This window comes from Benincasa hispida, chromosome 9 (genome assembly GCF_009727055.1).
Source record: "Benincasa hispida cultivar B227 chromosome 9, ASM972705v1, whole genome shotgun sequence".
Classification (NCBI taxonomy): Eukaryota; Viridiplantae; Streptophyta; class Magnoliopsida; order Cucurbitales; family Cucurbitaceae; genus Benincasa; species Benincasa hispida.
In genome coordinates this window covers 69,338,244-69,409,080 of record NC_052357.1, presented here as the reverse complement: position 1 = coordinate 69,409,080, position 70,837 = coordinate 69,338,244, and the positions used below count along the sequence as shown (strand labels likewise).

Sequence of the window (70,837 nt, the reverse complement as noted above, 5' to 3'; positions counted from 1 at the left end):
TTACGAACATATACTAGAGAAAATGTTTTCTCTGTTCATGGAACAGGGTAACTTATGGCCAGAATTGTGCAGTTTACCTGAAATACAAGGCCCGGATATGTCAGAAAGCAATTTGTTTGGGTAATCATATTAGAGAGCTATCCGATTTATCAAAGTTTTTTTTTCTTTTTTGCATGTGCATTCTAGTGACTTTTCCAGTACTGATGCTACTATACTTTAATATGAACTTATGGAATCTGATTGCCGCAGGTATCTCCATGATTATATCATTACTTTGGAGAGAAATGTCAAGGTTGAGAATCTTGAAGCAATAAATGAAAGGATTCGAAAACGATTTAAGAATCCAAAGCTGTCCAACATTAACATCGCAAAAGTTTGCAGGCATGCTTCTACTGCATGGTGTAGATCCCTTATAATCAGCTTGGCTTTGATCACTTCCGTACCTTCTGAATCCTCCACCGAAAGTCAAACGTCAAGTTCATTAACTGGTGGTTTAGAAAGTAACCAGCTTCTTTGTGTGGATTTGCAAATTAATGAATTATGGAGTTCAACATTTGAGGACTCAACACATCTGAAAAGTCTTGAACCAAAATGGTGCCCGATCTTGTCCAAAATCAATAACATATTTGTTAAAAGAGCTGCAGAAGTGAATTGGGAAACTGCTCACTCTTTGCTCCGATCTTCTTACAATTTTTTTCGTGAGAGCTCTTGTATGCTCCCATCTGGCTTGAACCTATATCTAGTTCCATATCGACTAGCAACAGGAGTAAACGTTCATCAGCGCATGGATGGGGTTGAAATTTTAGATTTCAGCATGCCAAGGAAGCTTCTCTTGTGGGCGTACACCCTGGTGCATGGTCATTTTGCTAATATTTCATCAGTGGTGAAGCATTGTGAAGAACATCTGAAGGTATGAACTGGTGAATATGTGTTATTGTTATGTGATAGTTGTCAAGTAACTAATGACTGGCTAACCTTTTCAGTCAAAGTTAAAAAAGGGAGCTGGAATTCTCCCCACACAATCTCATGCAAACTTGCCTGCAGTGATATCTTCACCAACAGGTCGCTTGTTTTCCTTTTCTTTTTCTTTTCTTTACTCAGTTAATCTGATATCCATTGAAATCTCTCTCGAGATTTTACTGCATATGAAAAGTAGACATGATATTGCATGCCTCTTTTAACCCATGTTTGCTCATAATTTGTTTGTTTGATCGCCATGATTGATGATTTGAAACTCATATCTCCCTCGACTTGCCTCCACCATGTATGCAGGCATTGGAAGAGATGGTTCAAACCACAGTGGGGAAACAGATGCAGAAGCATCTCCAGCCACCCCTATTACATCTACTTCATTGTCGGAAAATCAAACCATGAGCAGTTCAATTCCGCTTCTTTCGAGTGGCGACACTCGCAAAAGTTCATTTCATGGCCCGCAATTTCAACAATGTAGCAATATCATTGCTGAGAGAATGCCGAATGGAGGAGAGTCAGACAAAGGATGACAATCCAGATGTGCTTGCTCTTAGTAGTAGTCCATTGACAAAGCTTTCTTTTATATCCTATAATGTATGGGAAAGCTTGCGAAGCATAGGTTGTACCTGTATACATCCATTTCAATTAGCAAGTATACGCATTATGTTATGTGGCATATAGTTTTTGTTCTCTCCTTGTCCCGAACTAATACGAGGTCGTCGCTTGTAGTGTTATCAAAGTTCACGTTTGAATTGTTATCGTCAAGTGAGATTCACTTTCCTATGAGAGAATTAGAAGCTATGAATCACGCATTTGCATCCATTAACACTTTAGTAATTTCTTCATTAAATAGTGTTTACAAGTTTAATTTCCAAAAATAAAAATTTAAACGGTCATCAAACAAATCTAAAATTTTCAATTTATGTTTATGATTTTTAAATTATTTCTCAATCTTAAATTCTAATGTAGTAAAAAGAACACACTTAACCATATAATTTTGACCTATATTATGCAGTAACATCTGGTAAAGAATGAGATGTAGAAACAAGAGGAAAAAAGATAAAGAATTAAAATTTAAAATGATAGACTGTAAATTAAAATTTAAAACGATGGATTTCTGTCCGATGAAGAATGAGAAGAATAAGTTTCAGAAATAAAATTAGTATTTTTAAAAAGTGGACCAAATCTCGAGTGGATGTCAAATTTTGATCCATCCGTACAAATTTACCGTAAGATGTAGCTTGGCTCGCGAGTCGCGAGGGGTAGTGATAAGATAACTGATAGAGCAGGCTGAATATCAACTTTGGCGATAGCTTCCAATTTCCATTTTGGTTCCGCCATTAACAGTTGGATTGAAATGGGAAGTAAAGCTCTTCCTCTGCTCAAAGGAGCTTCATCGTGCCCGTCGTTAAAGCTCCGAATCTTCATCTCTACCGGATTGCATTCCCTACCTGCTTCTCTCATCAGAATTCGAAAATGTTCGACTGCTTCTCGAATTTTGGCCTCTCTTCAACCTCCCGATGTTCCTCGTTTAGCTGAAACAGCTCGAATTTCTCTCACTCCCACTCAGGTATGCGTCGCCCTCACCTCCTCAATGTTTACTTCTGTTTCTTCAATCTTTTATCCAGTAATATCTACTTCTTACTTTTCGAATTTCTTGTCTAATACAGGTTGAAGAATTTGCGCCTAAAATTAGACAAGTTGTTGACTGGTAGGTTCCTCTTTCTCTCTCTCTCGCTCTCACACACACATACACAGACCTTAGAAAGTAGTAAACCTTGAAACGCATTGGTATCTTGATGAATGTTAGTGTATGATGATCACTGAAACCAAGAATACACTAGCACCTTACGAGGTAAAAGCGTGTTACTCAAAGCATGTGACCTAGGTGATGTGTTCAAGATTAAGATTGTAAGTCTGTGGCTTCTGTAGGCAAGGCTTAGAGTTCATTATCGGAAATGTTATCTTGTTTTCTTAGGTGAGACTGTGAAGATGATTTTTGTTGGACGTAGGAGGTGGATTTTGTCCTCCATTATTGTCTTTGTTGGTTTTGGCCAGGCGTTTAGGTAAATTACCATGAGACAATTTCTGTCATGCCCTAAATGCTGAAGGAATCTTCACCAAAAGGTTGTAAAATGAGATTCTATGAGTTGCATAATTTGTTTGGGTTACTAGTTCGACCGTGACTTTTAGGGAGTTGTAAAGAGAACAAGAAAAGGCCAGGTAGTGAACAACTTCTCAAAAGACAAGAAGTTTAATTAATTTGCTGTCTTTACCCCCTTTTTTACATTAACTTGGGGGTATAAGATAATCTCATTGGCGAATTGGACCATTGATTGAAATGCAGTTCTGGTAGTTCCTTTTTTTTCTCTTTGAAGTTAAGAATACTCAAAAGTCAAAACTTCCTCATAATGTTTTCTGTTGATTTTTTTTTAACAATTTGTAAGCATCAAGCTCATAAATCTAGAGGACCTATGAATTGGATTACCAGTCTTATTACATTAGAAAATCCAAGATACCCTTGTGGTATAAACATTCTATTAGCCTCTTACTCTATTTCAGGTTACAGTTCTTTAATCAATGAAATTGTTTCCTATAATCATCCATATTCATCGTTTCTTTTTCTTTAGACATTCAAATGGTGAAAAGTTACAGAAGTTATGTTCGAGGGGATTGTTGAACACAGACCAATTAGTATTAATAAGCGAGCATATAACCATTGTTAACACAAATATGGGTGCACCGAGGTAAACCAAATTGAATGAATTAGATCCCAAACTTCCTACATGACTCCCATGACAGCATAAGATCAAACGACCAAAGCTTCAGGAGTGAGTTTTGGTCGCACAAATGTTGTTCAGTGCAGTGGGAAGGCTTCATTAGAAAGCACCCAGACAAATCAAAAGAGTCAACGAGAATCCAGATTTTTTGGAGAAAGGACAATGTAGGGAGAGATGACAACAATTTTATTATTTTCCTTGCAAAGAATACACCAGCTTGAGAGAAGAAAGACTGTTGGTTCCTTTTTTAACCTTTGCAGAATTTGAGACCCCATGACCCGTGGTCAATCCAAAAAATCTCACTTTTCCGGATACTTTGTTCATCTAAATAATCTCAATGGATGGCTTTAAAGAGACACCACCACGTCTCCTTTATTATTAAGGGAACTAGGAAGGTTGGAAAGAGAGGCAATTAGAATCCAAACTCCAACAGTGAATAGCCCTGTTAGGAATTCAAATATTTTTCAGAAGAAATGAAAGATCTGTTCCCTCAAGAAGTTATATATCATTAAGTAGCCTTCTGAACTTGAGGTTCCAACATTAGCCACATTGCAGTGATCCGTGGCCAGGTGGAATAAAAAATACTGAGATGGAAATTTTTGAAAACTTCTTCTTTAGGGGTTGTGAGGTGTCCATTGATCTGACCAAAAAGAAATTGAGACACAATTATCCACCTAATATTCATAATCACCTTCATCCTTTGTCTACCTTTAGCACTCGGCTGTTTTATTTTACCCTTCGGTTTCTGATAACTTTAATATGATAATATTGTGTTTCAGGTTTGGGCAGCTCCAGACAGTTGATCTTCAAAGTATTGAACCAGCCATTAGAGCAGGTGCATGCAATTACTCGTAGGAGTTCCTTGTTGTCAATATTTTGCAACTTGTTTGCTGTTTTTCTTCTAGCATGCATTTGCTTGTTTCTTACAGTCATTGTTAAGTGTTGACTTCAAATCACACAAGTCTTTTCAAAATGGAAATTTTATATCACAGATTCATCTTTTTTTCATTGGGAAGTAATAATCATAAGACATGGATTCATCTTTTTTTCATTGGGAAGTAATAATCATAAGACATGGAGGTATTGTGCGCATCGAGGAGGAGATAGCAGCAATGGGAACCAAAACTTTGTTCTGTTTACTTGTGCTATCAATTGCTAGATAATTGACTACGATTTCAGAATTCCCAACGCCACCCACAGACGTTTATAAATATTTCTGGAAGGGCATTTCGAGCATGAATTTTTTTGAAGTGATCGACATGCTAAAATCTCAATTTTTTTTTTTTTTTTTTGGTCAAGAGGATAGGCAAACAACTATAGTGCAGCAAAAATTAGTACTAACTTTCCTACTATTTACAGATACCGAAGGTGGCAATCAGCGGAATGACATTCCTGAAACATTTGAAAATAGGTAACTTGGTTATTTTGCAACTTGGGCAATCCCAACATTTTGCTGAAAATTTGTCATAACTTTATTTTTTTTTACCCCAGAGAGGCCATGATTGGTGCAGTTCCAGTCTTTGATGAGCCGTATATCAAAGTTCCTAAAGTTCTGAATAAGGAGTAGTTGCTAAGGTTTGGTAGGTTGTTTCATCTGTCTCGTCATTCATTATTGGCATAATCTTCAACATCTTATGTGGTTGAAATGATTCATTTTGCTACATGTTACTAAATGATATTTGAATTACAATTCGAACTAATCATCCATTAATCTTAACCTTAGTTCAAATGTTTAATTCACACATTATTTTAATTTCACTCTAGTTAAGGGGGCTGATTGCCGCACATTCCGGTTGTCACATAGGATGTTTATCCAAAAAAAGGTCTCTATTGCGAAAGGGACCTAGCCTCGTTATTGATCTTATCAACTCTCCCTGTAGATGATGGAGACAGATTCAGGTTAATCTAGCCTCATCATCTTAATCTAGACTAGATGAATCTTCGTCATAAGTAAAAATATGAATGAATTCCAGAAAATTCTGACATTCTACAAACTCAACCCCTCCCTCCCTAATTTCTTTTGTTTTCCTTGTAATAATTATAGTTTTGTATTTTTGTATTTTTAGTTTAACATATATCATGCATGGCACTAAACATTTAACCTTAAAGATATATGTCTTAACTATTAAATTATTGGTTAAAATAACTATTAAATTATTGGTTAAAATATTATTTTGGTCTTAATACTTAGGAGTTTGTTCAATTTTAGTCTCTATTCAATTGTCCAATTTTAGTCCTCATGCTTTCAATAAATCTTAAATTTAGTCTCTCAAAGTTAATTTTTACCGAAATGGATTAAATAACAATTATAATTTTCATGCAAGAAAATATAATATGTAGATATGTTTTCAAAATTTATAATAGAAAGATTAATAGATAACCAAAAATAATTTTAAAAAATCAACAATAAACTAAGATAGGGGACTAAATTTAAGATTTATTGGAAGTACATGGACTAAAATTGGACAATTGAAAGTATAAATACTAAAATTGAACGAACGTATAAGGACCAAAATGATATTTTAATCATAATTATTCTATTAATCTAAGTTAAAGTGTTCGTCCATTTGTTTTTACACGAGGAAGAAAAAGAAACTGTCCAGATTTGTATCATTGCAGGTATTTTCTTTTCAGACTTGGTCTCTTAGTCTTAGGCTATTTCAAGGCATGGCTTGGCTGGGTCCATTGGTTACCCTACGTATGAGGTGCAAATGCCCAATAAGAATATTCAGAATAATAATTATAAATATTTAGCTACATGATGCATCCTATTAAATTAAGAAATTTCATCTAGATGGCCTCAATAAAATAATCTAGAATTTTCTCTTGGTCTTCGGTCAACTCAACATTAGAGTTTAATTTGAATGTTGTGCACGCCAAGTTCCCTATACAAATATCAGAAGAGAAGTTCTATTAAGCAAGGCCATCTTAAACATATAAATTTGAATTCAGACCTGTAATTTATTTATTTTTAATGTGAGTTGTACATACATGAAATTATCATTTAAAAGGAACGTTGATTGTGTTCGTAGCGGTGAATTTTGCTGCTCATGATTAGTGAGAAAAAAATATAATGTAATTAGTTGTTAGGATTATTATTTTTTTATTGTAATTGGTTGTTAGGATTATTATTTATTTTATTTATTTTTTGAGGGTGATTAGTTGGTAGGTTTGTTACCTTAGATTAATCTAGGCATTGGTCTAAATCCCTTGCCGAATTAATATTAAGATTTGGTAATCATAGATGCGCCCATTTTCTATTTCAAATTAGTAAATGTAGGCTATACTGATTGGAAATGACTTTGGATCAACAAAATGTAAATTTAAAAATATATATGTGTGTGGTAGCTTGTTCTGTATTGGAAGATTTTGATTTGATAAAGAGGTTTATATACCAAGCTTGCAATGAAGCTTCCAAATTATGGTTGTGAGAAAAGTAGAATCTTTCTTAAATTAATAATTAGTCTATCTAAATTAAATATTGAATTAATATTAGATCTAAAATTGTTTCCTTCTCTTCTTTTTTTTTATAAGACACTCAGCATGAGTAAGGAGATTGTGTTAACCTTGGGAGTAATGCATACGCAATTTAGCACAAGATCGTGACAGTGGATTTTTCACGACACAATGTCGATTGACCCTGGTTCTAACAATTTTTTCCTTGAGGATCTACCACTTTATTTCGGTTTATTTCCTCCTTTCTCTAAATTATAATCGATGAGTATGTAAATTATGTTTTAAATTTATGTAATTATTTATCATCTTACCTACTATATTTCGGGGGCAGATGCAGGTAAGGGCATTTCTGGGTCCCACTGGAGTAGTTCTAGAAGTTAGTATGGTCAAATCTTACCAAATCTTCCCTGATATATCATTTTTTTTTCTCCTTAAAAAATATTAGTACATTTATGATTGTTATTTTCATATAAAGTCAATGACCAAAGAAAATTGGATCTCTTAGAATAATAATAATAAATTCATGTTCATCGAATGGTTTCAAGATCTTAATTATTTAATTGAAATGACTTTTTTTAGAAGGGATGAAAAAAAGTATTCAAACATATGGTTTGAAATCAAATTATACTTTTTACTCCCAATTCATGGTCTATTGAAGTGAAGATCCTATTCTTCAAATATATCATATTTTAAAAAAACAAAAACTAAATTATTGAGGAGAATATTCCAAATTCACCATTAGTTTTGAAATTTTCTCTTAATTGACTTATGGTCCATTAAATTATTTCATTTAGAAATTCTAATTTATCTTCTTTTTTTCGTTCAACAACTATGGAGTTGAAATCAAATTACTTATCTAAGATGATAATTAGTATTTTATCTATTGCCATATCATATTAATAACTTATCATCTTTAGTATCAGATTCAACGTAACTCGTAATTTTCTTGGATGAGATTGGAAGGCATCTTGCATGTGCAAGAATTACCAATGGAATAAGCAATTAACTTGACCTAAGGTGGGTTTGGCATATTAATTAGCAAACAAGCAAAGGTAAGAGGAGCTTCTCTTTTTTATGTCAAACTGTAATGAAAATTGATATAATCGTAATGAAATTTCATTGATGAATCAATTTGTAATGAGCTTGAATCGCAAATATAATTGGATTGATTTTGATCGTATTTACTTAAAATTATGAATTTCGTCAAATTTACTATTACTGTTAGCTCCACATCTACTTTTCAGGGTCAAGTAGTTACGTCAAAATTGATCGTTTTTTAGTTGTAATAATAATAACAATGGTAGTCGTTAGGGATGGCAATAGGGTCGGTGTGAGGCGGGAATGCACTCCCCATCCCCGTAGGGATTTTTAATCCCTGCCCCATTCCCCGTTTTGGGGAGTCGGGGTCGGGGAATCCCATTCGGGGTTCGGATCCCTGCTTTTTATTCAATTATTTTTATTATTTAAAATTAACTAAATTTAATATTTATATTGAAATTTTATATAAGAAATTAGTATTATTGTTACGTATAGTTGTTTAAATTAAACATTACATATTTTTTTATTATAAATTAAATAAAATTAAAATTATTATATTATATTTTAAAAATTAAAATCTAATTTTTTTTATATTATTATTAGACTGTTTTTTAAATAAAGAAAATGAACCAAAATATTTACAAAATATACAAAATTTTAGAACTATCAATTAAAGATGCTGATATTACTAATAAAAATCTATCGGTATCTATCAATATCTATCCATGATAGCTCTACAATTTTGCTACATCTTGTAAATATTTTCAACAGTTTTACCATTTAAAATAATTTTTCTATATTATTATTATTATTATTATTAATATTATTATTATTAAATTATTATTATTATTATTATAATATATATTAACAATTAAAAAAAATCGGGACAGGACGGGGATCGGGTTTGGGGTCAGGACATGGCGGGGATCCCCTTCTCGTCCCCAACCAGGGACCAGATTTAAATCCCCAGTTTGACCCCGTCCCCAGTCAAACCAGGGATTCCCTCCGATCCAATTGAAAATTTTGTCATCCCTAGTAGTCGTAATCGGTAACGATAGGACATGATTCTCAGGTGCAATCAGATTGAATACTCTTTATTCATCAATCAGATTGCGTTATTTCATTATCGATTTAAACGTAAGTCCTATGTATTATTATAAATGTAAAATACAAGTAAACAATACAAAAAATAATAGGTCCACTTTTTTTATTCTATTGATGAATTATGTTTTAGTGGGATAAACCCGGCCTAAGCGTCCACCACGATGTTGAGAAGGCCAAAAAAAAAAATAGTGGCAATTTGCATAGATATGGCAACAACAATAATGATGACAATAATAATATTGGGTGGCCATCATCACGTGTTTCAAGTTCACCCTGAGATTCAGTGCTACTGACACGTGGCGCCAAATAATTGAAGAAAAAATGATTTTTTTGAAGGTCTGATTTCACTCAACAAAGTTGGGAAAATGAAAGCCCGCAATCCTCCCAAGAAGTTGAAGTCCAAATTTCAAATAGTAGAATATGGAGATGGGCGGTGCTCTATTTTTTCTTTTTCTGCGACCCCATTTGATTTGAATCCAAAACAAACCAGAAGCCGACAGATCCACCACTGCCAAAAGTTTACCAAATTTACCCTTCCTTGACTTCCAACTTCAAAATCCTTTGAAGTTGCTGTATGGAAAACTGTAGAAATGAAATGACGAATCTGTGTGAGAGTGATTGCGGTTGTGGAGATCGGAAAAACTCAGAATCAGAGGCAATAGGGGGAATGGGTCTCTCTGCATCTTCTTCGTCTTCCTGCAGATTCAATGTGCTATGGCAATGGGTCTTCACTATAAGCCGGTGAGGTTGCGAGTAGGCGGTCCGGCCCCATTTGTACCATTTTCCCATATAACTACTTCAACCGCTTCAACGAAAGCCTTATTGGGGCTGAAGAATTCCAAGCCTTCATCCCGCTCTGCTCCATCCTCTCTGTTTTCAAACATCGACGACACCACTTTAGCCGAGTTCTTTCCTCTTTTACTGATTCTCCTCATTTTCTTTGGATTTCGGCGTTTGCTTATGGCTTCCATGGAATTGGAAAAGCCGACTTCTGAGACTGTAAGCGAAGGGGGGAACAGAGGAAAACTGGATAATGAGAAGAGGGGAGGACTAGATTTGAATGAAGCGAGAAATGGGAAGAGGAAGAAGAAGAAAGGAAATCGTACGGTATCGTTTTACCTACCCAAGATCGGATTCGGATGTTTCAGAGTACAACGAGATGAGGAAGGGAATCTTGATATGGAGGTCGTCAATGGCTCTGGGGAGCGTCGGAAGCCCACCCACCTTCTTATAATGGTTAACGGTCTCGTTGGCAGGTTACTCCATTTTCTTATAAGAATTTTTTGGTTGTAGTTACGATTCAGGCAGTTAAGTCCAAGTTCATCAGTATTTTCACTTGCATTTATGTGGGTATCTGTTTCTGTATCGGTTTCTGTTTTAATATTAGTTGCTGGTATTTTGGAAATTGCCATAATGGATCGGTTAACCAACGAATTATCTTATAATCAATCGTGGGTCGTATCGTTCTACTTCCAGTAGTTATTATCTTTCACTGTAGAATGTTGACTTGCTGTAGAGTGTAGATAAATCCATGCCATTTGGTACTTAATATGGACGATTTCTTTTTTTTTTTTTCCCTTTTTGGGTAATGAATTTCCAGTGCTAAAGATTGGAAATATGCAGCGGAGGAGTTTTTGAAGGCGTACCTAGAAGATATTATTGTTCATTGTGAGTCTTTCAATTGTGAGTCTTTCAATGTGATGTTCTTTTACTTTTAACAATTAAATTAAACACGAGGAAAAGAAAGCTTACCCTTTGCATATTTTCATCTGGTTGTCACTGTTTTTGTCTGAATACCTACTTTTAGGAATACAATGTCTTCAACCTTGCTGATGTTATTTGCAGGCAGTAAACGTAATTACTCAACATTGACCCTTGATGGTGTTGATGTGATGGGAGGAAGACTGGCAGAAGAGGTTTGTGCCATCATCTTCAAAACTAAGTTTGTATCTCCCATTGCCGATTTTATCTAGGGTAATTGCAATGTGTAATAGTTATAGAAAAAATAATTAAGTGTATAGCAATATTTTTAAAGAATTACAAATATAACAAAATCTATTAGTGATAAAGTCTTATTAGAAAAATGGTCTATCACTATCAGCTTGATCTAAATTTTACTATATTTGTAAAAAAAAATTTGCATTATGTTATATTTAGTAATACTTTAGGTCTCATTATTATATTTGTAAATGTCCATTTTATTTATGGTTCATATGTCAACTTTGAATATGCTTTCTATTCAGATTTTGTTAGTTATCAAGAGACATCCAAATGTCCAAAAGATCTCCTTCGTATGTCATTCATTAGGTGGACTGATAGCAAGGTATGCCATAGCAAAGCTTTATGAGCTAAAAGATGTCCAAGTAAATGGAGAGTATAACAAACATGGGTTTAGAGATGAAAGCTGTGAAGATGAATTTAGAGGGAAAATTGCTGGGCTGGAACCAATTAATTTTATAACATGTGCGACCCCACATCTTGGTTCAAGAGGGCATAAACAGGTGAATAATCAATGTTTTATAGTTGATTCTTGTTTTATATGCTTAAATGGCACTTCTGATACTTTTATCATAATCTAACATTGTGATGAAAAAAAATCAGCATCTGCATTGTGTCTTGAAATACTGTGGCCAAATATAGGTTAGGAAACTATTTATTCTCCTCCTTTGATTTGTTTGTACTCGACTTCGTTTTACGATTCTCTCGTGACAGCTACCAAACTCTTCTTTTCAATAAAGATTCAATAAAGAAATGGATTATTTTGCTTGAGTATATCTAATCTTAGAATTTGAAGTTAAGTTTCCATGTTCTATTAAATAGCATTCTAATTAACATGGATCATTTTCTCTATTGTCTTAGTTCATAGTCATGTATGTGGTTCTTGAATTTATGAGAAAATTTTCACGTTTCAGGTCCCTATGTGTTGTGGCTTTTATGCCCTGGAAAAAGTAGCTGTTTGCACGTCTTATTTCTTTGGTAGAACTGGGAGACATTTATTTTTAATTGACAAGGACAGTGGAAACTGCCCCCTTCTTTTTCATATGGCTGGTGATCGTGAAGACCTCAAATTTTTGTGAGTCCACTATTTTCTAGTACAAGTTTGCAAGACTTTCTTGCCTGCTTTTAGAGAAACTCATCTTGACCCATAATCGTATGGCTCATTCTTGCAGATCTGCTTTGCAGTCATTTAGGCGGCGTGTTACCTATGCGAATGTGCGTTATGATAGTATCCTGTTATTGTTTTTCTGCCTATTTTTCTATAAGAATTCTTCAATGCTTCCCCATTATTCAAGTAGATATCTGAACTTTAGACGATTGAAATACTCGAGTCGCTGATTCTACTCTTAAATCATCACTCATTAGATTGAAAATTCTATTGCCCTCTGTTTATATATAAATCTTAACACAAAATACAGACGTTGTTGGATGGAGTACATCTTCTATAAGGCGTCGTACCGAGTTGCCTAAGGTAAATTTGAACATTATTGAAGTTTGCTTTGTAGACCTTGAATTATTTTCTCACTGATTTATATCTATTAGCTTAAAGGTTTATCAGGAGATGGAAAATATCCATATATTGTAAACGTAGAGATGGAAAAAAATTCTAATCATCAATTATACGTGCCGTCAGAGGCCAAAGCCAATAGATTCAAGAAAACTGATCTGGAAGGTAAACGTTCTATTAATAGTTGCTTCTTTGAAGTTTAAACTAGTACTAGTTATTACGGTGATAGTTGCAATTACACTCTTAAACTTTTAGCGGTAAAAATTGAGCCATCGTTCTTATACAAGTGTTAAAATTAGATCCGTAAACTTACAATAATTATAAAAATTTGATCCCCAAAGGATAAAAATTGAACTCTCAAACTTATACAATTGTTACAATTTCTATAAGTATACAAGTATGAAAGTCTAATTTTAACATTTGTATAAGTTTGAAAATTCAATTTTTACGATTGAAAGTTTGAGGCTATAATTACAATTACCATCCTATAAGATGGTCTTTGCAATTTCTCCTTATTGGTTTTAATTTCAATAATCTGTTCTGCTGCCCTTATGATTTTGTGATCAGCCATTTTTGACATGGTAGTATCTTATTGTGTTAAAATCATTGTAGAAGAAATGATCAAAGGTATATCGAGTGTGGGTTGGGAGCGGGTCGATGTCGACTTCCACAAAAGTAAACAAAGAAATGATGCCCACCTTACCATTCAGGCAAGTTTTTATCATGCAACCTAAAACTTTACCTGGGATTCAATGAACTAGACTTGATTTGCAAGTCATCATCCTTGGATTGGACCTTCCTGTTCTCATATAACAAGTTCATATTATATGTTTCTTTCAGGTTAATAGGTACAGAGTCAATTCTGATGGGGCCTGCGTGATCCAACATATGATTGACAATTTTCTCTTGTAGCATGTGACAAATTGAATTATTGAAAATTAATTTCGAGTTCTCAAACAACAGCCGGGAAGGGAAGAATGCCTGGTCTCTCTCTGGTTTGATGCTTTCAAATAACATCTGTACTTGAGACTGTATTGGCTTGAACATCAGCTACAGAATTGTGTTGTTTAGATCAAAAAAATTATTTGGGATAATGAAGCGAATCTACTCATAATCAAGGTCTCTCGCTGTCTGCTGTAAGTTCTGTGGATCAAGAAGAAAGCAAGTCAGCAATATCTGGCTGAATTCCTACTATTGGAAGTGGAGATCTGTTTTATATTAGAAGGCTTAGATGAATTTTTCTATTGAAGATGTAGCCTCTCTTTTGATAAGTACTATATCTCTTAGACTCTTGGCACTTTCCGCCAATGAAGATTCATAATCTCCATAGAATTGAATGAAAAGTGCTACTTATTCTTGTAGATGAGAAGCACATGGGAATATATGGTGACAACAGTATGCCGTAGCAAGTGTTAGTAAATGGAGAGAATTGAATTTTGCTCTTATGGAGATGGTATTTTTTACTCAATACCCCATCTTCTTGGTCCTTGTCAGAAATCAGTTGTAATTTCCATCCAGCCTCTAAGTACTAGAACACATGATTGCTTCTTTTGGAACAGAAACATGTTTATTTCCATTGGATCGGTCAGCTAGAGATGCGTGGCTGACATTCAAGAGGAACCAAATAGAGAAGAGACTAGCAAATTCCAAACAATTATACCTTTTTATACAGGAAGCAACCAAGGTGGGTGATTTGAAATCAAGTGCATGTTTATTTTCTTTGAATGCGTGGATAGCTTTACTTGGATATCACATCCATCATTCTGAGCACTAAAACATTGAAATGACTTACAGATTAATTTTGGAAAAGAACTTTCATATGATCGATCCACCTGCTGCTGTGGGAGGAGGTCAGGACCTGTCAATTCCGCCAAGCCAATGCCTTTCCTGTTGTCCCACAATCGACGCATGTACCCATGCTGAATGAAAGAGACAGAATCAGTTAAAGAAACCAACAAAAGCAAAATCCTTGCTTTCAAGCCCATATTCAGAGAAATCATTCATCATGGATACTCTCTGATAGTCTTTATTAACACATTCAAAAACTGTCGACTCTTAATAACATTATGCAATACAAATTTGAAATATAATTTTCAAATTCTCTTAGATATCAAAATAAAGGGATGGTTAGGGGATGGACATCAAGCAGCAGCAGGGATAGAATATGTCAGAAATTTCATAGGAATTAAATTGTGAGAGCATGAATCTCGGAAAGCATTAAAATACTAGAATACAGCTTTCCGGTCTCCGGATAAAGATCAATCCCTTAAAACCAAAACTACATTGAATAAACCTCAATGGCTTGCTTCCTTGTGATGGCAGCTCAATTAGTTCCTTTTCAGTACAAGCTGGAACTGGTAGACCATCACCATCAGCAGTTCACCATAGCATTATACCAAACCAACAAAAGCAGGCTAAATCGTACCGAGTACACAATGATTTAGAAGGTGTGTTTCCGAAGCTAATCTAATTTTCTTTGTTTATTCAATGCCCTGAATCAAAGAAAATAAGTTTGTTCACAGATTAAATTTGAGCATCTACTCATTTTAAGAATGTTTGGGGTGAATTCTCTGGTGTGCATTCCACTGGAGCAGCATCCATATTATTGATGTACCTGTTAACAAAAAGTTCAACATCAATAAGTTATCTTTATGTTTAATGAATCAAAGTTTGACGACAAAAACAAAAGGCTAAACAACAAGCATTATTTCTTGTTGAGTAACAAATATCAGTTTCAGAAAAGACCCAATACTATGAATGGATTGGGAACATAATCAGTCTTCTATTGACTAAAATATCCAATTAATTTATATTATCGTGTCATGAGAAAGAGTTCCTGGCTTTACACTAGTTACACATTATATCTGATTGCAGTATATAGGATCAGCCAGATAAATTCTTGTGATCGACTCTTTTTAGTTCAAGATTTTTAAGTACCAGAGGAAAATAGACCATAGAGCAAAATACAACTTCAATATGTGATGTGATGGATATAATTCTAGTGATCATACCCGCAAAGATGCCAACAGTCGTCAGATTTGCAATGGACATGGTATGATATATCAAGTATTCGGTTAAGAAATGCCCCAAAGCATAGATGAACGACAAAAATGTCGCCAAATAAATGGGCCTATTCTCAAGGTTGAATGCACAGAGAATGCAAAGGGTGCATGTTAGGAGAGTCCACACTCCGAATGTCCTTCCATGAACTTCAGTCACTATCACAACAGACAGCAAGAGAGAAGAATATTCAGGATTAAGCATGCCATAAGATAATGACAAGAATTGGCACCAGGAATTACTTAAATAGTTATATTAACCTTTGCTCGAAAAATAAACTAGAATTTAAAAAATTATTTAAAAACTGACCCCACATTGAAATCCATGCATAGTAATTTTCTATTTACTATAATATCAGCCCACATGTTAAATTTATAAATCAAAGTAAAATTTGAGCCCACACATACAAGAAGAAGATAGAAGAAGTTTTCTCCAACATAAAGTCTATGCTTCTAGAACTAACAATAATCGACACAAATGTTTTGAGTCCATACACTTCTGAGAAGATTAAGAAACACTATAAAAAAACAAATTTTCTCTAACATAATAGTCAAAGCTTCAAGCGTTAATAATAATTTAACATGACACTAAATTCTGAGATCCTATATTTACAACCACAAAATATCACTTCCAATTTTAAAACTAGTAATCTACATTTTGAACTTCATTGGTCAAAGTAAAGTTTGAGTTCACAGTGAAAAATATTAAGAAATAATCTAAATGAAGAAACTGATCATAATGTCTTAGGTGAAGTTTCTTAAACAGTAATAATGTCATAGGTAAAGTTTCTTAATTAGTACATCTCCATAACTATGAAACAGAATATTTGTACAAAAATTAACACATACATTGATTAAAACAGGATAAAATAGCCAAAAAAATTGGAAAAATGATCAACTTACAGAGAGGAGAAAACATTCCACTAATATCTAATTCGATAAATTTCTGGTATTGAGGATATTGTATGTTGTGTCAGACTAGGAGCCATGGTGTTATTTGAATATTTGATTATGGCGTGGTTATCAAAACAAATTAACACATCAATCCATTTACCTTCAAGTTCACATGACAGACGAATACAACTTTAGCGCCAGGATGTATCCTAATTCCTAACCATGCTGGCTTTTCCTTTTAACACAATTTTCCCAAGCAAAAAACAAAAAAAAAAAAAACAAAACAAAAACTGCCATTTTGATAGTCTATATACTTTTTCCTAAAAAGAATATCGATTATGAAATAGAAGTTTATAAATGAGAAGATATTCAAATTCCCAATTAGGAGAAACTGTATCTAGTCCTCTAAGACATCACATTTAATGTGAATCCTGTCCTTCATCGATAAACATCTGATTAGTCAAAACCGATGTACGCATGGCATGAAATTAAAGAGGAAATTGATAATTCCATAATCCCAAAATTGGACAAAACTCAATATTGGGTGTGCTAAATAAACAACAGAATGTCGGATTAAATTAACCAAGTGATTTCGAGTTCACAAACAACAACCTAAGAATCTGATTGAGCTCAGTTTTCAGGCGTAAGAATTGAATGGGTGGATAATGGTAGGCAAAGCCAGTATGCTCAAGAAAGGAAACTTCAAAAAAGGTAATTAGCTTCCAATTTACGAATTTCACTATCGATGTAGAAACACGATAATAAGTAACCTAAAATATGAAATACGCAAACAGAGCTAAGCATTGCCTAAAATGAGAAGGAAAAAAAAAAAAAAGAATTCTAACAACAAAAATTCAACCATTAGGTCTTCGGCCCAAGGTCACGGATCGAAACACATGACAACAACTCCAGTCCGTGATAACATATCGTCATCGCAATAAAAGACGTACTACGAATTTTGATTTCGGTGGAATGGATTCAATTAGTCACGGGAGTAGCAGAGATTCATTCGTCTGGAAGCAAGAGAACGAGAATGCACATTGTGAACATGAATCGCTGGACCTAAATTAATGGATGAGTGAGATTTTCGAGAGAGAGAGATTACTGGTAGTGTTTGAGAAGACGGCGAGCCTCAAGGCCCATATGTCGAAGAATCCAAACCAAACGGAGGCTAATCGGAGCGAACCCACCAGCATCAGCCACCATCCTAGCAGCTTCATTTCACCGAGATCTACAGGAATTCCGGTCTCTCGATCTCACGGAATAGAAGAAAAGCAAAGATGAGATAAAAGTAGAGAAGAATAATTAATGTAAACGGCGGTTTCTTGGTTTGGCCACTGTATTAGTGCATGTGTGGGGTTTATTTTGAAATTATTAAAATTAATTTTTTCACATACAAAATTATCTCGTATTTAATTACTTTAAATTACTTATATATTTAATATTTAAATATTACTTTACTTTTAATTTTAGTCACTACATTTTTTAAATATTCATTTTTTATCTCTATACTTTCAAGGTTGACTCATTTTAATCCCTCTACTTTCAAAACGTTCATCTTGGTTCTTATATTTTCAATTTTGATTATTTTGGTCCTCCAACTTTCAAAAAGCAACCTTTTAATCCCTTAAAAATGAAGTAAAAGTGAAAATGAAATGATCAAAATGGTCAATTTTTAAAAGTACAATTATTAGAATGAACATTTTGAAAGGACGGAGACTAAAATGAACAAAAGTTAAAAGTATAAAGACTAAAAAACTAAAATGAAAAATAAGAGGCCAAAATGGTATTTAAACTATATTTTAATAAATTTTTCATATCATTAAAATTAATTTTAAAGAATTAAAAATATATTTGATAGTAATTTTGAATATGTCAAAAGTGATTTTAATCATTTTAAAATCACCACGAACATATGCTCTCTATAATTTTAAAATGTCGAAGTTGTTGCCATGCAAGTTCAAATCAATCATCTAAACCAAAAGTTCTCAATAATAATAATAATAGAATCATAAAAAGGTGTTAAATTATGAATTTGATCGAGTTATAATTTTTTAAGTTGGATTTTGTCTCTGTAATTTAATAAAATTTTATAAATTTTCTTTTTTGAAAAGAATAACATCTTATAAATAGTTGTTACCAATAAAGTAGCATTTTGTATTTGGATGATTGTGACGCAAGTTGTTGATATAGGAACCAACATTTATGGTGTCTCAGTTGGAGATAGTACACACTCCATGGGTGAATGTTGCGATTTCTATGTACATGTTGTCCCTTTAATTTTGCTTTTTCTAAAAAATATATATAAATAAGTCAAAACGCTCAATAAGTTTCTTCCACTATAACAATTTGTTCAATTTGATTTTTTTTACTAAAAAGGATATAAACGAAATTTGATGAGAACATAGATGACAAAGTCGAAAAGATAACATGATTCGAACAGGATGTGACAATCTAGGACAAAATTAATGGACCTCAAAGAGAAGATGCTAGCTTGGGCTTGTGCCAATGTGCTCATCCTTGACTTTGGTCAAGGTCGAGCCTCATCAAATACGTATTGGGACATGCTTCATGCATGCCCTGGCCTAAATGACTATTGTAGGCCCAAAGTATAGTTAAAGTGAGGCGTTCGGCCTCAACCTTGGTCGAGGCTGACCCTAGCAAAATGTCAAACAAGGCACGCCTCTCACACACTCAAGCCTAATAAGTCAGGGGAGGTAAACCTAAAGCAACTTGAAAATTCTAAGGGGAGGATTTTTAGGTCAACTACAACTATGAATACATTATGATTCAATATGAGGTAACTTGAATTTCTAACTTGATTTTTAGGTCAAAATGTCAAACAAGGCACGCCTCTCACACACTCAAGCCTAATAAGTCAGGGGAGGTAAACCTAAAGCAACTTGAAAATTCTAAGGGGAGGATTTTTAGGTCAACTACAACTATGAATACATTATGATTCAATATGAGGTAACTTGAATTTCTAACTGATCTCTTATAGACTTAGGTATAATATTTCTTGGCCAAAATTGGACACTAACAATACTTTTTTTTTTTAAGTTATTATAATCGGCGTATAGGTTGAAGCTTACAAACATTATATAGTCATTTCGTAAACTGAGGAAGAATTAGGCCACCCAAGAGATTACAAAATTTTAGAAAAGGAAAATGAAAATTCTATGATCTTGTTATAAATTTGAAGGAAGAAGAAAATTGTATCCCTAATTTATTTTCTAACTTTATGCCAATTTCCTAAAATATCATGCTGCATAAGTTTATCATCCAACAATTTAAGATAGATTTGATTTAACTTTTAAAGTGTCAACCACTCAAAATAGCTTTTAAAACATTTTTAAATTATATTTTTAATAATTTTTTATCAAAAGAATTTAAATAATAATAACTTTTTTGAAAAAAAAAATATTTTTCTTCTAATCAATTTAGACGGATCCATAAACACCAAATTAACACTAAAAGGTAGATCTATTTAATTCAAAAAGAAGAAGAAGAAGAAAAAAAAAAAAAAAAAAAAAAAAAGAGGAAGGAACAAAGCATTAACAAAAATTCCGAGTTAAGTTGCACTATTTGTATATTCTAGAAAATCAGCTGCTATGAAACAAAAAATATATATAATCATGTTAAAAAGCTTGGAAAATTATTTTAAATGATAAAATTACTAAAAATATTGTCACGTAATAACAAAATATCACAATCTTGACAGATAGACTGTTATAGACGGCTTTGTGCATTTATCTGTATCATAATACAGATCATAGATAGAGTGATATTTTACTATCTTTATAAATATTTTGATTCACCTTCCTTTATTTTGAAAATAGCCCCTAAAACAATCACTAAAAAAAAGGTCAATTTGAGATATTTTGCTGAATTTTCCTTGGGTCATATTTTAGTCAAGAGAATGATCTCTTGGTACTTTTTTTTTTCTTTGACAATATTTCAATTGGAAAATAATATAAATTTAACAATTAAGTTAAGTTGGTTTTAGGTTTAGTATCCTCTATTTAACACTCTGGAAATGTGATGGAAAAAAAAATCAAAATTTTAAAAGAAAAAAAATTATTGGACAAGTGTGATACATTGTGGTTGCATACTAGTAATGATTAAAAATGTCATTAAAAGCATTTGATTATAGTTGTGGCTAATTCAAAAAAAGAAAAGAAAAGAAAAGAAAAAAGAAAAAAGAAAAAAGAAAAAAATGGTAGTGTATTGTATGTTTTTGCATTTGGTTCTGATTCAAAATTGAGAAAGCACGTGTGTGGCGTGGCGTCCGTACAGGCCCACGTTAGGCAGAATCGGAGCCCTCAGTGTTTCCAGCTCAGGCCCACGTTTCAAACACACATTGCTTTAAATGAAAGCGGTAATTACAAAAATGTAACTCCAAACCTTTACATAAAAGCTTACATCATACACCCCACTTTATTACATATTCAATTCACCATTATTACCACTTACCCCCTCTTCTCTTCACTTTTTAGCTTCATTTTCACAAAACCCTAAAAACAAACCAGAGTTTATTCTGATTAAAAATCTTTATGTCGATTATCATATTTGATTCTTTATTTTTTTTCGTATGTTTTTCATAATAATTGTCATAATATATATATATATATATATATTAAATTTTCATCCTTAAATTATTAGAAGAGAAGCCAATTTTGAAATTACATCTAATAGTTGTCACGAGCCGATTACGTTATGGCGCCCATTGGACCACGGTTGCTGGGCTATTTTTTGACCATATATGCAGTGGGCGCCTCTTTGCTTGTCCTGTCCCCCACACACACACAAACTATACTATACATTATTCTTTTCAGACAATTTTTCAAATTTCCTATTCTTTACCTTCCAAGCATCTGTAGACTGTTCAACAAATTCAAAACATGCAATATATGACTAATTGTATTCTTCAATCTCTTAATTAATAAACGGGATATTAAAGCACAGCTAATACAAAGCAGAAGAAGAAAATTTTCAACGGAAATTTTGGGGAGTTTAAAGAAAAGGAAAAGTAAAAAGAAGAATATTGAAATTTGAGGAAAGGCCAGGACGTAATTAAGAACCCTATAAGTCATAGGCTAGCCAAAGAAAAGTAATAATAATGGGAATATCAAGCAAACACCACGCTTGTTTTTCCATTAATCATAATCTAAAAACAACCATGATGTAATTAGAAAGGAAGATTAAAAAGGAGACATCACTATGAAATATATAACAATTAGGATTGTTCGTTGGTGGGATTGGGTTAGATTGAACGACTTTTTAGACTCTACTCAATTGTTCGGCTTGTAAATTTATTCGACCCAAATAATTTTTATTAAAAAATTAATCTAACCCAAACCAACCATAAAATATTTGGATTTGGTTGGTTCGAGTTACTCGAGTCATTTATTTAAAATTTTGTTCTACAAAGGAGTAAAATGTAAATATGTAAAAATCTGATTTAATTATTTTCATATATTGAATTAAGATTAACAACTCAATTTCAATTTATATAATGAAAAATTTCTTTTTAAAGTACTAAGAAACTATTTTTAAAAGTTGTTGATAAATTATTTAAAAAATAGTGAAATTAAATAAAACTAAAATCAATATATGTATAAATAATTATATTATAAGTAACAAAAAATATATCTTTTAGAGTTAATAATAAGTTCGAGTTAGTTCGTGTTCGTTTGTATTTCCATTCACCCCATGGTTGGAAACTAATGATTAGTTCTATCTACAAAGATTTTGGATTTTCTTATAACAATCAAATTATATCCTCCAGTCTTCTTTCCACTTTTCCAGTCATTCTTGACGCAATTTTCAAATATTGGATCTTCCTTTATTTAAATCATGTATCTTCATCACTTGTAGTGATTTATCATTCAATGAATGACTTAAAAATCGATTTTTTGTTACTTTGTACATAAGTCGAACATTCAAAATTATACTTATTCCTTCTACCCATCCCGAAGGATGCCTCCTAGATTCAAGTAACGTTATTTCAGTAAATAGTTGAATCATGGATAGGAAATTATATTAGGGACCTACCTAATTTTATTGTAAATTTTTTTTTGACTCAATGGATGGACCATGCAAACTAGAAATCATTTTCTTCGATAAAAGAAGAGAATACTCGATCTATTTCCATATCACTCATATTAGGTATAAATTCCATAACCTATTTTTACTAGTTAATCATGTTTAAGTCCCCTTAATTATGTGTTTAATTTCCTTAGTATGTGTTTTAATCTCTATAAGTATGTAGTTATAATGTTTGTAATAGTTGAAACAATATGGAAGTTATAATGAGTATGTGTGTGAGGTAGAGATGAGAAAGAATTTTTTAAGTCATGAAATAGGGTACTCTCGAGTAGTAAAGGGCAGCCAACACTTGGACAAAATTTGGGAAAGCTAAGGCAGGTGAAGACAGGCGTGACGCCAGGTTGAAAAGGAAGTAGGAATTTGCTTAAGTAATAGAAGTTGTGCTCTCGGACAAGATAAGAGAGTTAACACTAAGAAGGGAATTAGAAACATAGAAGTGAGGAACACATGAGCATTTGTAGGCTTTAGAGCCTAAGGGTGGAAATTGGCTAAGTGTAATAGGAGGTATACGTCAAGGGTCTTTAAAGACCAGTGAAGGCCTAAGATAGATAGAATGCAGACATATTAAAAGTTAAGGGAGGTATTTATGAGTAGCGGGCCTAAGCACAAATGTCTAAGGGTAATGCCAGTGTATGCGTTGGTTAGTGATGCATGAGCAAGGGAATACAACGTTAGCCAGGGTATGCGTTGGTCGAGAAGAAAGACAATATGGGACGCAAACCTGGGCGTTGATGAAGGACTTCAGTATTCAGCTTAATCACCCAATTAGTGGGCTAAATGACGTGCTTAGAGGCCATAAAGATGAGTTAGTGCACCAGTTGTCACTTTAAGAAAGCATTATGATCATGTAGCCTTGGTATAAAAGGAAATTGAAGTCGAAGAAGCTCGGTTTGGGCAGTTTAAATGTGCTAAGGAAGAAGAGTTGCTACCGAACTGACACTTGAGCTGTGAAGAAGCTAATCCAAGACTACTGGGAGAAGATTTCCATGAAACCGGGCTGAAAGTTGAAGAATTTCTTCAAGTGTTCGAAAATCTAAGGCCACACATATGAATTAAGCTGGATAAATTCCAAGATCATAAGGATGAATCAGAGATTGGGATCCTAAGGTAAGCTAGTTAAGACGTTTAGGAATAAGTCCTTAAAAGGAAATTTCATAAGATTGTGTCTGAAATTTAAGTTATTCAAGCTGAAAGTGAAATCTAAAACTTTGGTTGGATAAACAAGCAGGCAGTTGCAACTCACGCATGAGCGAGCAGCTGACTAGCAGAGGCTAAGTGTGGACAAGCGCCCGTCGCATAGGCAAAGCCAACACGTTCTAACGCTTAGGAGCATCCTGCACGTTGCCATTCACCTAGCTAGTCGCAAGGTAAAAATTCGATTCAGTGTGATAATGCGTTAGGTACCAATGTATTGAGGATGCGTCGAGTAGAAAAAGAGTGGAGCCATGCGTCAAGCTAGATTCGAGACTTAGCATGCGTTAACTTGAATAGTAGGTTAAGCTCAAGAGGGGACAACTAAAGCATTAATAAACACATATAGGGGAGGCTTACAATTCTTTAAGGAAGTAACTCAAAAACTGTGAGTGACTAGTTTTCAAAATATTTTCTAAGTGTTTTACTTCTGAATTACCAGTGCTTAGTTAGTTTTATCCTGATTTTTCGAAGCATATTTTAAGTGATGGGAATTGATTTTGAACGCATGTTGATGTTTCAAAGATAAAATTTACATGTAATTTCCATGTGTTCCATTTGAGTTTTATGTCATGACTTAGCATTGAAACAAGCTATTTACCAATTCCCGTAAGCTTGACGAGTATGTTGTTTTATGATGTTAATATGTATGTTTGATATGTAAAACCTACTCTTAGGCAATAGTACCGAAGGTATAGTAAGGTACCCAACTATGTGACGATCCTTGCTACTGAAGGTATGGTAAGGTAAGCAGGATACTACTCAGTTCTACGTGCACGTAAGATCTATATTGGCGTTGACGATCGAGTAAAAAGGCTCTCTCTCAACTAAGGTTATTAGGGATTGAGCAAAAGGGCTCTTCTGCATGTTCAAGCAAAGGAATAGAGGAACTTTATAGGAAATGTGGATGAGTTTTAGTCCAGGGTTTTACATGCTATAATTTTATATTTTCAAAATTTTATTTCTGAATCCTAGAATGTGATTGTAAATGTTTTGTTCGAAACATGTTTATATTGTGAGCTATGAAAGTATGATTCATTTATAAGAAGTCATTCACTGAACATTTTCAACTCACCCTTTTTAATGTTTTCCTCTCTAGCTCTGTCAGTCAACACTTCTCATTGAAGCTTAGGTGGCTCATCATGTTTTCTTAAACTTGGATCTTATGTTCATATTGTGAGCATGATAGAATTTTGTGTGGTTGTTGTAAATAAAGTATCTTGAAAATCTATACGCTAAACTGTATAGATCAGGTACTAAGAATACAGATTCAGACTGTACCTTGTTATAAGAAGGTTGACAATTGTTATCTTCACACTTTTTCTCAGATTAGGAGGATAATTCGAGGAGGGGCGTGACATTATCTGAACCCATGAATCAACCTAACTCACGAAGCTTTCATTTATTTGAATCCGACTCAACCTAAATGAGTTAATAACTCAATCCAAACTACATAGATTAGATTGAGTTAGTCGATTTTTTCGAATCATCGAATTTTTTGAACACCCCTAATAACAATGATTCCATTCGGGGAATAAACTCAACCAAGTAGGTTAATTGTCAGATGTGAACATATCAACAAAGTTGCATGAAACTGTGAAGGTTAAGTTAGAGACATTAAAAATTCATCTTCAAAACCAACCTTTATTTTCCTTCACCAAACCCATAAGAAAAAGGATGGAAATCAGACAAATGTCACACCAACTATTTAAAAAGGGGGGAAAAAAGTGCTTTGTCTGTCTCTACTATCTGTCTCTCTCACAGACTGTACAATACTCTGTAAAATGTTTGTTAGCAGAACCCAAATTCCTCACAGACGATGGAATAAAAAATCCATCAACAAGTTGCGCCACTCAAAAAACCCAAACGCATTAAAAAGGGGGAAATGCTTAAAATTAACAAAAGAAAAAAAAAAATAAAAGGATCGCAATTCACGAGAGTTGTTTTGTTCTGTTTTTCCCATCTCAAGCAAGAAGATCCAATGGCTGACAGAGTTCCTTCCTGAGTCTATGTGAGAAAAGCCTGCAAGCGTCCATGCTAAGATCGATGGCCGCTGCTAATGCCACGAATGCGGCAGCGTCTTCCGTGCAGTTCACGTGCTGCACGCTAACTTCCACTCTTGGCTTGCTGCATTTCCCTTCCCCTTCCACGCTAGCCCCCATCACAAACCCTCTATACACGCAGTAAGGCCACAGCCCATACCCATAATCCCCACTGCTCCTCGGGCTGCACGCCGGCGACGTTGCGTTCGTCGGCGTCGACCTTCCACCCAAGTCAATCACGAACTTCCCGCCTTTGTTTGTGTTCAGAGTCGACTCCGCTAGTACAATCCCCGCCGCGCTCATCCCACTGTTCGTGTCTGGAATCAGCTCAAACCGGTACCCTAAACCGTCTGATCCACCACGCTCCCGCCAGGCCTCGAGTCGGCCCCATGGTTTCCATGTGTCGTCTCCCGGTCGTAGAATCAACCATGAACCGGGGTTGGACCGGCTGACTCGGTCGGAACCCGGCGACGGAACAAAGGGTGTGACCATTGAAGCGGCGGCGACGGGTGAGCCGGAAAGGTCGTGGACGGTGAATGACCAACCCTTTCGTTCCTTTCCTGGGCGCTCCCTTTCGCTTCCAAACGAGCTAAGCCACCCCCTTGAAATGCTTGATTCTGTAGGCAATGATCTGGAACACGAACCCAACCCAGTTAGAATCGACCATAATGAACAGTTCAAATTCTAAGTAAATTACTTAAACTAGCAACATCATTGTAATGTTGAATAAAGTAAGAACAGAGAACAATAAGTGCAAGTTGAGGATTTGAGTGAAGATGAAGCATTGAGAGAAAAGATTCAATAATACCCATTTACAACCTTAATTATATGTCTCATCTTGCCTTTTCTAGCTCTTAATCTTTCAATTAAGGAAAGAGTAAAGCAGAACCCTTGAATTTATAGTAACTTTACCGTACACTACATTGAAAGCTTTACGCAATCCGGTTTCCCGCATTCAAATTCTAACAATACAAGCCAGGAAACGCGCGGAAAGGAAGAATTTGTGTGGAAACAAAAAAAAAAAAAAAAAAAAAAAAAAAAAAAAGATAATAGATACTAACCGAGCTTGAAGGATAATGCAACTAAAATTTTACCTCTAAAAAGCAAACACAAATTGAAAAGAAAGTCGACAAATAAGGAAAAACTAATTAAGATTAGCGGAGAATGAGGGAAAATTTTGAGCTAACCTGGATCTTGGAGTCCGGTCGCCGGTTCTGAAGCTGAACTTGCAGGTGAAAACAGGTTGCCTAATGTTGCCCTGAATCTGAAACACCTGCGGACTACATTCCGGCTCGCCGTCGAACTGAAACACGAATCTCGGGTCGGGTTCGGCCTTCACATTCAAATGGAATTGCGCACAAGAACCATTGGAGTCTTTCCCCACTGAAATCCACCCATTGTGGAACATTGTTGCCCTGGATTCAATTCCCGCCAGATCCAAAGGTACAGACACTCTACCCAAGAGCCTTCCCGAGTCGACGCCGCAGGTCGTGCCTCTCCTCCCGCTGTAGATAGAAATTTTGAGGCATGGTTTCGAAACGAATAAAGATTTTCCGGCGAGCTTGTCGAGATCAGACTTACTGAGATGAAAAGTAGCCGCCGTTGACTGAACCTGACCGCCTGGAAACTGATTATCCGGCTGAATAATCGGCACAACAGCCGTTTGAACCGGCAGTTTATTAAACTTGATTTTACAAAAACAAGGAGACGAAGAAGGATGAACAACCGAACGAGCAGGTTTAGACGCTACCGGAACCTTAAGAGCGAGATTCCCGACGGTTAAACGCACAAAAGGGCACGGATCCATGGACACACCCTCTGCACTTCACTCGAGAAAACTCAACACGGTCGCAACAACAACAACAACTCGTAAAGAATGGTAGAGTAGAATCTGTCAGAACAAGGAGTCTTAACCATGGAAGCGAAACCTAGAAATGCGTGCAAAATGGCGCATACATACACTCAGAAACCCCATTAACACAGCGGTTCTTTCGCTTCAGAGTTTGAGAAACCAGAAACGCAGTGCAGAAAAGGGGAAAATAGTACACAGTATATAGAGAGAACACAAAGCAAAACCCACCTCGATAGCTAATACTTAATTAATCGAACTTTAAAGGCAATTACTGTTTGTAGAAGAAAGTACGGAAGTGGGGAGCGAAGAAGACGAAGAAGAAGAGGAATGAGTTTTAGAGAGAGAAGAATTAGTTGCGAACAGCCTGGGAATGGGGCTGCGTTTGGAGAAGGTTTTAGAATTTGGTTTACAGCTGTGAACAGGCTGTCAATCAAATGCTAATCCAGTCCCTCTAATTTTCATTTTTTAATATTCAAACCCCCCCGGTCTCCATTTAATTCCAATTTTATTATTAACCACGTCCCTCAGCTCCTATTCCTCAACCCTAATCCCTATGTACCGTGGGCCCTACCGGTTCGGTTTTCTCTACATTTCCAATTTTACCCTTTCTTCCGGAGAAGCCACGTCATTGGCACGCCATCCTGGCCACCAATGCTGAATCTCACAATTAAAATCACCAACAAAAGGGGAAAAAATTAAAACATTAATATATAAAGAAAGAAAGAAAGAAAAGTGGATACTGTATAAAATCCTGGGCTTCACACGTGTGGAGCTCACGTGGTCCCCGCCTGCTGCATTGAACATTTTGATGGATGGATGGAGATGATTTCTTGCTGGCCGTAGGATGTGCATACCGTTTTGCGCTTTAAGGATTATTCTTTTTTATTTTTTTCTCACCCTAAAATATAAATATATTTATCCAATCACACCCTCCACCTCATGTGCATTTGACCACTAAGATATCATTCTGACGTCACTTCTCCACTTTTTTAAATTGTGCCATTCGAGCTGGTGACGTGGCACATCTAATTAATACTAATCTCAAATTCCCTTACCCTTCTAGGGTTAAATTAGAATGAACCATCTCCCTCCCTTCCATTTAATCATAAAGAAAAAATAAATTAAAAATTTTGTTCCAACGTGCTAGAACTCTTGGAGGAGGTTTAGATTTTAGCTTTCTTACAAAATTTGATATCTTCTCTCATTCGGAAATGGTTAGAAATAGCATCTCAACTTTTCTTCTTTCAAAATTAATATGTTTTTTAAAAAAATTGATAAACTAGTTTTTCATTTTTTTAATTTATCTATTGTTTTGGTCTTTTAGACATCTCGTGGAGATTTTGTAATATTTTATCTAAATATTAGATAATCAGTCTACATCTTAATCAAATCTTACATATTCGATTTTTATGGAATTTTAGGGTTTCCATGATTATATTCATTTCTAAATGAATTTACATTTCTATGTAATTTTAGAGTTTCCATGATTATATGAATTTCTAAATTTCTAAATAAATTTACATTTTTCGAGGATTGTATTTGATTTTTAAATTTTACAAAAAAATAAAATAAAATATTGAAAATATGTAAAATCTTGGTATTGATCTGCCCAAAAATTCACCAATCTCATTATTAATCTGCCCGACATTCATAGATATTTTATATATTTTCCATATTATACCTTTTTAAAACAATTAATTTTTCTAAAAGTTTAAAAATCAAAATCAATCACTTGAGATCCATCTAAAAAAAAGTTTTTAGTTCATTTGGATAATTGGTAAAAGGATTTGGAAGTTAGGATTTTGGCTAAATATTTAAAAAATACCTAAGATTTTGATATAATATTTTGTAGATATAATTGGATTTGGAGAAATTTTGAAAATATATAAAATTTGATATAACATTTAGAAATATCATATAATATTTTGAAAAAATTACTAGAATCTTGATGTAATCCCTTGCCGAGAAATGCCCAAAAGGCGAAAACTAAGTTAGAAAAATGCTATTTTTTTTTAATTATTTGTGTGCTCGAGATGGATCGAGAAAAGCTATTTGGACGAGTTTTAAAAAAATACTTGTTTTTTTAAGTGAAAATGTTATTTCTAACAATTTCTCTTTCTTATTCATCTCAAATTTTCATTTCGTTAATTTATTCTTACATTTATTCTAGATTTTAATTGATTCAACCTCTTATAACGACCATTTTTAAAAATATATTTTATAAAACAAATAAATTAAACCAAGTTAGTTTTGATTCAACCACATGTATTTTCAAATCATTATATGATAATAAATTATAAATTAAATATGAATATAATAAAATAATTGAAATGATAATCTACTTTTGTTTATGTAATTAAATTACACTAGTATTAAATATCGTAGATAGTTTTTTTCCAATTTAAAATTAAACTTTACCGAATACTATTTTACTTTTTCTCAACAACTAATGTTTCTAAAAGTATAACTATCAACAATTATTTTAAAAACTAGAGATGTGTTTCATATAAATAGGTGCTCTTGGGGGGTTTTCTTAAAGTAAATACTAGACTATATCACGATCTTTTTAATTGATGAATTTATGTGAAAATGCTTCTAGATTGATCTGCAAAGTTACTAATGAGTAATTATCAACCTTTAATTACTTGTCCACACAAAACATAGCTTAATTATCATAAGATAGTTAATATTGATATTCAATAGTTACACTTTCAAAGAACTAATTATTTTAATTAAACTTGGATCTGTCAAAAATATTTTATCAACCTAGAAGGTAATAATATGGTAGTGTTAGTGGAAGAATGAAGTGTAAATATCAATATAAAAAAAACCGTGCAAGAAGGGAGTTTCGAACCATAGATCTTTTGATTATTGACATTAACACGTACCATATATCAAGTGTACGTCTATTTTGACCAACGTACAACAAATCATACGTCAAATAATTGAAAAAACAATAATAAAGAAAGTGTTGCCTAAGTGTTAGGCATCTTGTATTGACAAGACTAAATATCTCCATTTGAAATATATTTTGAACTGAACTAAGTAATTGGCAAGGGCCTCCATGTGCCAAGTTGATAGTGCTAGTGGATTAATTTAACAATTTAATTTATAGACCATATGATTTTTAAGAACTATTGTGCAAACCAATCTTATATATACATACATATACATATATATAGGTGGTTTATCTAGTAATTGTTATATTATTTTAATTCTTAATTCCAATTCTTTCTTTTTTTTTTAAAAAAAAAAAAAAAAAAAAAAAGCTTCCACTCTCAATAAAAAATCTAACAAAATTTACTAATTTCATGACCAAAGTCGAAAAAAATCTAAACACTATGGATTGCATCATTCAACTTTTGAAATATGTGAATTAAATTAACATAAATTTTATACATTAAAGTTTGGATTAAGATTTTGTAAATGCTTGCAAATGGACTGATTTTTAAAATTGGGAGGTGATACAAGTTATTTTTTTCCCCTCCTATTATTTCAGTTTAAGTTTAGTTGGTGGGAAAGGTGCCACCTTTTGATCGTATAAAATATACCGGAGATTAGTTCTAAATGATACGAAAATGTTAGTTATTCAATTTGAGGTGACATTCAGTTTAGTTTTGGAACTAACCAATAATCAAATCAAATAGATCGATATTATAAAAAATAAAAAATAAAAAAAAGATCTAGCCGATGTTCCATAAAGAACAAAATCAATGACTTGTTTTTACTGGTTTCGATTTATTGTTGGTTATTGGTTTTCAGTATATTTTCTTCTTCCAACAAATTTTTATTTTTATTTTCACCCTTGTTTTGAGTTGGTCCCTTCTGCTATTATCAGATTAATTTTGGCAAAATTTCCATATATTAAAAAAAAAAAAATCAAACTATTTACAGAAATAGTAAAAAAAAAAAAAAAAATGATAGACTTCTATAAGTTTTTATCACTAATAGATACTTATAGACTTCTATTAGTCTCTATTAGCTTTTGTCAAATAAAATTAAAATGTAGCTACATTGTGTAAATAGTTTTCCTTGTTTTTCTATTTTTGAAAATTCCCTTTGATTTTTATATATAGATTAAAAATGGACAATCTTGTTTTTCTTAGCATTTTTCTAAACACCAGAGATACACATACCATAATAATTAGTTTTTTTTTCCCTAAACAACAAGCATAATAATTACCATACTAAATTGGACCAAAGGTTGGAGTTATCTCAAAGGTATAGATCACATACCACGTTCAACTTTGACTAATTTTTTATAGAAAAATCTATATATATGAACCAATAATTTTAATTTTCTCCAAATACAAATCAAAATATATAATTTTATAGTAAAAATCAAACAAAACTAGTAGATTGATTTGGTTCGATCTAATTTTTTCAACTTTTTTGTTATACTTAAAAGAAAAAAGATTATTACACTCCTAAAAGTTGTGAGGCATTTTTTTCTACATATAAGAAGCGGAACTTTAGTAATTATTAATTATTCACTGTTGATTTCAAATTAAAGTAGCCACATTTAAGGAAAAAGCGTGATTGTTTTTATTGTTATTATTAATTTTCTTTTATGTTTGGGTTTGAAATATAGAGAGCATGATTTGCTATATGAAATTTGATTGGGTGAAATGTATAAGCCTTTGAAAATTTATGCTGCGTTTGGTTTGAAGTTGGTGGCATGAAAATTTATGCTCGTGTGAATGGCATTCACAACCAAATTAAAACCCCATCTTATTCCTATAATTAGCAACTAAATTTCCCATGTACTAAAGAAAATAAAACAACCAAAAACTCCCAAAACTTGACCATTTTTTTAATTAATTAATTAAAAACAACAACAACAATAATAAAATTCATATTATATACTACACATAATTCTCTTTATTATCCTCATTTTACAGTTTCAATTCAATACCTGATCTAAATTAAAATAACATTAAGTGTGAGAAATTGTTAAAATGCAGTTGCTTCAGTTGAAATTTTATTTGTTTCGAGATATTTACTTAAATATTTATAATCACGACAATGAAAAAGCAGCCTCGTGAAAATGAGGTTAAAATTGGAACAAGAGAATTGCAATAGGTAACACCTTTAGAGATAATAATTAAGTGTATAACAACATTTTTTAAATTGTAAATTTAAATTTTACTATATTTGTAATTTTTTAACATTGTATTATATCTACTAATACTTTGGGTCTAGTTGTTATATTCGTAACGGTATCATATGTAGGACTGAGAGATTATAAATATAGTTAATTAAAGCAAAGATGAAAGTTTTTTATGGATTAAAATTACAACAACAATACTTTTTGGGCCCTATATTCCATGTTTAATTTTTATTTGATTCTTAGATTTAAAGATATTACACTTATAGTCCTTGCATTTTGAATATAATTTCGACATGATTACTAAATTTCAAAACATTACAATTTTATCATTAAGATTTGAGTTATAAGTGATAGATTCCAATAATTGTAAAATAAAGCCTACGTCTCCAATTTTTTGATGTACGGACTATTTAAATTATTACTTTATATTATTTAGTTTTAAAGTGAGGACAAAGATGTGAGTGTGACGTCCAACCTGTGATCGCAACGACCCAATTGCAAGAGTGGAGCTCTACCAACTGAGCTATATCCCCCCGAGCCAATAGAAAAAAATAGATAATTATCTTAATTTCGTTATAAAGATTAATTCAAAATATTAGAAAAATAAATAGTATAGTATAAAATATATAACATAAATATACAAATAATCTAAAAATAAGGAAGGTATATGCTATCTAGGGAGTAAGAGTAATAGGGAACAAAATTACAATATTATGAAATTGTAAAAAAAGGAAAGAGATCTAAAATTCCTTTTGGTTATCGCCTTGTTTTAGCCGATCTCGGTGGTTTTTTATGGATTGCCATTTCAAGTGTTGTTCCCATCGGACATTTTAAGTGGGTGTTGTTGTAATTTGGTCTATGAGAATTTTTGGTGTGATTACATAAATTTTTACAAATCTACGATTTTTTCTCAAATTTATTAATCTCATATTTTGTTATTTTCTCTAGATATTAAATTTTAATTCAACCTATCTAGATAAATGCATTGAACTAGAATTTTACATTATAGGAAGATGTCTCACTGTACACATAAAAGTATATGAAATATGACCGAGCCATTAATGGATTTAATCATTAATAGATACAAAGAATCATATGGTTGCATGCTTTCAAATTTTGGATCATATTATATTAATCTCATTAAAAAAAAATAAAAATAAAAGAAATTGTGTATATTTTCAACAGGTTGTGGAAAAAATTAAAAGTGGTCAACCACTGGAGTTAAGTTGACCCAAGTGTTGAGTTTAAAAGGATTACATTTATATTTTATTTTATATGAGACAAATATAATAAGCAATAACTGGAGTGGGGGTTGTTCAAAATAATAATTATAGATAGGGAGTGTCACGTTGTCTCTTGCTTTTTTAGTTTTTACCAATAATGTGTTTGGATTTATTGCCCATTTTCCGACTCAAATATGCCAAACTCAGAAACTTTGATGCTCCGACAAATCTCACTTTTATATTTAAAATTATAAGTTATTAATTTTTTTAATCTATTTATTTTATAAGCCATGGAAGTATTTATTGTTAATTATTTGTTTTTTTAAAAAAATCAAGTCTATGAAATATAGATATTATTTTTACCTTTAAATCTTTTTTTTTTTATCTACTTTTTAATTTTTACCATAAATTTTTAAAGAGTAGGTTTTTCAAGCTTGTTTTTGTTTTTGAAATTTGGTATTCAACTATTATACTTAATAAAGATGCAAATCACGGTAAGAAATAAGAAAGAAAATAAGCTTGATTTTTAAAAACAAAAAACAAAAAACAAAATGGTTACTAAATGAGACCTAACTTTTAAAATTTTGTTTTTATTTGTGAAATTTGGATAAAAATTGAACAATTATACTTAAGAATCATGCAAGTTATTGTAACTAATTGGAAGGAAATAAGCTTAATTTTCAGAAACAAAAAACAAAATACAAAATAATTACTAAAGGTGACCTAAATTTTTTACTTTGTTTATTCAATTTTAAAAAAATGTATAGTTGAATTCAAAACATTTAATTTTGTGTGTATTTGTAATTTTAATGATGTTGAATTGGTAAAAAAAATTATTTAACACAAAATTGAAAATTCAAGATTATGTTTTCTTTAGTATAACTTATAGGGAGAAAAGTCTTGCCAATTATTAGTACTTTCGTGATAATTCAAGATTCTATTAGATACAAACATGAAAGTTTGAAGATTTATTATATATTTTTTTAAAGTTGAAGGACTTATGTTTAAAACTAAAATTTAATAGACCTATTATTTTAAAATTCAAAGATTAAGTAGATACAATCGTGAAAGTTCAAATACTTAAATTCTATTTTAATTTATCTAAAAAAAATCCAATTAACTTTCATTTGGATAAACAATTTATTTTAAAGTAATAAAAACTCACAATTTTATCGACATGAATACTATTCAATTGACATGGACACGGATACTACTCAATTGACACGAAGTTTATATTATTCGCTATGGGTCAAAATTTTGATTTTCCCTCCCCATAAAATTGTTAGAGGGGAAAAAAAGAAAAAGGAAGAAGAAGAAGAAAAAAAAAAAAAAAAAAAAAAAAACTTCCATTTTGATAATTTGTTCGTGAACACCATTATCTTTTCTCCAATTACGTCCCTACATTCATGATTCATGCAGTGCATAATGTCGTATTATTAAAAAGAAAACCGAAAAAGAAAAAAGAAAAAGGAAAACTCTGGAAAAGTCGGTTTTGAAAAAATTATTAATTATTTACATCAGAAAGCCCATACGAGCCCATAGACTGGACAAGTAACACAAAGCCCATGGGCCCAATTAAAGGAAACGGCCCAATAAAGCCCGATCTATTTTTCATATTATTCTCAAATGAGAAAAAAACGAAGATAACGAATGTAATCCCATTTGATAGGTCTCTATTGTCTTTCTTACGCTCTCGCTCCGAAGGAACCATGTCGATTTCCACCTTTTTCGGCTGTAGGATTTCGGTTCCGCCATTGTTGAACTCATCTGCAAGCAAAGCAGTTCCATGTTCCGGCGGACATTTGGTGATTGAATGTTCGTCGAGGCCGAACAAGAAGGCGACTGCACATCACATGAAAACGAGGCCACGGAAATCTCAGCCATGGGACATTCGGCGCAAGCCGACTGTGTATCCTCCTCTGCCGCCTCTTCCACCGGACTGGACCTTGGTTTCATCAGTTTCCGGCGATGAAAATGTCGAAGTAGCCTCGATTTCTTCGTCTGCAAATGCACCGCTTACCAGCGAGTAACACTAGTAACTCTTCTCCGTTCCTTTTTCGCGTATTATTTGTATCATCGACGTTTTAATTGGACTTTTGTTGAGGAAATTGTGTGGTTCTTCGATCTCTGTTTTGTCAATTCTGCTATCTGGAATTGTTTTATTTAACGAAATGCATCTCCATTGATTTGTTCGAATCAAGAATTGAATGTTGCCTCTAACCTGTTGGTTTGTTACTCGGAGTAGAACCCTAGTTGTTTCTGTAATTAGGGAAAAAAAAAAGGTTTAAAATTACTAGGAAAAACTGCCCAATTCCACTGAATCAATCCATAAGAACTCATGAAATAATTCGATGAAGTTTATCCAATTACTTCAATTATTGATTGCGATGTTAATTAGGCTTTGTTATTTGTTATGCGAATTCATTTTGATAATTCGACCAGACTAATCGTTTTGATCATGAAGCTGTTTGGGGTGTGAATTTATAGCAGTTTTTTTCGTTTCCTTGGCGATCGTTGTTTACCATTAGCCATTGAACACAATTTTTTTGAGGCCTCATGTTTTTTCAAATTTGAAGGTTAAAAGGCTCGAAATGGTTTTTTTTTTTTAAAATTTTATTTTTTGTTCGTTGAAATTTAAGTTTATTTCATTCACATCATGTTTTGCTTTTTTTATTAAATATCATGGTTGAATTTTTAATCAAATTCTAAAAATAAAAACAACTTTTTTTATTCTTTTGTCTTTGTTTTTAAAATCATTAGTAAAAAGTAGATAACAAAATAATTAAAAAACAAAAAACAAAAAACAACAAATAAAATAATTACCAAACGGACTTAAACAATTGAACTTAATCAAATTCTAAAAAATTGACTTTTTGAAATTTATTATTATTTTTTATTTTTATTTTTTTAATCTTGGTCATATTTTTTAAAGTATGAGTGAATCCCTTCTCTTTATTATATTCATAATAATAAAAAGACCCATTATGAAATGGGAGTGTTTGATCATATTACATGCAAATCTATTGATTCCGTTGAACTTTATTATTATTTTATGATAATTAATGGACAAAAAAACATTTATTTGATATTTTTTTTAATAGAAATTGTGGGTGTTCGGTAGGGTATTTGAACTCGGATCTCTTACTGGATATCAGTTGAGTTAACTTTTTTTTTTAAAAAAATAATAATAAAATATAGAAAAACTTTGGATGGAATTCGAATTATATCTTTTAAAGAAAACAGTTGACTTATTTTCAAAATTTGAGCAAATTAGGGCTCTTTTTAATTAATTTTATTATTCTGCTTTAAACCTTTTTAAAAAGCAAGTGGTATCTTTCTTTTTTTAGTCCAGTTTTAAACTCATGGTAAATTAGGGTCGACAACAGAATAGAATACGAAAAGATGAGTAAATCTAGATGCATCCAATATTTTTCCTAAAGCTCAACATGAATTTAAAGTTAATGCATTATTACATGGAGGGAAAAAAGTTGCATTAATATATATGTGTGTGTTGGGGCATTGTATAAACAAGCTGTTATTAATAAAATAATAATTATTTTATAAGCATACACTCAATTCAATAAACTAAAGATCATATGTTATTCTATGTAATTTAAACAAGTATGTAAAGACATATATATGGATCTTGTTTAAATAATAAATTAAACGGTCTGTAGTAGATGGATAAGGTTGGGTACCTTATCCGGGTGACACTATGGATATTACCCGCTTTGTAGGTATTACGAGTATTGTAAAGTGCTACAAATAATCGGATTCTAATCATTCGTGTAGAGACATGTAAGCGGGGTATCTATACAAAAAGAGACTTACATTTGTATAGGACCGGACCACGAAATGATTAGTCTCGTTATATAACGTTGTTAATAATAGAGACTTACGTTTTACTAGGATGACCATAAGTGACATGACCTGAATCCTAAGTGAGTTGTAAATTCATGCTCATGAAGGCGGTTCTTTCATTTGTATGGGTGAGAGTGGTCATATTGTCAATTCAATAAGCCTACCGTTTTGGGGATTCGTCTGATTGGGGAGCTGGGAACACAGCTACACAAGATGAAATTCACTCATTCCTCAATGTCGGGGCAAGCAGATAAATTGTTCTCTTAATGGTTGATTCCGGAACTTGAATATAGTGGTCACACCCTCTCCGGACTAGAGAGGGACTTGGTCATAATTGGACCATCACTTATTGTTCATTAAAGAAATCAATGGTACTTAAGGAGTTATATGTAACTACAGGGCAAAACGGTAATTTTGGCCCAGATGTACCTACGAGAAATCAGGGAAGAGTCATTGTACTATTGATTGGTTATATCCAATAGACACAAAAATATATCTGTAGTGCGAATAGTGCAGCTCTCGGTCTTTAGTGGAATGATCGACAGTTAATAGAAGTTAGGTAATTTAATTACAGAGATTAATTAATTATCCAAATATCACTAGAGCTTCAATGTACAGGTTCATAAGGTTCTCTCTGTAGCTCAACTGGGTTTTAATTGAAAATTAATTTTGGATTAATTTTAAATGTTCAAATTAATTGAGGAAGTTAATTATATGTGATATAATTAATTAAATTAATTTTATATGTGATATAATTAATATAATATATTTGATACATTGTGATATAAGGTAATATGAGAAGAATTTGAATATGATTCAAATTATAATTATATGGATGAGATTCATATAAGTGAATTTAGTATAAATGTGATTTGTATTAAATGTCATGTATTATTGAAAGAAAATAAAACTATGGGTTATGTTGTATTTGATACAATATAAAACTATAGACTATGTGTTATATTCGATATAACACATAGTGTATATATGTATATAATAAAGTAGTTTTTTAATTAAGTAGCATTATCTCTCACAGTTTTACGTCTAGATGGATGAATGTGTGGTGGGAGTTCATCTTCTTTCACAATTCTCTCCGTGCATAAAGTGCTTTGCAGAAAATCACAGATAAAGGTTCTCTGAAAAATCCTCTCATTCCCTATTCCAAATCAAAGAGCCCACAACTTCTGTCATTTCTCAACCCTAAAGAATACAGAAGACTCCATTGATAATAAATTTCGAATGAATTCCATTGTTGAGCATTGCAGGAAATGGAATGATTTTAAAATTTAAACTTTTATCGTTTCAAACAAAGTAATTAATATTTCTTGGACTTCAAATTACAAGATTTAAAATCATTTTTCAAACTTTCTTGAATCCAAAGGAGGGTTATGTCTATGAGTGAATAAATAAATCATGAACATGGGATTAGGTCTAAAACCATGTACCACATACACATGTCATTCATGACCTAAATTCAATTAAACTTATGTTGCTAACATAAATACATCTCTTTTTTCGTTGACAATTTTTATTTATATATCGTAAAAGAATATGAATAATTAAAGTTAAGGGTGTTCAAAAAATCTAAAAACCTAAGAAAATCGATCAACCCTGGATTGGGTTAGGTTCATGAGTCCACAAAAAATAACCGATAACCCGAACAGACTCAAATTCATTATTAATATTAAAATTATGTTTCTTTTTTTCTCTCTCTCTTTTGATTACTTTCAAAACAATTATTTATACATTATATTTATTTTAATTTCACTTAATTTTGTTGATTTTTTCTATATTATTTATTATCCATCAATAAATTTTTAAATTGTTCTTTAACTCTGTGAAAATAATTTTTTCATAATATAATTAAATTTAATTTGCTAATCCTATGTCAATACGCGAAGATAATTAATAAAAAAAAAACATATTAACATGTTTACTTCTTTTTTAAACAAATTTTAAATAATGATCTGAGTAACTTGAACCAACCCAACCCAAAATTTTTAGGGAAAATTCTATTAAATAACCCAAAAACCAAAAACTTGTTTATGGATGGTCTTTTCCACATGTGAAATACTAGAAATACCCTTACTTTTTAAAACCAAAAGAGCGCCTATTCTCATTCTCATTCGCACATTCAAGGACTCCTCTCAGTTTTCTCTTCGAACCTCGTCTGACGTTCTTATTTTCTCTCCAAACTTCATATGAGGTTCTCATCGATCGTCTATACTCACTTGCCATCGTCGTCATGATCTGAAAGGTATAAGACTCTTCTCCTTGAATGCATGTTCATATTTTAGCGTTGACGAGTGTTTAGGGTTTAATCGTGCATTAGTTCGTAATCGATCATTGAATTAAAGTTATGAGAGCGTTCAAATAATACTATGCGAGCGTTTAGAAAATACTAAGCGATCAGATAGATAATACTAACCGATCAGATAAATAATACTAAGTGATCGTTTAGATATTTATTGTGCGATCATTTAGCTATATGTCATGTAATCATTTAGGGGATTTTTGTATGATCATTTAGTTTTTGTTAAGAGATAGTTTAGTTTTTGTCATGCATTGTTTAGCTTTTGTTATGTGATTGTTTACTAATTGTTGTAATGTCTACGTTTATCAAAAGGGTAAGATGGTTATTTCTGCTGAAAAATATTTCTCTACTACAATTTCTTTCCAAGTACACTGAATTGCCTCTGTGATTTGAGAATAAGTTGACGTAAGAACATATGAGAATGTATAGGAAAACGAACATTTGGTCTATTGTTGTATATATATATGGTATTTAATGGACAACTAGTCCACCACTTTCTATTAAGGGAGGTAGAGGATGCGAACCCAGACCTTATATCATTCAATATTATAGTAAGGTAACATTCTTTCAAGACGATTTTAACTTGATAACTGGGTTGTGGCCGACTGGTGAAATAGTAGAAAGAGAAACAAGCGGTGAGAGGTTGCGAGATATCATTATTGGACCAAAGGATCCAAATGAAAGGATAGTTTTTGCAAGGATGTGGAGACCGCATTCAAAAAGTTCAATTTTACTGATGACGAATATGCTGTCAAGGTTGCATTGGTGTCATTCATTGAAACGGTGATGATTGGAAAAGGCAAAAAAACCCAATTCGATGTGAATGCATTTGGGATTGTTGATAACCATGAAGTATTTGTACATTACAATTGGTCTTCCGTCTTCTATAAACGTACATTGAATAACATGAAGACTATAATACGCGGGAAGAATGAGGCATATGATTCAAAAAAAGTAGAAAAGTGCTAACTACGCCTCATGTTACTGTATAAAGGGACTCACACTTGCATTCCAAGTATGTACTTTTGTTTCTAATTCAATTTAATATACAATCTGTGTGTTATGTACTTTTGTTTCTGATTCGATTTAGTATACAATCTGTGTGTTATGTATGTGTAACAAAGTTCCCATATTGTAGGTTTGAGCTTGTGAAATTTATCAACATCAAGTAAGTTCATAGCCACCAAAGTCAGCAAGGTTGCAATTCATAGAATTCTTAGATGGACTTGTTTGCGTGCACCATCTTACAAATCATTGAGCAATAATGTTTTTCAACCAAAAAAAAGCAAGTAACCAATCACTTAGTGAGTAATCTATCATAATTTCATGCATTTTGACTTGCTCATTTGTTTATGTATAGACTATTGTTGTGTCGAGACTTGTACTGAGCGCAGATGAGATAAGGTACAAGGAGGATCAACTGGAAGGACTTTATGTGGTCCATGTTGATAGAGAAATAATGGTCGAGGGGGTTGAACACTCCATCGATACACCTGAGTAACAATGTAGATAAACCCGTAAACGAGTAAACGAGTTACGTGCCACAGAGCCGGGACCACGTAGGCCAGTTCAAACTAACCTTGAGAAGTTGTAAGAGGGCACGTGATGAACTGTAACATCCCGGATTTTATGAAAATTTAAGTTAATTATCTAAAATTATTGAGTTTAAATTTCCCTTTCAATTGGAAAATTGAGATTAAATTGAAATAATTGAAAAAAATTTATTAGTTAAATTGAATTTAATTGATTAGATATTCAAACTGATTATCTTGAAAATATTGAATTTTACTTCCCTTTGATTTTGGACTTTAGGGTCAACTTAAAAAAAAATTAAAGAGATAATTAATTTCATGTGGTTTTGAATTGATTTAAATATTTGGAAGGATTTAATTTGTATCAAATTGATGTATCTTATGCCATTTAATTTTGGTTTTTGAAGCCTAAATTAAGATAATTTGAAAAGTTAATTGATTTATAAATTTAATATAATTTTTGGAGATTTTGGAGATATTGTGAAAAAATATTTTATTTATATTTTCAAAATTTGAAAAAAAAATAAAATAATCGAGATTTTTTTTCCCGAAATTAGATGAGAGTGAAAAGAGGCCAAAATTGGAGAGAAAGCAATTCGGTTTTTCAGCGATAGCTTTCACAAAATTGTCGATTGCCAAAGTTTGAACCGTTGGATCGTGCTCAAATTTGGTCGGTCTATTCGAGACATATAGAGTTTTATTTTGAACGGTTGGATCATTGTTTGAAACTCTAATTTGTTCGTAATCGCTGCAGTATAAAATTTATAAAACTAGAAATTCTCCTTCTTTCTCACTCTCGCAAACCCTCCTCATGCAAGAGCCGCTAGCCTAAATAATTTATGTCGTCCAATAGCAACACCCACTGCCTATTTATGGTAGCCACGAGTCAACGCGCCATCAGCCACCATTGCCCGATCTTTGTCGGAATCTTGAGAAAACTTTGGGTAAGACTTATTTTCCTTATAATTTGGGAGGTGAAATTCACCTATCTAATTTTGGGTTAAATTAGTAACCTCTCTTTGGTGTGAAACTTAGATTCAAGATTTTGAAGTTTTGAGGCATTAATCATCAAGCTAGAGACCATCTGTTGTTTTGTAGAAAATTGGTAAAGATCGATAAGTTTTGGGTAAGTTGTTGGTTGGTTGTTCTTTTGGATTGAGAGGAATAGTGAGAAAACTAAGTTATTGATTTTGGATTTAATTCATGATCAGATTGGCTAATTAAATCGAGTTTTGGAATTTGTCTTAGACCAAGCCACAACTTTAGGTTGATTCAAGTGTGCCAAAGAAGTTATAAGGAGATTTTGTTTTACGTTTTTACCAAGTTGAGGTAAGTGGTACTATTATCGTTGCCTTTGTGCCAGGCGGCCTAGTCTATAATTATAAAGTTAATTAATGGACTCTTGAAGCATGATTTTGTCATTATGTTTTACTTGTTGCATGACAGTTATGAGTATTATAAGTATGTTCGAATTTCTAATCAGTACTGAAATTATGTATGTGATGCATGAATAGACCAATAGGGCAGTTTACCGTCTCGCCTTAACGCATGTTTTATTTCAGAGGACTGACTGGTTTAGTTTCATGTTTGACTGTGTGCCTACGGGTCGCTAGACATGCGTAAGCCGGCAGGTTTACGTTCATGTTTGACGGCGAGCTTACAGGCCGCTAAACATGCGTGAGCCGACAGGTTTACGTTCATGTTATTTCCATGTTTGACGGTGTGCCTACGAACCACTAGACATGCGTGAGTCGACGGGTTCACGTTCATGTTATTTTCATGTTTGATGGTGTGCCTACGGGCCGCTAGACATGCGTATCAAGGCAAGACAATACGTCTTTTGGTTTTTCTTTCATCATCAAAAATCGATGTAGCTACATGAGCCACAGGTCATCATTCTTTACTCGTGGATGCATAGCCTGATCCCGGTAATAGGATCACTTATTGAGTATTTTTATACTTAACCTTTCTTAATTTATGTTTTTCATGTAAGGATAGGAACGGACCGACGGGTGACGAGAGGGACCTGTGATCGTGCCATATGGGACATGTAAATCGCTTCCGCTCAGTTTACGTTTTCAAGCTATTTAAAAGTTTTGATTTGAAACTTGATGTTGGTCAAAATTTTATTTGTTTAAGTTATTTTTTCTTCATTATTTTAGGGGCCCCGAACAAAGGTTTTACTTATTTGTTATTTATTTTAGAAAATTGTCTTTATTATTTTAATGAAATTTATTTTCCTCAATGGTCAAAATGTTTTGAATATAAATGAGTAATTATGAGTAACGACCCTTATCAGAGTACTAAAAAAGGTCAGGTCGTTATAGTTGATATCAGAGTCTAAGTTTTAGGTTCTATAGACTGACTTACGATGTAAGTCTTGGTTTTATGTCCCTCATGGCTATTCACGGGTCATTCGCCCTCGCCAGGTATGTTCTTTCATTAAATGTTTTATGAAAGATGTGTTTAAAAACCTTCATGTCTAAGCTTTATGTATTGACTGATTGTTATTGCTAGTTTAACGACTTGAAAGAAGTTAGTATGAGATGACTATTTTGTTTTGGTGTTATGGAAAGAAAGAAGAATCATAATAAGGCCATTTGGCATTAGTTTAATTCATATAAGGATTGTTAGAAATGGATATATATTTCTATTCAGGGATATTGAAACCTGATAGAACTATGAAATGTTATGCACTTATGACATTAAAGAAAGAAATGGATATGTTTGGTTAAGCTATAGAATAAGGTAGGTGAATTGGACATTCACTGAGGAATAATATTAACTTTTGTATTACGAGAATAAAACTAGTGGTTCTACAAGAAACTTTATCACAAGGCACATGTTCTTAGTTACGAGATTAAAGTTTCTTTCTAAGATAAGAAAGAGGTGAATAAGATACTATAAATTCTATTAAGGATTACTAGATATTAAAGTCAAAATGTTTCGAGAAATTTTTTGAAAAGATTAATAGGTCATGATCACTTTCATGGTATTGAAGTTGATGGAGCGAGTAATGTATCGGGTTTTGGTCCTTTATGTAACGTGTCTAAAAGAAAGAAGAATTACTAGATGGAGGATAAAGCGATAGTATGAGGAACTATTTACAAGACCTAGGTAAGATGAATTGGTCAAGGAATCACAAGATGGTTAAAATTATGGTTGCCTTTAGATGAGAGAAAACGAGTTATTGGATTGAAAATTTTTAAGGTGCTTGGGTTTGAACTATGTGTTTTTTTGCAATGAAAAGGTTCAAGTTTAATTAACCATACCAAGACGAAGGATAAACGTTTTGAAGTTTAAAAGCAATGTTATCTAGTTCCAAGTTTGGAATGAAATTTTAAATTTCGGGAAAAGGTTATAAAGGGTCACATGTCTTGGTTTAGGGATTATATTTCACTAGGAAAGTGAAAAGTGCACTAACAAGGATAAATGTGAAGAAAAATAATAGTATTTAAGGAAAGGTTTTATTCATTTGGGGAGATAAATAGAAATTAATGTGTTCAAGATTCTAAAACAGTTAATAAACGTTTGGATTTTAAAACATGATATGGGTGGATACAATGCATGGTTTGGTGTAAAATAAGAATCTCTCATTACCATTTGGAACTTTGCACTGCAGTATGTATTGTTCGAAAAAAAAAAAATAACTTGCTTAGGTTGTTGGATTATAGACTGTAAAAAGGGATTCGAAGAGTCACATGTTTTGGTACAAATATATTTCACTAGGAACGTGAAATGGAACATCTTGGATTTATTGGTCTTGAAAAAGATAAGGGAAGATGAAAGGATTTGAGAAATATTTTGTTGTTTTGAGAAGGTAAGGGGAATTGATGTTTTGAGATTAAGAACAAAGGTTTGGTTTGAGGTCCAAGATAGGAAATATGTGTTTACGAACCTTTAGAGTTGGTATGAACAATCTCATTACTATTTGGAACTATGGATCTTAGTATTTGTTGGTTGAATAGATATCCTGCCTAAGCTATTGGTCATGGAACACAGTTTTAGCATGAGAATTTGATTAAGCTAGACTATCACGCATTGGAAGAGTGTTTAGCAATCTTCTTCAAATTGTAGTGGAGTCGGAGGAAATAACGTTTTATGAAAGGATGTTTATTAGCAATAGTTGCTAGAAACTATGGAAATGGAAAGGGTAAGGCCTCATTAAAGAGGGGAAAGACGTTGAAAGATATTAGCAAGGTTTAGAGATTTGATCAAGGACACTAATATCTAGAACAAGGAATTAATGAAGCCATCGATTTGATTTGAAGGTGAAAGTAATCTAGCTCCAAGTAAGAAACAAGCTATATGAATATTAAGGTTGAGTAAATTTGATCTCCCATAATGACCTCTAGCACCAGAGATGAACTTGACTTGAGAACAACTCCTATCCTTGAGGATCCTCATAGAAGGACTCTAGTAGAGTTGGAATAGCCTAAGACATCGATACAAGAACTATTTAGCAAAGTGTTTCATATGTGCCTCAATGTTTTGGCTTGGAGCACACCGGCTTTGTTTATTGGGAAAGAAAGATGATTCACACGACTTTGTATCAACTATTACAGATTGAATATGATAGTGTATCTCAATTGCAGGGGATTGTCAGGGCAATTAGGTGTCGAATCTGAATTCTGAATCCTGAACTTGAGATGCCATGAGAGATATGTTTTCTGTTGCATGGACAGTGAGATGACCCACTCTATGGAATGTGAACATTCTAAATATAGATATATGCAATCATAAAGGTTTTTATCTTAGAATCGGCATCAGGTAATGGTTACAACTATTATGAGGTTATGGTGATGTATTTTGGAATGATAAATGCTCTACATAGACTTCAAGAGCTTCATTTAAGTGAGATTTCCAGACTCGTGTATAGGAGGGTCTAAATGGTGATATGTGTTTGTTTTAAGATTCAAAAGTAACATGATATTGTCTCATATAAGTTATACAATTCATGGTAGGAGGTGAAGACTTTTGAAACGTAGAGTTAGCGCCAATTAAAAGTTCTTTGGCAGTATTATCAATCTGAAGAAGCAATTTGGAAACATGAGGATAAGACAAGAACCAAGTATCCCAAGCATTTAAGACTTGAACTTTCGAGGGCGAAAGTTTCTTAAGGAGGGAAGAATGTAACATCCGAAAATTTAAGTTAATTATCTAAAATTATTGAGTTTAAATTTCCTTTTCATTTGGAAAATTGAGATTAAATTGAAATAATTCAAAAACTTTCATTGGTTAGATTGAATTTAATTGATTAGATATTCAAACGAATTATCTTGAAAATATTGAATTTTACTTGCCTCTGATTTTGGATTTTAGGGCCAACTTAAAATAATAATAATAAAGAGATAATTAATTTCATGTGGTTTTGAATTGAATATTTGGAAGGATTTAATTTGTATTAAATTGATGGATCTTATGTCATTTAATTTTGGTTTTTGAACCCAGATTAAGATAATTTGAAAAGTTAATTGATTTATAAATTTAATAGAATCTTTGGAGATTTTGGAGATATTGTGATAAAATATTTTATTTGTCTTTTCAAAATTTGGGAAAAAAAATAAAAAAATTGAGATTTTTTTTTTTGAAATTAAATGAGAGTGGAAAGAAGCCAAAATTTGGGAGAAAGCAATTCGGTTTTTCAGCGACAGCTTTCACAAAATTGTTGATTGCCAAAGTTTGAACTGTTGGATCGTGCTCAAATTGGGTCAGTCTGTTCGAGACATATATAATTTCATTTTGAATGGTTGGATCGTTATTTGAAGCTTTAATTTGTTCGTAATTGCTGCGGTATAAAATCTGTAAAACTAGAAATTCTCATTCTCTCTCACTCTCGCAAACCCTCCTCATGCAAGACCCTCATTACCAGCCGCTAGCCTAAACAATTTATGTCGTCCGACAACAACACTCGCTGCCTATCAATGGTAGTCACAAGCCGACGTGCCATCAGCCACCATTGCCCGATCTTTGCCAGAATCTTTAGAAAACCCTTGGGTAAGACTTTGTTTCCTTATAATTTGGGATGTGAAATTCACCCATCTAATTTTGGGTTAAATTATTAACCTCTCTTTTGTGTAAAACTTAGATTCAGGATTTGGAAGTTTTGAGGCATTAATCATCAAGCAAAAAAAGTTCAATTCAAAACTAGGTTGATTCAAGTGTGCTAAAGAAGTTCTAAGGAGATTTTGTTTTACGTTTTTACCAAGTTGAGGTAAGTGGTACTATTATCGGTGCCTTTGTACCAGGCGGCCTAGTCTAGAATTATAAAGTTAATTAATGGACTCTTGAAGCATGATTTTATCATTATGTTTTACTTGTTGCATGACAGTTATGAGTATTGTGAGCATGTTCGATTTTCTAATCAGTACTGAAATTATATATGTGATGCATGAATAGACCAATAGGGTAGTTTACCGTCTCGTCTTGACACATGTTTTATTTTAGAGGACCGACGGGTCTAGTTTCATGTTTGATGGTGTGCCTATGGGTCGTTAGACATGCGTGACTCGACAGGTTTACGTTCATGTTATTTTTCTTGTTTGACGGCGAGCCTACAGGTCGCTAGACATGCATGAGCCGACAGGTTTACGTTCATGATATTTCCATGTTTGACGGTGTGCCTACGGTCCGCTAGACATGCGTACCAAGATAAGACAATACGTCTTTTGGTTTTCCTTTCATCATAAAAAATCGATGTAGCTATGCGAGCCACGGGCCATCATTCTCTACTCGTGGATGCATAGCCTGATCATGGGATCACTTGCTGAGTATTTTTATACTAAACCTTTCTTAATTTATGTTTTTCAGGTAAGGATAGGAACGGACCGGCAGGTGACGAGAGGGACCTGTGATCATGCCATATGAGACATGTAAATCGCTTCCGCCCAGTTTATGTTTTCAAGCTATTTAAAAATTTTGATTTGAAACTTGATGTTGGTCAAAATTTTATTTGTTTAAATTAGTTTTTCTTCAATATTTTAGGGCCTCAAACAAAGGTTTTACTTATTTGTTAATTGTTTTGGAAAATTGTCTTTATTATTTTAATGAAATTTATTTTCCTCAATGGTCAAAATGTTTTGAATGTAAATGTGTAATTATGAGTAACAACCCTTATCAGGTACTCAAAAGGTCGGGTCGTTATATGAACCTTCGAATAAGCAACATAAGTCCTCAAGACATTGTCATTTCAAATCCTACAAGGTGCTTAGGGAGGAAATAAAAGAAGTTCGCAAAGATTTGGCGAACTTGACTACTATGGTTCGTCATATGAGAGATACATTTACTGTCCAACATCATCTATGGGTCAACAATTGAACGAAATAAAGCCGTTGGTCCACTGAGAGGATGTTAGACTGAAACTCTAAGAAAACGCACCGAGAGAACAATGGGATAACTTCGTGGGGAGTTCGAAAGAAAGTGAATACAGATAATGACATTCCCTTATATCATATCAATGTTATTCAATGTTATTGATAGACTATTAGTTGGGAATAAATGCTTTATTCATAATGTCGTAAGTTTGTCTCGTGAAGTAACTTCACGGGACAAAAGACAAAAATAAAAGGAAAATTGTAAAAACCACCCATGAACTATTAAAATTAGTTACAATCACACCCCTAGATTTTCAAATTGATCAATTACCCTATTGTAGTTTCAAAATGGTCGCAATTAGGTCATTTTATTAAATTAAATTGCCCTTTTGTAGTTTCAAATGATCGTATAGTAAAAAGCCAAACGATCATATATGAAAAGCTATACGATCTTATAGCTTGTGCTGTACGATCGTTTAACTTTTGTTATATGATCGATTATATAAATCTATGTGACCTAGCATACGAATTTATATGATCAATTATACAAAGTTTCTTTAAGATGATTGGAACGGTAGAGACAGAGTTGAAACGAAGGTGAAAATGTGTAGATACGACCGACGAGCAACGAATGACGCCGAAGACGAATGGAGATGTTGAGAGAAAACTGATAGGAGTACTCGAATGAGAATGGGAATGAGAATATGCGCTTCTTTGGTTTTAAAAGGTAAGGGTATATCTGATATTTCACGTGTGGAAAAATGTCAACCATAGGAAAATTTTTAAAAAGAGGTAATCCATAGAAAAGTATTTTTGGGTTATTTTATGAAAATTTTCAATTTTTAGAGTTGAGTTCATTATTTAATAACAATTATTTAGATTGAAAAAATTTACAAAGTTAATGATTAGATTGGGTCTAAAAATATATTTTAACCCAACCCAATCTAAATCTAATCCACACACACATTCTGATTAAAGTGAAAAAAAAAAGAAAAAGAAAAGAACGGCAAGCAAGATATACGTACCCGCTTTTCCTAATTCGGGTCGCCCGGAATTACCTGCACTGCATAGTTGGCTTGGGCAACCGTCCCAGATGCCACATGGCATCATCTACTCAAGTCGGGTCCGTTCGAACCCGACCCGATCAAGTATCACCATTACCGAGACAGAAATTATGCGAAACGCAAAAAACCCACTGGTTTTATTTTCTGGAATTTGAAAGTGTTTTTAGGGATTTCGCAACTCTTTTGCACTCCTCGGAGCTCAAAACCGGACAGCGTCTCGCCGGTATTTCCATTGAAGGCGGTGGTCGTCGACCTAGAATCACATAATAACCCTGCAACTGTAAGTTCTTTTAGTAGCGGACATTCTTGCTCTTCTTCAAGCTTTTCATTATCTCACACTTAAGACTTGGCTCCTCAAAATATTTGCTTCATTTGCCCAACAAGATTCGAGGCCCAATCGTTCACCCAACCCGTGCATTTGTTATTTGTTTATGATGGAAGGAAGAGGATATTATATTTTATCTGTGTTTGCGCATTCCCTTAGCTTCTAACAGAAGCTTAGCCATACAGTTTCTCAATTTTCTTGGCGCTAGGTTATTACTTTTGGTTCTGTGGTGTCAATTTTTTCTCATTTTGACAAATGTGTTTTGTAGATGCAATTGGAGCCAGTGCACTTGAGGGTATTCTAGTACAGGACGCTTCAAAGTTGTTATCGGTTTATTAATTTGGAAAGTTTATCCGTGTTAGTAGCAGGAATGTCTGCTCCATTGACTCCCTCAAAGCGATCACGTGATCGAACCTTTGTCAAGTCTAATGGGAAAGGAAAATGGCAAAAGTCATCAGGTTCTCGTTCGCAAAATCGATCCTTCAAATTGTCTCCTGGCTATGCTGTTTTTCGTGTTCTCTTTCCTGTTTCCAGAATTGGTAGCCTTGTAGGTAGAGATGGGGACGGTCTATCTAAAATTCGTGAAGAAACAGGTGTAGAAATCAGAGTAGAGGACACTGTCCCTGGATGTGACGAGAGGGTAGTAGTAATTGGAGATTCTAAGCAAGACACTGAAGTGAACCCTGAGCAAAAGAGTAAGGAAGACAACAAAAATTCTGAAGTCGAAGAGAATGATGGTGATATTGCCAAGTTGAAAAATAAGGAAGATAAAGATTCTCCTCCTGTGGAAGATGCTAAACAGAAGGAGGTTTCTCATTTGCAATTGCGAAAAGCCCTCTTTCTTGTTTCTGAGAAAATCTTTGATGAAGAACCGGAGGCAGATGGGACCGACGTTGAGGGTGATAAGCTGCCTACATTTGTTTTAAGATTGCTAGTTCTTTCTAGTCAAGTTGGGTGCCTATTGGGAAAGGGTGGCAGTGTAGTCAAACAAATGTCATCTGATAGTGGAGCTCAAATTAGAATTCTTCCCAGGGATAAACTTCCTCCTTTTGCGACAACCAATGATGAGCTAGTCCAGGTAATTTTGGAGAGCACGATTACTGAGTGTATCACAATTCTAATGTTTATAAGAAAATACCAACTCTTTTACCTTTATTTTGAACTCCTCCTCCTTTTATGTTATTTTATTTTATTTATAATTATTGCTTGTAATTCCATATCATATATGGAATCATTTTTTACGATATCTTTTTTGGAAATTTTCTGCATCTCTTTTAGTTCTATTCAACTCATTTTATTAAATTTTGGTACTTGGGCAATGTATTTGAAATGCTCAAGTGGTTAGTTTGGCTTCATTAACAAGGGATCTAGTGTGAATTTTCTTACTAATACTAGTTTGGTCATTAGTATGATTACGAGATAACTATTTTCCGAAACTTAAATTATACATTTTTGGTAGTTGAAATTGGCATCAGCAACTCATATCATTAGTTGGATAGTCATTACATTATATGAGACGTTTTGTTTAGAGTATACTATCTACTGCTTGTAAATTTTATCCCTTATACACGTCCCTAGCATGTAACAAGAAAATGATGAACTAAAAAGGAACAAGAGTTAAAGCATTTTAGGGAATACTATTGCCTGACTGCAGTCCTGCCAAAACTGCAGTTTTGGATCTAGGCAACGTTCAATTATTTATCTCATACTGTCATTGGAAAAAAAAAAAGTGGTTTAAGGAGGTGACATGCGTTGGAGTTATTGTAGCCATAAGGTCCATAATTATGTGGCTTGGATTTCTGGGGAAACACCCAAACAAAAGATTTGTTCAGTTTCCAGTGCCTGATTTTTATTTACACTTTTATGTTGATGATATGGATGCAGATTAGTGGAGGAATTGATGTGGTGAAGAAAGCTCTTGAACTTGTTTTTCAGCAGCTAATAGAAAATTCACCCAATGATAAAGATCCTGTCGCCTCAAGCAATGCTGCACAGTCATCGCATTCTTCTGGACAGTCTCTCTCTAGGGCTCGTGAATCTCCTCTGGGTAGTGGTTCTTTTAGTACTCATGGAGGCCCTTACTCTGTGCCTCGTGATGTTGGCAATTTTCATTCTAGTGCTCCTTCTCTTGCTCCCAAACAGTATGAAACCAGTATTCCTGGTCGAAGCAAACCTTCTCATGAAATTTTAAGTTATCGTTTATTATGCCCAACTGAGAGAGTTGGAAATGTGATTGGAAAAGGAGGAGCAGTAGTAAAGACTCTTCAGCAAGACACGGGCTGTGACATCAAAGTCGTTGAAGGTGCCGTGGACTCAGAAGACCGCATTATACTTGTAGCTGGTCCTGCGGTAGGGTAATAATTGCTCGAGTATTCAAATGATGGGCTTTTTATTTATTTATTTATTTATTTTAAATTTTACCAATGCTTTGTTAAATTTTCATTTATAGCCTGTTACTGTATTATTTCTCATTAATGTTCTGAGACCAATTCCACTTTGTAGCATCCAGATGACAGAATATCACCAGTGCAAGATGCTGTTTTTCGTGTTCAGGCCAGAATTGTCAAGGCTATACCAGACAGCAAGGAGCAAAACTTGGTAGCTAGGTTTCTTGTTTCCTCCAATCAAATTGGTTGTCTTCTTGGGAAGGGTGGCTCCATCATAGCTGAAATGAGAAAATCGACTGGTGCATATATCCGTATTTTAGGAAAGGAGCAGATTCCAAAGTGTGCTGGGGAAGATGAAGAAGTGGTTCAGGTTTGTTCACCAGTTGCATATGTCATACTAATAGTAACAGGATCATACAAATTTGGTTAATATTATATCATTGCAGGTTCATGCTAAGTAGTTTCCACTTATTTTGGGTATGGTATTTGGCTGTCCTTCATAATCTAGTATTTATTGAATCTAACTTTAAATAATTACTTGTCACTTTACTGACAGATAAATGGAGAGCCTGAAACCGTTCAAGATGCCATGTTGCAGATTACTACTCGGTTGAGGCATCATTTTTTCCGTGATGCATTTCCATCAGTTAATAGTCATTCGAATCCTGCATTTATGGATAGAATTCCTTCATTTCCTTCATATTTTGGAAGGAGGGAATTATCACCTCCAGGAATCTATTCAAGTTTAGGCCCTTCATTTCACAAGTTTGATGCTCTTAGTGGCATTTCTTCACTTGGAGATCTGCGGGATGATCGACCTCCTTTTCTTCATAGGCCAGGTGCTCCTCTGTTATCTGACAGAAAACCATGGAGCTCTCAGGTATTTAACTTCGCTCTTTCAATAATTAGTTTTGGGTGATTATTTTTCTCCCAAATAAAAAGTCTCCTTTTACGTTCCTGACTGGTGTTGGTCTAAAATAATGCACTGTACATATCCTTGGTTTATCCTTATAAATGCATTAAGTTACATAAGAGTTTCTCCACGAATCATCCAAAGTAAAGAATGTGACTTTCTAAAGTTGATAATCTTGGTCTCTCTTCTAAACTGTATTTCAGGGATTAGTTGAAGGTGGTGTTGGCTTGTCAGATTTTGCAGGAGCCCATCATAGAAGAGTTGCTGGATTTGGAGGGTTTGTTATCTCCATCTGCCACTTCAATTACTTTTTCTCACTTATGGAGATCAGTGTTCAATTTTTATTTTATTTATGCAGAGGAAATAATCCAGCTATTATTACAAGCACCACTGTTGAAGTAGTTGTTCCTCGAAACATTGTCCCCGTTATTTGTGGAGAAAATGGTGAATGTTTGAAACAGATTCGTCAGGTATGAACATTCATTTTTGTAGTTTAGTTCAAAAAAAAAAAAAAAAAAAGAAAAGAAATAAAGGAAAAAGATTGTTAGTATTACATATTTACTTACAAAATACTTTTGAGTAATGCACACACAAAGATGATTAATAGCTCTTGTCATTGTATGGATGCTATCTCTTTACATACTTGAATCTGATACATAAGGAACAAAGGGTAGTAGAAAAGAAAAGAAAGGAAAAAGAAAAAAAGGGAAAAACGGCCTAGACCAGTTATTTGTTGAGCTTGACCTCAATGTTTGTTTTCTTTTTAATGTTTTTGGATCTTAATACATTCACGGATGGATGTCATGTATTCTTTAGTTGCCTTTTCTAAAAGTATACATGGAATTATTGTCTTGAAGTGATTCTGATAAAGAGATCAGGGTGGAATGTAGAAGCAGTCATTTGAAAATGAAGTTCCAATTAGTAATCTATTTTTATAATAAGAAACATTTTGTTGTGTTAAAATGAAAAGTACGAAAGGAGACCTCCAATTAGTAATCTATTGACGTGTGGATATTTATTTCATAGCCACAGCAATCTCACGACACATCTTTCTTGTAGATTTCTGATGCAAAAATTACAATTACCGAGCCAAAGCAAGGAGAAGTTGAAACTGTGATTATAATTTCTGGAACGCCTGAGCAGACCCATGCTGCCCAGAGTCTTATTCAAGCTTTTGTAATCAGCGAGACCGAGTCTAGTTGATTTTTTATATTCAGGTAACTATATAGTTTACCGTATTTCGCTATTTAAATATTGTTTTACTGGAAAGCAATATACTGGCAAGTTCTATTTCCTTTGGTCTTAGTCGAAATTTATTTCTGATTGTAGATACGATGACTACTTGCTTATCTCTATGCCCCGATGTTTTGGAGAAAAGATGTTGTACGCGGAAGAGTATTCACTGCTGATACACTTTGGGGCAGTTAGTTTTTGCCATAATCTGGAAAATTTGTCAAACGCTCAGGAGCTGCAGTCTATAATATCTGAAGTTTATGGCCTTGTGACATTTTTCATATCTATATGTAAACACAGCCTAATGATGGCCATATTTTTTTGTGAAACTTGTGAGCATTTGAAAATTGTGATTCCCCGGCTGCAAAAGATGTACTTAGGGGTTCCGAAAAGAAAAAAGAAAGTATATTTAAGAGGACCAGAATAGTAGTTGCACAAGGATATTTTTATTGAGAAATTGCATTGTTTCTTTTTTCACATATCTTTCATAATGTTGAGGCTCTGCTAACATGTTGAAAATTTAGTAGTAGTTATAAATTCAAACTCACTGGACACACTAATTTACTTCTTGCAGGTGGTGTTTTAAAGATTACTAAGTTTACTACTAATCAATGCTAACTTTTGAAGGGTTTGTATGTCTTGACATCTTGGATCAAGCCTTGAATGGATCCAACAGCAGCGATGAGTGAAATGACCAAGCAGGCCCAGCTCAATGTCTTCAGCCAGATCCAAGTGGAAGAGAATCTGGGCAGTTTAGTCCTTGCTATGTACATCTCTACAGGGAAGTATACTGTCAATGGCCAAAATGAAGCTGCCCCAATCAATCCAAGGAAATCATTGAAGAATGGGAATATCATCGCTACCACAGCCGTCATTATAACATATACTGTCCTCCAAATCAATCTGAAGTAGTTAAGCTGATACTCTCCATTAAAAGGTAAGTTGATGATGTGCTCTGTTGTTATGAATTTGCTTTCTGGCCACTTTTTGTTGCACCATTTTTCCACAAACCCGTAAAATGGTTGGCAGAAGACCTGCAGGTTATAGTATTCATTTTCAAATATTAGAACATAAGCTGATTGGAGTAGCAAGATTAAACCAAGCCTAAATGGCATTCATGTTGGGGTTCAAAAATGTATACAATATGTAGGGAATTTCGATGCACTATCGATTCTAGATTTGTTCATAACTAATGCCTAGGCGAACATATCCTGAATCAATGGTGCATCAAAAATTGCTTACATATTAATATACATTTTTGTAATCATCCACAATTGGGGGGTTTTGTTGTTTTACGAGAGGGGGTCCCCTGTATTTGGTTGTCAAAACTCGTGTACTTGAGAATGTGGTTAAGTGATTTCACCTGGTAAGCACCAATTAGGTGGACAACAATGCAGACATTAGCAAGGTCAATGAGCCAAAAGGGCTCGTAGAAGCCGAATCCAGTAAGGAAATTTCCAGGTGCATCGTTTCCGAACGCTGCATATCCAACACAACCACAGAGTACGTAAAAAAGACTAGTGGTTGAGATGCCTACAAAGCTTGCCTTCTTCATAACTTTGTTTTCTGGCGGGTTCGATCTCAATGTGTCCTGTAATTCAATAGATTAGTCCGAGTTGGTGTTACATTACTAGAATAGTATTGTGTGAAGATGTGGGGCTTCCAAAATGAAAAGGACAAGAACATGGTGGGCCAAACCCACCCACCAATGGAGTTCCACATCAAAAAGTTGGTTGGACCGTCGTATCGAGTTCAAACAAAACTTTGTGATGAATCTGTGGCTAAACCCATAGAGAGAGAGAGAGAGAGAGAGAGGCCATTTTTCTTAGTGCTGGGGTCTGGGGTGTGGGGTCTGGAGACTACTTTACAGTACACTGAATATGGTCCTCACAATTCCTTCTATGGCCCATAAGGAATACCAATCCAACCCTAATTCTATCTATACAATCATAACCTTTCATATACGTAATCACTTATTTACTATTTTACCTTTCAATCATACACATATATCAATTGCCTTTTACTATTTTATAGGCTGATGGTTTACTAGAAAGAGGGGAAAAAAAGAAAAACAAAAAGAAAAACAAAAACAAAAACCTATTTGGTTCTTAGATTTTCGTTCGAGTTCACCCTTTTAGTTTTTAGTTTTAAGTTTTGAGTTTGGTTTCGGTTTAGTTAAACTCAAAATATTATAATTTTATCTGTAAGAATTTAGTTTTGTTTCAATTTGACTTCTAAATTTTAAGATTTTCAATTTTAACATCAATTTTTCACTACTTACTCTCCTTTTATTTTTAGTGTTAATGTCTTTAATTAATTTTAAAGAAAATAACGAATTATAATTAATTTTCACTATTTTTCATCATTATTTTAATTTAATTTAAAATTTTATTTAGTAATGATTTAAAATTATTTAAAAGACATTAACACCAAAGACTAAAAGTGAGTATTTAGTGAAAAATGAGATTAAAATATAAATTTTGAAACTTAAGAACTAAATAAAAAGGTAAAATTTTAACATTTTGAAATTCAAAACAATAATAAAATGAAACCAAAACTTAATGTACTTTTAAGTTGCCAAATAAAAAATTAGACACAGAATCTAAGAACAAAAATCTGAGTAATAGTGCTCACTTTTCGGTCTTCTTTTTTTTTTTTTTTTTCCTTCCTTCCCTACCACAGTAATATTCCTGAGAGCTGTTTCGGAAAAACAACTTTTCACTTTTCAGCATAAAGACAGTGCTATTTTTTTTTTTTCCCGAATTTTTGGTTTTTTCCCCCCTCCTTTTCCCCCCTTCATAGATAAACTATGTTTTTTTTGTTTTTTTTTTTTTTTTTAATTATACTTGAAATAATTTTTCTCATCGATTAGAAATCAATAATAATAATAATAATTTTTTTAAAAAAACCTAGAATATATATATTTAGAAAAGAAACTGTTAAATATTTTCCCTTTCCACATAATGAAGTATGATGGGAGCAATAGTATTACTATATTTTCTCCATCTTGCTTTTAAGGGAACAAAGGATGGAAACCTAAAAAGCTAGTTCTAACAAAAAACATTGTTTTGTCGGTCGGTCTGTGAGTGCCCATGAATTATGGGTTACACCAATGTCAGAGGCACATACATTATTTATTAACTAAATTTCAAACCCTATATCATGTCATTATTACAGCCCACTTACCAATATTCTAACTACATTCTCCTCATCTTGTGTTAAATAATTTTAGAGGAATCAAGAAGTCGAAGTTTATACAGTAATTACAATACACAACACTTTTTATAATAATATTTTAAATAATTACAAATATAATAAAATTATTATGCCATATAGTCTATCATATGATAAACTTTGAGAATTGAATATAATTTTTTTTTTAATATTTGTAAATTCTTTTGAATTGTGCTATATCTCTTAATACTTTGGTATGTTTACTATATTTGCAACTGCCTCAAAAACATAAAATCCTTCTTATATTGTGAGATCCACGATTGACCAACTTTATATACTCAATAGCTTCTTAGATTTAATGCTAAAGCGAATTTAGCTCAACGATAAGATAATTAACATGATTCTTATTTTAAAGGTTGGAGGTTCGATTTCTCATCCTTATCGTTGTAGCTTATCGTTGTAGTAGTATAAAAAAAATTGTTAGACTTAATAGCTCTACTTATTTTCTCGAACACCTCCTCATTGAGTATAATAAAAATAAAAATGTCAAGTCAACATGTCAAGTCAACGTTGTAGTGAAACCGAACCCGTGACAATTACTGAACAGCTCTTTGATTGGTTAGCCTTACTATTCGAGTTTTTTGGACTCTTATTGTTATAGTTTTCTTCATCTTTTATTTATTTGTTTATAAAAGACTGTTAATTGTTATTGTTTGTGCACACTTTAATGTCTTTTAGACATTATTCTTTGATTTTTCTTTTCAAGGTTGTCCCCACACTGTATTGTTCCTTTTCTTTCTTTCATTTTTGTTCACTCCTTTTGTGCTATTTCCTTTTTTCTTCCCATTCAAAAGGAGAATCTGTCTTTTTTTATGTTAGGAAATCTTTAGCTTAGATTACAGTTGAAGTTTCAAATCTTTATCTATAATAAGTAAGCAAAAGGAGTCTTTTTTAATTGTTATTTGTCATTTTAAAACTGTGGAAGTTAAAAGGGGCGAAAAGTAATAATAAAGATGATTCTAATAAGCAATAAGAAAATGCATGACAGAAGTGACTATGAGTGTATTTGATTCAACTTTTCAAGTATTTAATTTTAACAACAAGTCATTCTAGGAAAAAAAATCGAAGTAATTAGCAACTTCTTAAAATAGGGTTTGAAGCACTTTCAACGTGTATTTCATATAGTTTTTATCAAAAAAATTTAAATAAAATTGAGTTTTTTGAAAAACATTTTTTTCTCTAATAAGTCCATACATGTCCTATATCAGCCACCAGTTGTTTTTGAAAAATAAAATTGAGAAATACAAAAAGGGGAGACTTTTATTTTGTTTTATTTATGGTTAAATTACAAGTCTAATCCTCGGAGTTTTTATGGATTAACCCTGGACTGTTAGAAACTTTCAATTTTGTGTCTAATTGACATCTAACAATTTTAAAACTTTAAAAAACTAATTGATTTGTTAGTTATAAATTTGGATTTCATGATTAATTGAATCTTAAAACTTTCAATTTCGTCTTTGGTAGGTTCTGTGAACTTTTAAAAAATTTGAAAAGTATAGAGACTAAACGTATAATTAAGTACTTTGGAGACCAAATCAATACCTAACCTTCAAGATTGTATTAACTAAATTTGTATTATTCAATCTTTACTAAAAGGTAAAAGTAAAACTATATAAATCTTGTCATTGATAGTAACGATTTTTAATGATAGTAAAATGAAGTATTTTATTGAAATATGAATATGATCATATTAATATATAGAAAGTACCTGTATTTCAACGAGAACCATAGAGTAGGAATAAGCAAACGCAATATCCCCAAGAGCTTGGAATGCCTTAAATATTTTCTCCTCTCCTGTAACATCAACACCAATCGTCGCACCCGTCAACGTTGTTCGTACGTGTCCACCACCTTCCGTCGTCAAAATTCAAAACAAATATTATTTCAAAAGGGCGAAACAATATGATCGACAATATTCACACAATATATGTATGTATGTATGTACTTATGTATACCTACAACTCTTGCGATTGAAAGTCCAACGCCGATGGTGGCGTAGGCGAAAGACATGACGGCAGCGATAATCGATAGGCATGAGAGCTTGTGAAAGTTAGGGATCTGGCTAAGTATAAGTTGTATGGCTGCATATATTATCATGAAGGGATATTGAGAAGGGTTGCAATCTGCATCATGTCCATTCTTGTGGAAACAGTTCGATCTTTTCACCGCTCTGTTAAAAAAATTCGTTATTTCAAACGGATACTTAATTTGTGTTTTTACTTTCATATTTTAAATAAACGTATACGAAACTACGATTAAATTATTGATTTAGTTTTTAGATTTTTTAGAATTGTATTTAATATAATAAAGTGTCTAACAAGTCTTTTTTAAAGTTAAACTACATTCTATAGACGATTTTAAGGAATTTTTTTTTTTTTAAAAAAGAGAAACAATTTATACAAAATAGTAAAATTTTAATATTTTTTTATAGAAGTTGATAGAAGTCTATCAATATTTTTATAAATAATTATACATTTTTAGTATTTGTGAAAAATTTTCACGTGTATATATATTTAAAAAAAATGTAATCATAAAAATACAAATTAAACCCTGAAAATAGAATAATTGAAAAAAAAAAAAGAATAAAAACAAAGGTGAAAGTCAGAAATGAGAATTAATACTTGAAACAAAACCCAATAAAGCTTTAATACAAATTTAAAGCTAAGTAGTTTGACTTTCGATATACGAGAGAAAAGGGTAAGAAAAAGAGAAAAATAATAAAGTTGGTTAAGAATAAAGCTCTAAAAGGAGAAGTTTTTCCAAAAAGCAGCCATAAATGCAAACGGTAATCTTTTTTAGAATTCAAATCAAAGGGTAAAAAATATGAAAAAAAATGCGTTCATGTGCATTATGAGCTGTAATTTTATATCGGACATCTAATTGTCTAATAAAAAAAAACTAGATACCGTTTGAGTTGTACTCATCTTTATACAGTCTAATAAAAATTTTTAAATATAGAAAATATTTTTTTATAAAAATGATTTTTTCATAAAAAAAGAAATTACATGAGATTATGTGCGGTCAAAATCTGTCACGTAACAATTTGTTTTGATAAGTGCAGGCTAAGATTGAATCCAAATATAATTTATTGCAAAATATATAGTTAAAAAATACTAGTAAAAGGTAGAGAGAGTAGACTTACACCATGCTAATAGAAGCAGTAATAGTGTAACCAATGCTAACACCAACCAAATTACCATATTGAGCCAATCCACAAAATTTAACATTTCTACCGCCTGGAAAATCCAGTAAAAAAAACCCAACAAATTAAAAAAAGAAATTACTTGAGTTAAATTGTAGTTAACTAGGGTTAATTAATTACCCAAGTGAGCTTTAACAACATCCATATACGTATAGTTTCTTTTTCCAGTAACAGGGTCCGGAGCTCTATAACAATCCGCCAAAAGAGTGGCTGTGAAATATGTAATCATAGAGAACGCCACCAGAACCGCCGGTCCGGCCACCCAACCGAGCTGCGCTAACGCCCACGCCAAAGATAGAACTCCCGACCCGATCACCGCTGTTATTATATGGGCACTCGCCGTAACCCACGTCCCTATATTTTATATATATATATATATATATATATATATATTAACATAACCATAATTTAGTATATAAGACATTAAGATAATTAAAAAAAACGAACAAGGCTCAATTACCTGTTCGTTTCTCTCGACCATCGTCGTCAATGAAGTTCTTAACGGCAGCTTCGGGGTTTTCGTCGAGGTACATGGAGTTCTTAGGGAATTGATGTGCAGCCATTTTGGAAAGTTATTAGTAGAGAAAGATGGTTTCATGTGGAAAATGAAGAGGGGAGAAGTATGATAAATATAGGAAGCAAAAAGTGGGAGAGTTGAGAAAAGAAAAAAGTTTATTTATTTATTTAGTATTATTAATTATTATTATTTGTGTTGGGGTAGAAAATAAAGTAGAATCCAAGTCAAACAAGGGAATTCTCTAAACTAAGAAATGATCTTGAAAGAATAAATATGACCCACTTTTTCTTTCAAATTTCTTTGACGTGTTATATTTAAACCAATATTAAAATGACTCCTAATACTAATGGAATATGTTTTAAAATATAATACAATATAGTTTTGGATTGTCAAGCACTTATATGTATTTATATATTCCAAAATAAATAACGTACACACATTAGTAATAATTAGAATGGAAAAAAAGTAGACTATTTTGGAGTCTACAAGAACAATATATAGAATAAATTAATTTTTGGAGGGTCAAAAAAATTTAAAAAAATATATATGAAAAAGGAGAGAGTTAAGGTTGGTTGAGAGTTGAGAGTAGTGGAACTGTTTGATTATTGAGAGAGATATATAAAATGTGCTGCACCATCAATGGTGGATATGTTTGTTCTTTTGGGTTTGCTAAAAGGCCCTCCAATTACTTCTTTCATCAAATGAAAAGTCCCCACATTTAAAAAGACATTTTTGTTTTCGTCCATCCATTTCTAATTATTTCCCTTTTTCTCCCATTCCTTTCTCTCAATTTCATTATTGTTCCACTCCCAATCAAATTCTCTTTCAATGTTTTATTATTTCATATATGGTCAGAAGATTCTATATCATTACATACATGGAAATACACGAATTCACATTTTTGAACCTTCTTAAATGATTCATCCATCAAAAGTTGGATTTGAATACTCAATCATCTACTTTCATACTATTTTAAATCATCGATTGATCCAAAATTTTTAATTAATAGATGAATGAAAATCTAATAAATTTATATAGATTAGATTCTCAACGTTAAATCATTTTAATTCTTCACCAATCATTATTATCTAAAATAACTTGGAAAATTTTTATTATTAATTTATAGAAAAAGTCGTGATCTAAATTTGAGTAGTAAATTTGGAAGTTAGAGTTTAAAATAAATAAATAAATAAATGAAAGAAAATAAATGGATAATTGGAAATACATAATTGAAAGAAAAAAAATATAACATGTATGAAGCATTCATGTATATATAGAATTTTTTTCGAAAAAATATCAAATTATTTATAAAAATAACAAAAAAAAAAATATTGATAGACGCTAATAAACTTCTATCAGCGTCTATCACATATCAGTGATAAATTTCTATCAGTTTTTATCAATGATAAATATCGATAGATTTTTATCCATCTCTATAAATTTATATTAAAAAATATTAAAATTTACTATTTTGTGTAAATAATTTTATTTATTTATTTATTTTTAAAAATGTCCACATATATACAGAAAATAAATGTTTTCTTCTACGGATTTAATGACAAAAGTGTAGTGAAGAGTTAGAATTGAAATCAAACTTTGATAAATGAGGAAAAATATTTTAAAATAATTTAAGTAACTTATATTGAATGGTTATTAAATAAAGATAGATTTAGAACTTATATACACAACTTTATTAAAGGCACCGACTTTGAGCCGACTTGTTTACGAATAATATTTGTCCCCTCTCTTTTTAATTTCCTTCTCTAACACCACCACTGATTCTACCATGGAATTTAGGATATTATATTATTATTTTCACATATAATTACGCAAACCCTAGAGAGAAAGATTAAAATGATTAATTCTTCTCTCAGTTCTTTACCATTCTTACTGCTTAAGAAATTGATAGTAATTATGGACAATGATCATGTTTTTATCTTAACTAATCTAATTATTACCTATACTTCAAAAAATAATACTTTGAAATAAATTACTTGTATCTTTTAGATGATTGTAGATATAAATGATTTATATTCTAAATGTGGGTGTGTTATAAGAGGTTGAAATAAAGCTGAAAAATGTTGGAACGAAAATGGAGAATAATAAATAAAGATATATGCTAATGCTTTACTTTCGTCAAGAAAATAAAGAAAGTGATGGGGATGTGAGAAAAAATTAGAAAATGTGAGTTGAAATATTAATTAAAAAGAAAAAAAAGATTTGGATAAGCAAGAATTTAAGTAGAAAGAGGAAGAAAATAATTTTTGAGGTTGGGGTTTAATTTAATAATGATGTAAAATAGATATACGTGGCAGAGTGAGGAAGAGAGGTTACTTATTGATAATAGCAACAAATTGCTTTGCGGCCTTAGATAAGGGCATACCATCTGTGCCCTCAACCCAGCGGTGCACCAAAAGATATTATTTTTATCGATTGGATAAATGACTAAAATATCACTCTATTGAAAACTACTTTAAATTCATAATTCAAAATTAAAAACGATGGAAACTATTCAATGGATATTTTCAAATTACATACATTGTTCATACCTTCTAAAAAATCTCACGTAAGATGGATCAAATTAAATGGATTGTGTTAAATGATATATTATGTAATTTACCTTTTATCTATTAGTTTAATTTCATGGATCAATTCATAATTTAAGAGATTGTTTATTTATATATATATTATATAAAATAGAAATAGAAACTTCCCAAGAATCAAAATCTAAACTAGTGTCGAGGCATAAATATTTGGTATTCTGATTAATCTAACTCACTTGGGAGAGAAGAAATGAGATTTCTGTTTTCATGACTTAGGTAAGTCTTTGGACTCCTACATTACAAGGAATCGGGTTTTTAGCGACATATTATTAGCGACTATTTTAGTATTGTTGCATCTTACAATTTTTATCTCTAAATATATGACGATAAATAATTATAAGTCACAACCATGCAACGATTAATACAAATCGTCGCTGCCATTGTGCGACAAAAAAATTATATCGTCGCTGCCATTGTGCGACAAAAAAATTATATCGTCGCACAACATTTGCAACGACAAAGGAATACGTTGCATCATGTGACGAAAACTAAATTCGATGCATGCTACTTTGAGACGAATTGAGCTTTAGTCGCAGGTCTAATTAATTGAGCTGGAGTTTTGACGCTTAAGGGTTCGCGACGAAAGTAGCTTTTGTCGCAAGTTGCTATGAATTAGGGTTTATTCACAAGATTTTTTTTTCAATCTATTTCATTCACTCGAGGATCTCACTTTTTTACCCATTAGCGTCCGTTGTTCGTCTGAAGAAAATGATAGAACCCAAACAATATAACAAATCCCACTAGGATCTCCTCCAAAATAATCAACCAACAAATAAATCAACAAATAATCATCAAGTAATCAATCAACAATGGACAACAATAAACATCAAAATTTTTGGAAAACTAGAAAACAAAGAGTACACACGAATTATACGTGGAAAACCCCTTCAATGTGAAGAGTAAAAACCACAGGACTTGTAAGGAGCCCATCCTTGTCAACTTTTTTTATTATGATAAAATTGATGGAAAAAGAACCCAAATCAGTCATATAAAGATTCACTACTCATCAATACTATTGTACATAAAAGACCAACACTTGAAAGATAAAAAATAATGAAAATCATCCAATTTTATAGGTTTTGTTCGACAGCGGTGACGGACAAACCAGAGCTCCAAACAATAATCTAACCGTTCAAAACGAGACCCTATGTGTCCGAATAGGCTGTCTAAGTTTAAGTACGATTCAATGGCTCAAACTTTGGCAATCAACAACTTTATGGGAGTTATCACTGAAAAACCAAACTGCCATCTTTCTCTCTGATTTTTGCCTCTTTTTCACCATCTTTTTCCTTAGATTATCCTCATATCACATAAAAGAAAACTAGGGCTTTCAAGATGAGCCAACCTAAAAATTAGACCCAATTGGACTTAGAAAACACAAGTTTAAAATAAAGTCTTGTTTGTACAACAAGTGGGCTGGACACCCACAACAATCTTCTCCTTCAGCCTAACACGGGAAAGACTCAATCACATCCATGATCACTTGAACCTCATCCCAACAAGCTTATTACAAAGCTCAATCTTGCTTCTGGGAACTACCATAGTTAACATATCTACACTATTCTTGTCAATGTAGACTTTCTTCAGATTCGGTCTCTTCTCTCGAATTACATATCGTAGCCTATGATATCTAATGTTAATGTATTTAGTACGAGCATGATACATTGGATTCATGCTCAAATCTATAACACTCTGATTTTCACAAAATATTACATACTCACCATGCTTCAAACTCAACTCTTGAAGGAATCTTTTAAGCCATAACATCTCCTTGCTTGCTCCCATTGCTGCATTATACTCTACCTCAGTTGTGGACAATGCTACGTATTTTTATAACTTGGATTGCTATGAGATGACCCCCCTGAAAATGTAAACATATAACCTGAGGTAGACTTTCTATTATCAAGATCACCTGCCATGTTTGCATCAGTATAGCCTTCAAGCATAGGTTTGCTACCTACATAAAATAAACTCAATTTGAAGGTGCACCACAAATATCTGAAGATCCACTTCACTGCTTCCCAGTGAGTCTTACTTGGGTTGGATAGAAAATGATTCACTAGACTGACTGCATGTGCAATATCAGATCTAGTACACACCATAACATACATCAAAGAACCAACAACAGAAAAGTAAGGAATGGATGACATAACTTCTTTCTTTTTTTGTAACGACCCGACCTCCTTGGACTTAAGTTAGGTCGTTACTAAAATACATGCATGCATGGCACTTAAAACGACACTCCTTTATGTTGAAATAAATGCTAAATAGACAAGAGAAGTTCAAAAGCCATTTATTAAATGCAATTGTTAAAACAATAATAGGGTACCCATGATTCGTAAAGACTATTAAAAGTATAAAAAAAACAATCCTTCATAATAAGTTTCAAACAGTAAAACTAAAAATTAAGGGAAAAATAAGGACTTTAAATTTCATGATGCGGAAGCATAAAAACTAGTCCCAGTGGCACGATCACAAATTCCACTGCGCCATCGCCGGTGCATCTCTATCCTTACCTGAAACATCAACATAAGAAAGAATGAGCATAAAATACTCAGTAAGTAACCCCACCACTGGGGTCAGGCTAGGCATCTATGTCCTCTAGATACCCACCTATGGCACATATACATACATGAAACATGTAAGAGACCGAGTCCTATCCTACTGTAGTTAAGTATGCCCACTACCTTTGATGAATCCCATAGGAAACACAAACTGGTGAATTCTGAAGGAGACACAAACTGGTGAATCCAGAAGGAAACACAAACCGGTGAATCCCGAAGGAAACACAAAACTGGTGAATCCCGAAGGAAACACAAAACTGGTGAATCCTGACGGAAACACAAAACTGGTGAATCTCGAAGGAAACACAAACTGGTGAATCCCGAAGGAAACATAAAACTGGTGAATCCCGAAGGAAACATAAAACTGGTGAATCCCGAAGGAAACACAAACTGGTGAGCATCTAACTAATCAGTGAGGACATTCACACAGTCTCAACATTCAAAAATCAACACCGTACGAATCTATGACATACATGTAATCCTCGATACCATGGCTCTACTACATACGCATAATCCTCAACAACATATTCTACAACATTCGTGTATACCTTAACATCATAGTTCCACAACATACAAGTATGCCTCAACATCAGCAGATCAGATACCAACATGTGGAAACACATACCACCTCATACTAACAATCGAGTGCCTAGGTGTATGTGTAAACAAATCAGAACTCATGCCAGAACATACTTTGATTTAGGTCATACTATCAATCAACATGCTAACATTTACCATAACATACACTCATCATGCTAGCATAGAACTAAAGCCTGGCCCGTGGGCAGTTCCAGTGGTAGATTACTCACTTCAGAATTAAATCTAAATAAACCCAAGCAAGTTTATCTTCTTCTTTCCAAGCAAGACCTTGAAGTAACACCGTAATTGTGGCTTGGTCCAAAATAAATTTTTAAAACCCAATTCTGTTGGCTAACCAACTGCAACAAAATCAATCCTTTGTAATGTCGGACAGCACACTTCGACCTTAAAATTCCTCCAAAGCTCGAATCTATGGTCCAAACATAATGGGTAAGCATTAAACGAAACCAACAATTTGATTAGCATTCAAATTAAAACCCACACAGTTACAAAATCTTATCGAAATCGACGTCGATGACACTGAACTGACGGCAACGAAGTGCAGGACCGAGTGGACGAATGACTTTCGACGGAACAGAACGGAGGATCAGCTCACGACGGGAGTTTCGACGGCTGGGCTGGGTCGTTCGGCTTCAGACCTTAGCGGATAGTGCGGTGCAGACGTGAATCTGACCGGCTGGGCGAGATTGACGTGCGAAGAGGTGCACGACGGAGGAGATCTGGATGGTCGCTGCTTGTTGACGAGGTCGAGCTGACCTCCGTGAACGACGACCCACGAACGAATAATCGACGAACTGGTGGCGGCTCGATAGGATGCACAGTGCTAAATGGAGAGGAGATGGTCGGAGGCTGTGCCAGAGAATTTCTTCACGTTGGGGGGGCGGGGGGGAGGGCGGAGAAGAAGAAGAAGAAGGGAGAGAAAATAGTTTTGTTTATTTTAAAGGAAAAAGGTTATTTTAATAAAATAAATATAATATAATAAAATTTTCTTTTATTTTATTCCATTATATTCTATTTCACTTTTATTTTAACCTTTCGCTCATTTCACAAATATATCTAAATATATATATATTCTTAAAACTCTTCCCCTTTTCTCTTCAAATTCCAAAATCAAAATCAAATTAATTTTCCTAATATAAATTTAAATTCTCGACATTAACTTAAAATTAAATTAATGTGACAATAAATCAAAATCTCCCCTTCAAACAAAACTAAACTTCGAAATTAATAAAATTGTCCTCAAATTTTATAAAAATACAGAATTTGAATATGAAAAACTCGGGATGTTACATTCTTCCCTCCTTAAAGAACTTTCGTCCTTGAAAGTCCATTCCTGAAAAAGCTCTGGTTACGGGCCCTTATCTCATCCTCTCGCTACGAAGTAGCCTTCTTGAACTGGTGATTCTACCCAAGGACTTTCACAAATGCAATGATTTATCTTTCCAGAAACGAATCAAATTTCTTGTACCATGGTGCCTGTCTAAGCCCATAAAGACTCTTCTTCAACTTGAAAATAAGTTTATCTTTCCCTTTTTTCTTAAAATATTTCAGGTTGCACCATGTAGATTTCTTCATGCAACTCACCATGTAAAAAAGTGGTTTTTACATTAAGTTGTTCTATCTCAAGATCAAGACTTGCTACTAATCCCAACACTGTTCCGATAGATGTCATTTTGACCACTGGAGAGAAAATCTCATCAAAGTCAATGCCTTTTAACTGGTTGCATTCCTTATCCACTAATCTAACTTTGTACCTAACTATCTTCTTACCATCATTCTTATACTTGAAAACCTATATGTTTTTCAATACTTTATGGCCTTGGAGGCTTCACCAGCTCATAGGATCGATTGTTTTTTAGGAAATTTATCTCATCCTTCATTGCATCAAGCCACTGGTCTTTTTCATCATGAGACAAGACCTCTTTATAGTTCAATGGCTCTCTATCTTCACTAATTAGAATGAACTCTGAGCTTGGATACTGATAACTTGTAGAAATACAAGTTATTTATGCCGTTTTATTTAGATTATGCGGTAAAAAGAAAGAAAAGTTGCGTCGACCGTATAGAAATTGGCTTAGAAATACGAAAATTGTAAAGTGTCGTGAACACACTCGCTAACACCATTGCGATGACGAAATGGAATGTCCAAGTCTTTGTTTTGTAGGAAATAGGTCACCGCATGCGATAACCGCTCGAGGACAAAAATGAACAACACATCTACATTGCATGCAGAAATCGATCAAGAACGAAGAAGAACAACACAATTACAGCGCATACGATGATCAATCATGGACTCAAGCGATCAATGCATTTCCACCGCATGCAGCAATCGATGGAAGATCAAAACAATTACATCGCATGCAGCGATCGATCGAAGATGTGAAGAGCAACGCATATTCAGGGACTTCTGACAAGTGTACAGCTTTTCTGTTGTACGATTTTGATAGATTGATTATGGAGCAGAGCGGACATTTCCACTATGCCATAGCAGAAATTATCAGATTTTCAAAGTTGGACCACTAATACAGGAGCCAAGGTCTATAAATAGCTTCCTTGAATTCAATGTTAAGGAGGCTGGTCTGAAGAGACAATCCAGAGAAAATCCGGGAGAACGACGAGACAAGACTGAGAGGTAAGTCTCTGAGCAAGAAATTATTTCCATCCCCGAAAAAGAAGCTCTGTGCAAGAGGTCACTTCTACCTGGAAAGCAAGCCTGAGAGGGAAGTTTTCCACTCCATTTCTTCTACATGTCGGCAAGCATAACGTCTTTGATCGGGATATGGGTCAAGACATTGACACTTTTTCCGTATTTGTTCTTATTTTCCAATTCATCTATATGTT

General features: G+C 33.1%; 7 protein-coding genes across 15 annotated transcripts in view; 4 read left to right on the top strand and 3 right to left on the bottom strand.

Moving 5' to 3' along the window:
- Positions 1-1,755, top strand: part of LOC120087334 (calcineurin-binding protein 1-like) — an 11,973-nt gene extending 10,218 nt beyond the window's left edge. The window contains exons 16-19 of the mRNA XM_039044319.1: positions 1-120; positions 250-910; positions 984-1,062; positions 1,273-1,755. The exon at positions 1-120 is cut by the window's left edge and continues 110 nt beyond it. Coding sequence (XP_038900247.1) covers positions 1-120; positions 250-910; positions 984-1,062; positions 1,273-1,502 — 1,090 coding nt within the window. The 3' untranslated portion in view covers positions 1,503-1,755. The remainder of the gene's footprint in view (positions 121-249; positions 911-983; positions 1,063-1,272) is intronic.
- Positions 1,756-2,199: 444 nt separating this feature from the next.
- Positions 2,200-7,721, top strand: LOC120085401 (glutamyl-tRNA(Gln) amidotransferase subunit C, chloroplastic/mitochondrial). 3 transcript variants are annotated; one of them, XR_005483920.1, is made up of 7 exons: positions 2,200-2,542; positions 2,643-2,683; positions 4,532-4,587; positions 5,112-5,163; positions 5,244-5,332; positions 5,517-5,651; positions 7,287-7,721. XR_005483920.1 is itself a non-coding variant. In XM_039041355.1 (6 exons), the coding sequence occupies exons 1-5, from the start codon at positions 2,330-2,332 to the stop codon at positions 5,317-5,319; spliced, it is 438 nt and encodes a 145-aa protein (XP_038897283.1). In that variant the 5' UTR covers positions 2,200-2,329; the 3' UTR covers positions 5,320-5,332; positions 7,287-7,721. The 3 variants fall into 3 exon arrangements, 2 of the variants coding, with proteins under 2 accessions (XP_038897283.1, XP_038897282.1); XM_039041355.1 differs by lacking the exon at positions 5,517-5,651; XM_039041354.1 differs by lacking the exon at positions 7,287-7,721 and having other exon boundaries at positions 5,517-5,860.
- Positions 7,722-9,369: 1,648 nt separating this feature from the next.
- On the top strand, positions 9,370-14,953 carry LOC120085399. Of its 6 annotated transcripts, XR_005483919.1 has the most exons (12): positions 9,387-10,606; positions 10,951-11,033; positions 11,196-11,266; positions 11,594-11,851; positions 12,263-12,423; positions 12,521-12,576; positions 12,767-12,819; positions 12,891-13,020; positions 13,468-13,565; positions 13,696-14,308; positions 14,415-14,539; positions 14,650-14,953. XR_005483919.1 is itself a non-coding variant. In XM_039041352.1 (10 exons), the coding sequence occupies exons 1-10, from the start codon at positions 10,065-10,067 to the stop codon at positions 13,765-13,767; spliced, it is 1,482 nt and encodes a 493-aa protein (XP_038897280.1). In that variant the 5' UTR covers positions 9,382-10,064; the 3' UTR covers positions 13,768-14,216. The 6 variants fall into 6 exon arrangements, 3 of the variants coding, with proteins under 3 accessions (XP_038897281.1, XP_038897280.1, XP_038897279.1); XR_005483918.1 differs by having other exon boundaries at positions 14,415-14,953; XR_005483917.1 differs by having other exon boundaries at positions 13,696-14,539.
- On the bottom strand, positions 14,502-18,120 carry LOC120085402 (ergosterol biosynthetic protein 28). 2 transcript variants are annotated; one of them, XR_005483921.1, is made up of 4 exons: positions 17,914-18,120; positions 15,867-16,073; positions 15,149-15,469; positions 14,502-14,774 (listed from the first exon to the last, which is right to left on the bottom strand). XR_005483921.1 is itself a non-coding variant. In XM_039041356.1 (3 exons), the coding sequence occupies exons 1-3, from the start codon at positions 18,026-18,028 to the stop codon at positions 15,402-15,404; spliced, it is 390 nt and encodes a 129-aa protein (XP_038897284.1). In that variant the 5' UTR covers positions 18,029-18,120; the 3' UTR covers positions 15,012-15,401. The 2 variants fall into 2 exon arrangements, 1 of the variants encoding a protein (XP_038897284.1); XM_039041356.1 differs by lacking the exon at positions 14,502-14,774 and having other exon boundaries at positions 15,012-15,469.
- Positions 18,121-25,731: 7,611 nt separating this feature from the next.
- On the bottom strand, positions 25,732-28,418 carry LOC120086733. The gene is made up of 2 exons (XM_039043519.1): positions 27,337-28,418; positions 25,732-26,780 (listed from the first exon to the last, which is right to left on the bottom strand). Exons 1-2 carry the CDS (start codon positions 27,954-27,956, stop codon positions 26,072-26,074), a joined length of 1,329 nt encoding a protein of 442 aa, XP_038899447.1. The 5' UTR covers positions 27,957-28,418; the 3' UTR covers positions 25,732-26,071.
- Positions 28,419-50,538: 22,120 nt separating this feature from the next.
- Positions 50,539-55,753, top strand: LOC120085006 (KH domain-containing protein HEN4-like). The gene is made up of 9 exons (XM_039040821.1): positions 50,539-50,698; positions 51,012-51,821; positions 52,628-53,092; positions 53,246-53,500; positions 53,687-54,010; positions 54,247-54,320; positions 54,402-54,513; positions 55,103-55,260; positions 55,373-55,753. Exons 2-8 carry the CDS (start codon positions 51,114-51,116, stop codon positions 55,244-55,246), a joined length of 2,082 nt encoding a protein of 693 aa, XP_038896749.1. The 5' UTR covers positions 50,539-50,698; positions 51,012-51,113; the 3' UTR covers positions 55,247-55,260; positions 55,373-55,753.
- LOC120085007 (amino acid permease 6-like) lies at positions 55,707-62,346 on the bottom strand. Its single transcript, XM_039040823.1, has 7 exons — positions 62,173-62,346; positions 61,833-62,066; positions 61,653-61,746; positions 60,466-60,680; positions 60,219-60,361; positions 56,640-56,867; positions 55,707-56,310 (listed from the first exon to the last, which is right to left on the bottom strand). Exons 1-7 carry the CDS (start codon positions 62,273-62,275, stop codon positions 55,891-55,893), a joined length of 1,437 nt encoding a protein of 478 aa, XP_038896751.1. The 5' UTR covers positions 62,276-62,346; the 3' UTR covers positions 55,707-55,890.
- Positions 62,347-70,837: the final 8,491 nt, after the last annotated feature.

Bases quoted from the DNA above. Each gene is read 5' to 3' on its own strand.
- LOC120085401 (XM_039041355.1), top strand. From the start codon at position 2,330: ATGGGAAGTAAAGCTCTTCCTCTGCTCAAAGGAGCTTCATCGTGCCCG. The intron at 2,543-2,642 runs GTATGCGTCGCC...TGTCTAATACAG, and splicing joins TTTCTCTCACTCCCACTCAG to GTTGAAGAATTTGCGCCTAA. The intron at 5,164-5,243 runs GTAACTTGGTTA...TTTTTACCCCAG, and splicing joins CCTGAAACATTTGAAAATAG to AGAGGCCATGATTGGTGCAG.
- LOC120085399 (XM_039041351.1), top strand. From the start codon at position 10,065: ATGGCAATGGGTCTTCACTATAAGCCGGTGAGGTTGCGAGTAGGCGGT. The intron at 11,852-12,262 runs GTGAATAATCAA...TTCACGTTTCAG, and splicing joins GTTCAAGAGGGCATAAACAG to GTCCCTATGTGTTGTGGCTT. The intron at 13,566-13,695 runs GCAAGTTTTTAT...TGTTTCTTTCAG, and splicing joins ATGCCCACCTTACCATTCAG to GTTAATAGGTACAGAGTCAA.
- LOC120085402 (XM_039041356.1), bottom strand. From the start codon at position 18,028: ATGAAGCTGCTAGGATGGTGGCTGATGCTGGTGGGTTCGCTCCGATTA. The intron at 16,074-17,913 runs GTAATCTCTCTC...CTGTTGTGATAG, and splicing joins CGTCTTCTCAAACACTACCA to TGACTGAAGTTCATGGAAGG. The intron at 15,470-15,866 runs GTATGATCACTA...TTTTGTTAACAG, and splicing joins GACTGTTGGCATCTTTGCGG to GTACATCAATAATATGGATG.
- LOC120086733 (XM_039043519.1), bottom strand. From the start codon at position 27,956: ATGGATCCGTGCCCTTTTGTGCGTTTAACCGTCGGGAATCTCGCTCTT. The intron at 26,781-27,336 runs GTTAGCTCAAAA...TTCGTGTTCCAG, and splicing joins GACCGGACTCCAAGATCCAG to ATCATTGCCTACAGAATCAA.
- LOC120085006 (XM_039040821.1), top strand. From the start codon at position 51,114: ATGTCTGCTCCATTGACTCCCTCAAAGCGATCACGTGATCGAACCTTT. The intron at 53,501-53,686 runs GTTTGTTCACCA...CTTTACTGACAG, and splicing joins AAGATGAAGAAGTGGTTCAG to ATAAATGGAGAGCCTGAAAC. The intron at 54,321-54,401 runs GTTTGTTATCTC...TTATTTATGCAG, and splicing joins AGAGTTGCTGGATTTGGAGG to AGGAAATAATCCAGCTATTA.
- LOC120085007 (XM_039040823.1), bottom strand. From the start codon at position 62,275: ATGGCTGCACATCAATTCCCTAAGAACTCCATGTACCTCGACGAAAAC. The intron at 62,067-62,172 runs GTAATTGAGCCT...TATAAAATATAG, and splicing joins TGGTCGAGAGAAACGAACAG to GGACGTGGGTTACGGCGAGT. The intron at 56,311-56,639 runs GTGAAATCACTT...TATAACCTGCAG, and splicing joins ACCTAATTGGTGCTTACCAG to GTCTTCTGCCAACCATTTTA.